The 72,089-nt window shown below is 38.2% G+C and overlaps 3 protein-coding genes and 1 pseudogene across 5 annotated transcripts; 2 read left to right on the plus strand and 2 right to left on the minus strand.

Annotated features, from left to right (window-relative positions):
- Positions 1–11,362: 11,362 nt before the first annotated feature.
- Positions 11,363–14,434, plus strand: LOC113306816 (adenylosuccinate synthetase 2, chloroplastic-like). Of its 2 annotated transcripts, none has more exons than XM_026555733.1 (5): positions 11,363–11,634; positions 12,385–12,709; positions 12,826–13,518; positions 13,643–13,951; positions 14,055–14,434. In XM_026555733.1, the coding sequence occupies exons 2-5, from the start codon at positions 12,416–12,418 to the stop codon at positions 14,223–14,225; spliced, it is 1,467 nt and encodes a 488-aa protein (XP_026411518.1). In that variant the 5' UTR covers positions 11,363–11,634; positions 12,385–12,415; the 3' UTR covers positions 14,226–14,434. The 2 variants fall into 2 exon arrangements, with proteins under 2 accessions (XP_026411518.1, XP_026411517.1); XM_026555732.1 differs by having other exon boundaries at positions 11,364–11,634; positions 12,381–12,709.
- Positions 14,435–17,143: 2,709 nt separating this feature from the next.
- LOC113306819 (ribosome biogenesis protein bms1-like) lies at positions 17,144–20,413 on the minus strand. Of its 2 annotated transcripts, none has more exons than XM_026555735.1 (5): positions 20,069–20,413; positions 19,883–19,973; positions 19,620–19,756; positions 18,822–18,999; positions 17,144–17,321 (listed from the first exon to the last, which is right to left on the minus strand). In XM_026555735.1, the coding sequence occupies exons 2-5, from the start codon at positions 19,890–19,892 to the stop codon at positions 17,275–17,277; spliced, it is 372 nt and encodes a 123-aa protein (XP_026411520.1). In that variant the 5' UTR covers positions 19,893–19,973; positions 20,069–20,413; the 3' UTR covers positions 17,144–17,274. The 2 variants fall into 2 exon arrangements, with proteins under 2 accessions (XP_026411520.1, XP_026411521.1); XM_026555736.1 differs by having other exon boundaries at positions 20,054–20,413.
- Positions 20,414–21,172: 759 nt separating this feature from the next.
- Positions 21,173–23,168, minus strand: LOC113306818 (protein ELC-like). The gene is made up of 2 exons (XM_026555734.1): positions 23,143–23,168; positions 21,173–22,777 (listed from the first exon to the last, which is right to left on the minus strand). Exon 2 carries the CDS (start codon positions 22,764–22,766, stop codon positions 21,606–21,608), a length of 1,161 nt encoding a protein of 386 aa, XP_026411519.1. The 5' UTR covers positions 22,767–22,777; positions 23,143–23,168; the 3' UTR covers positions 21,173–21,605.
- Positions 23,169–26,888: 3,720 nt separating this feature from the next.
- Positions 26,889–32,712, plus strand: LOC113301698 (annotated as a pseudogene).
- Positions 32,713–72,089: the final 39,377 nt, after the last annotated feature.

Below are 72,089 nucleotides of genomic sequence, written 5' to 3' on the forward strand. Positions count from 1 at the left end.
TCGAAGAATTTGATAATTTTGGTGTGCAACTGAGCTAGTGTTGCTCAATTCACCAAAACACTGAATATTGATAATTTGACGTGCAATTGAGCAAGTGTTGCTCAATTCTACAAACTACTGATGAATTACCGAATATTGATGGTTGGATCAATATTCGAGCAACTGAGCAAGTATTGCTCAATTCAAAGAATTATTTACTGGTGTTGTGACCCAATAAAATATTAATCAAAAATACTGGTGAATTAGCGAATATTATTAATTTGAATGTTGATTGCTGAATTAACATAATTTTGTGTTTGAACTTGCTCAGAATGGTGATTCGTGGAGCGTTTGTTCGAAACCCTAATTTTTGGTCAATCCTTCAACAATTGGTGAATTGCTGAAAATTTCTCATGAGTGGAGAAGGACCGACCACATGAGATGATGAGCGTCCATGTGATGCCCAGTCCTCGAGTGAGCACGCACCAGGGTTCTCAGTTTGAGAGTTGGTGAAAAGAACGATGATTAAATGCAGGTTTCATCATTTATTGAAATATTGCCGGATTCGGCGTTAGGTGACAAACCTAGGTATGAGAGATGAGGACCGACCAAGAGAGCATGGGACCGGCTTTTGTGGTCACGGGACCAGTTGTTGGTCATTTGAAGGATTCTCCAGTTGGTTGGAGAGAGTTCGGGACCAGTATGAGCAATTGAACAAATTAGGTCAGAATTATGAAAACATGTGGGACCGGCTTTGTGCAAGCCCTAGGAATGACTCTGGTCGGTCATGGAGGCATGCACGTGTTGCCGTGGTGTCTGTGTTTCCATACTGAGAGTTTCAGTATTTTCTGATGCGCGTTCGAGCAACATAATGAATTTTCAGAAGAGTTTCATCTTGACTGAGAATTCTCGATTTTTGTTGGAATGAGCATGTATGCGCAATTCATCAATATTTTGAAAATATTAAAATAAAAGTGTTATAATATTTAAAATTTCCGTGAGAGGCTATCCAGTCGTGCGACTATGTTGGCTTTTGGTTTTTCGTGATTTGAGCAATATTTGAGAAAATATGGAGAAATCATGAATTTTGCTCAAACCCAGGAGTTTCATGAATTGAGGAAAATAATAATTATGCAAGATTATAGATTGCAAGGTGTGGGACCGACCATAGCTAGGGCATGGCTGGCCGGCTAGGTTGCCCGGTCCCGCACACCTTTCCCTATTTTATTATTTTTCATGAATCCTTAAAGTTATGGAGAATCCATGGGTTTTTGTTGAAACGGAGGAGTTTCGTGAGATTAGGGAATAATAATTATAAAAAGCTAAGGATTGTGAGGTGTGGGACCGGCCACGGCTTAGGCGTGGCGGCCGGTTAGGTTGCCCGGTCCCGCACACCTCTCTTTATTTTATAATATTATTTCGTGAATCCACCAAGTTATGGAGAACTCACGAGTTTTGCAAAAACAAGGAAAGTTGCTAAAATCAAGGAGTTTTCGTGAGTTCACAAAATAACAAAAAAATAAGGAAAATAATGGGAGAGGTACGGACCGACCATGGCTAGGGAATGGTCGGCCGGCCGGCTGGTGGGACCCGGCCTTGGGCGCCTCTTATTATTTTATCGATATTTATTGTTTTCTCCTGTTTTGCGAAGGATTCCTCATTATTTCATATTTTTGGACACTCGTTCGTGCATCCGGGTGCTCAGTCGTGCATCATTGTCGAGTACACTCGCACCATTTTTGTGGGGCTTACTCAGTGATGGTCTAAATGCCTGATTGTTGAGTATTTATTACTAATCTATGAATTCAGTGGAGAATAATTCATGAAGCTGAGTAATAAGATGAGTTGTTATTTATTATCAATCCATAAAATCAGCAGCGGATAGGACAATGGATTCAGAATAATAAAATGATAATTTCATCACCATCTCATGGAATCGCACATTTGACCATTAAATCGGAGTAATGAAATGAGCAGTGATTTTACCATTCCATGGGACCGTGGTGATTCGACCATGAAATCGGAGTAATATCTATTACCATTTCATGAGATCAGCCGTGGATTCGATCATGAAATCGGAGTAATAAAATAAGTGGTGATATTACCATTTCATGAGATCAGCCGAGGATTCGACCATGAAATCAGTGTAACATCTATTACCATTTCATGAGATCAGGCGTGGATTCGATCATGAAATCGGATTAATACATTTATCAATTACCATTTCGATCATGAAATAGGAGTAATGAGATAAGATAGATTATATTCTAGGAATTCAGTGGTGAATATGACCTAGAATTTAATCTCTTGCGTACAGTCAGTAAATCAGCGAGTGTTGTTAATGTCCCGAAGACGTTTTTCCCTCTCAACATTTCATGTATGGAGGACCGCTTGAGTCTATACACGGGTCTCTCTACTTAGTCAGGAACAGTGAGTATCACCGTCCTAAAGACGTTATTTCTCTCAATCTTACGGAGAACCTCCGAATTGTTCTTTTATGTAGAGGAGAATTCCTCCATGTAGTCAGGGAACAGTGAGTGTCACCGGCATCCTAAAGGCGTTAAGCTCTCAATCTTACGGAGAACCGCCCAATTACGTTATTCTACATAGAGTCTATGATGAAATGCCAGGTGTCGAACGCTCCGGAGCATATGCATCATACTTCGTAAAACACGAATCGTCACATGGATCCTTGAAGCTGTGTCAGAAACATGCAGTATCATGATTTTACGGTTTTGACCTTTGTTGAAAATCCACCATCTACATTACCGAACAGATTTGTTGTTCCTTTGCTGTTTGGAATACGAACCAAAGGAATTGTTCCAGGTGCGTGACTTATTGCAAGTTGGAGGCGCAGGGATACAGACAGAACTATGTGAACTATAGGTTTAGTTGCTTGGTCTCAACTATACGAAGTTGGTTTAGATTTTGTATAGCGTCTTAATCCTGAGAGTATTCAATTCCGAACAAGATCCCGGGGTTTTTCTGCATTTGCAGTTTCCTCGTTAAGAAAATCTTGTTGTGTCATTTACTTTTATTTTCCGCAGTTATAATTGTTGTTATTATAATTTAAAGTAAATTACACAAACGTTAATTCCTATTTACTTGATAGCTATCTTATTGTGTTTGGTTAAGTCCAAACCTATTATCAAATAAACATATATACTTCGTTGTTGTATTTTATCGATCTCGTATCCTTAGACGATCACACGAAGTATGAACCGATTAGTTGTATTGTCTCGACTTAGTCCATAAACAATCACTTTCGGAGAAAGGACTTGTAGGTGAAATTTATTTGGATTGAGGTATATTTGGGTACCCTCGTCTTTTCAACGTGTTCAACTCAGCATCGTTGTTGTTGAAGAACTGATTCCATAGCGATAACAACTTTTGAAAAAAAATATTCTCAATCGTCGTTATACAAAAACATAGTATTATTCTTTCTCAAAAATTCAATTGTATCCCAACTCTGAAGTAATACTATGGTGATATGTTTCTCCCCCTTAATCAATACTTACATCTTTTGCATGATAGGTAAAACCTATAGATTGTTGATTGACTCATAATGATCCCTAAACCATATGTATGTAGTATGAAACTACTAAATAATTCTCTCCCTTTTGTCAATAAAATTAACAAAGGTACGAAAATCACGGAATCGTAATTAATACAACCAAAATACATGTCAAGTTTTAAGGAATTTTTGAGATTCCACATTATAACATAGTTAAAATGCAATTCCTCATATTAAATTTTTTAGATGATATCACATAGTAAAAAAATACTTAGCGCTCATCTAGGAGATTTAAGATATAAGCATCCCCTTTCAAATTCTAAAGCCACATACCCCATAAAGATATAACAATTAAGCACAAGTTCATTTAAGAACTCTCCCCCATTTGATGTCATTCCCAAGAGAATAACATGAGCTACCTTGCTTTAAATAAAAAAGGATTTTGCTGGACATTAACAAATCACATGGATTTGTATCCGAAAATCGACTTCGAACAATCTCAACACCAATTACGGAAAAAATATAATTTTGATAGATACGACTCAACATAATAAAATCTTACAGAGTGTGTCAAGCAGTAAAAACATAAAAGTGTGATCACGAGTATATAAATACTACGAGAAAATTCTCAAAGAGTTTGTTCTATTTTCCGTTTAAAAAAATATAATAGATTTGACTTCTGAGCATATATGAAATATCAGTTCGATTCACGAAAATGTAAAGGCACGTATTGTAAGTTCATCTTCCAACAACTCTAAAATTTAAATAAATTCATGCATGATGAAAAACGTTGGAAATAGCTTGTGTAATCACAATTTTTTCTATACCAAACCCTAGTTATCCTTCTCGAAAATAATAATAAATTCTTACAAGAAGTTTCCTAGTATTTAAAAATCTTTGAAGAATTCTTTATCATCTCCAAAATCTTTATCAATAACAGGCACAGGAACATACAGTTCATGAATGAATGTGTTAGTTCCATCAAACCTGGTAGGTTGTTGATTAACAAGAGCTTCTTGTAGTTTGAGAGATTCCTGTAGAATCTTCTTCAGTACCTGCACTTCCTTCCTGGTTTTATTAAGTTCATCAAGAAGATTTTAAAACCTTTTCTGATTAGAGTGATCCGCTCTAGGTTTCTTCTGATTCTTCCTTTTCCTCTTCAGGGATGAGACAAAAGGAAAGGGCATCTCTTCTTCCTTTTTAGTTGGATAAGTATCAACAGCCATTGGAGCATAGTTTCCACGAGAAGATGTTTTGCATGGATCCTTCATGATTCATAAGAACAAAATGGATTTGTGAAACACGAATATATGGCTCAACAGACAAAGTTTCTTGTGAAAGATATATGAGTCTTGAAGAAGAATATATTTACCATGCAGTATTTTGGAACCATAAATGTTCACGTACTAGAATACGTGAAACCTAAAATGAAATAAAAAATTCATTTTTATCCTTCTTTAGATTTTGTAGATCGAAATTATAGTACCATTACTTGAGACATAGATTAAGATGCACAGATAAGATGGAGATCCAAGTAATAATAATCAACCTTGATCCAAATCTATGATCTGATGTAGTTTTCATTTAGAATGACAGCCATGGTCTGATGAATTTGCATTTTCATGTTTTGTATGTGTAGATAATGTTCTGTATGTGTAGATAATGTTCTGTATGTGTATTTTCCAAGTACAAATGAAACAAATTGTTTGTTTTGTCCAATTACGAACTGAAATGTGCTTCTTTGTTCTCTTCCCTTGTTTGTTGTAGTGGTTCTTAACGAGTCGGATTAAGTGCTAATTAATGAATCTGATGAAGAAATTTATTTATATATGCCAGTGAAGTGCTTAAAATGTTTGTATTAGTATGTATTTCTTGTGTGTTGAATATGTGTATTAAACATCTTATATTTCATAACTAAGAAAATATGCAATTGTAAACAAATATGAGGTTGTTTTTACTCATTATATACATATCTGTTACTTATAGAAGATTGACATTATATAAAAATATTTTATCTGTGCGTATAGATTTTTGACCGTATATTTTCCTTTGCAGTCTCCATGGTCAGAAAACATTGCTCACGGGAAGACAGTTCTCAACAGTCTGACTGATGCAGCTGTTGTGCCTGGGCTTCAACAACATCCGCTACAACTCATACTTTAGCAATTATCGATGGGGAAGGTTGGGCTTTCTCCTTGTAGTTGGTTAGATCACACCTCCCATGAAGGGTACAAGTACTATAATAGCATCGTAACAAGTGGAAGCAGGGTAATATTTTCCTTATTATTCTCTCTGCTTTATTATTTTAGTTTTCACATTATTGTTTCCCAATATGGTTTTGCACCTCGAATTTGTGGATAATGATCTCGTTTCTATTAATGTGCATTAATTGTAGTAGGAGAAGTTCATCTTATTTCAACAATGACATCAGTAAAAATTACCTCCTTCCCCGAAACCTCTAGCTCAACAGTCTCAATCACAATCACAACCACGGGTCCCAACAAGACCCTCAGTCACATCAAAGTCAGGTTGTTGCAGCTGTTGGTGGTGATGCATCTGTGGTTCGATCAGATGCATCACCACCAACAGCTGAGACAACCTTCTTTAAATTCACCAGTTAGTGCCTAAGTCGTCAGTTATTAGTTTGTTTTAGTATGATATATGTTGGTATATTGCTTTATAAACACTTTATGATATATTTTTTCATTTCAGTACCAGGGATCTGGTTTCGTTGGTCATCTAAATGCTCAGGTAAATTCTGAGACTTATGGCATCTTGTTGTTGTCCTTGCGTATTTACGAAGTCTAGATCGTTCCAAGTTACATGATTTGGATGTTAGTTGATTGTTCTAAGTATGTTGCGGCATGAGACTGCAGTAATTTGGTTATGCTGAATTACAGGTTTCAGCCAATTCAGGTCTCGGCCCTGCTTGTTTCTACCAGGTATACAATGTTAACTTATTTTATCACTGTATCAGTATGATGAATATATTAGCTAACAACTTCTTGTTTCAATTTGTTTCTCCACCTAAAACCAAAATGGAAAGAGTAGAAGAATGATGGATTGCTTATCTTTATCTTGCTTGAAACTTGCAGGGACTTAAGGCACATGAGTGTACAAGGAAGATAAACCCACAGGTTGACCCTTTAATGTTTTTGTTTATCAAATAATGATTTCCATGGCGTGTACCAAGTAGCTGCTGAGGTTTGTGATGTACTTTCAGGAAGCATATTTTAGAAGAGAAGGGGTTCTTGTGCAATATGCCAGCTAAAGCTTGTGTAATCGATTTTCCTAGTTTACTTCATGATGGTGGTGGTGCTTCCAACAACACCTTCGTCGTTTTGTGTTTGCTTTTTGAGGAACATCGGGAAGAACGCAGTTCCGTGTGCATATGTTGATAGAGCAAAGGCGCCAAATGATGCTGATTATGATGGCAAGATTGATGAATCATAAATGGGGTACTTGGAGATGTTTGAAGAGGTGATATGATTAAGTGGCCAAAATTTTATATGAATTTAGTAACAGAGCGACCAAATTAGATTTGTAAGGTGATAGTAGCAGATTGAATTCGGTTTTAGTGTTCAATATGTGATTTCGGTTTGTGAGTGTTTATTCTTTAAATTGTATGCATACATTCTACTTTGTTTGAATTTTATTTTGGATAATTAATAAAAATTTACTTTCAACTGTTTTAGGATTCTGTTTGGTTTTCAGATTTGATTTTGTTTCATGTCCAAATTTCGTTGAATCAAAATAAGTTTCCGATAGATCAAATCTGAAGTTGGACGAATTTTAGATTCTCAAAATCTGAATCTGTAGGAAGATATTATGACAGAATATTTAACGTATAATAAATGTGATATTAAATGCTTCCCTTATGATATGCATCAACCGTTATTTTATTTTACATATAATAACCGTGGTATTAAATAACATATTTTATAGGTGATTTTAAGTCACAAATTTTAATCATCATACTTAATAACATTCTCTATTTTTTATTTATAAAGAGACACACCAAATAAATAACGGTTTAAATAACAGATGAAAATCGTGATAAACCATGTTTTATAACAGACTGCATTCATCATTTATAGCCCCTTATGGACTAGTGTAAATTTGATCCAAAGCCCTGATGTGCACAGTTCTTATCTCTTTTAAGGGAACATCAGATAAGATGCACCTTTCAACACAATTAGATTGTGTTGAGGTAAGGATTAGATTGCTCACCACTAGATTCCTGCATGGAATTAATAATATCCTTCGATACTAGATTTTACTTTATCCTTAGAATCAATCAAACTTTTAGAAGAAGAATAGTTAACTTTGTGCACCTCATGATTGGACTTTTGAACAAGTTTAAGCATATTTTCCAAACGACTAGCCCTCTGTTGCAGTTTGTTGACATACTTTAGTTTATGTTTGTACTAGAAGCATTGTGTGAGTCTATGACCTTCACTGGTACAATAGGGGCATGTCGCTTTGGAGATAGATTCGGGAACAACTTTAGCATCTAAACACAGGGTACCTGAAACATTAACATAATTTCTTTAGTATACGAAAAATCTATTACATCCTCTAATGATTTTGATGAAGAGTCATCAATTAGATTATCAAAATTGACAAGAGTATTGCTACATCCATCAAAATTGACAATTTCTCCCAAGAGTGCTACACTTGAACCATATTTCTCTTCAGAATAATAATATTTATATGTTTCATCAAGTGTTGCAGCAAGACTCTTGTTGCCAGTGTATTTCTTACGATTTGGAAACTCGTTATCAAAGTGACCGAACCTTTTACACTTGAAGCATTGTGGCATATCCTCACCGTTAGTATCACTAGAATCTTTGTTTTTAACAGATATATGATTGTGTGTCTTAGCTGACATTGGTGGTTTTTCTCTGGAGAATCGTTTATTTCTCTTCCTAAGAAGTTCTTTAAACTGTCTTGTGATCAATGATACTGAGTTATCAAGATCTTCATTTGAAAAATCAGAATCAACAAGAGCATCTCCAGAGTTGTCACCACTTTCGCTTTTAGGAGTTTTAGTGATTTTCAGTGCCTTGAACGCAACATCCTTTCCGGCTTTGGATTGCAGTTCATAATCAAAGATCCTCAACTTTACAACAAGAGCATTCTTGGAAAGAGTTTCAAGGTTATTCCCTTCCATGATGGCATGTTTCTTAGACTCGTATCTTGCTGGTAAAGATCGTAGAATTTTCATCATAATGTCCTTTTGGGGAATGGTCTTCCCTAACGCATAAGATGCATTAACAATTCCAGAATTTTTGATTAAATTCATCAAATGAATCTTCATCAGACATACGAAGATTTTTCCACTCAGAATTTAGGTTTTGAAGCCTAGATTCTATCGCTGAGGTATCTCCTTCAAATACGATTTCTAAGATATCCCAAGCATCTTTATACTTAGTACACGATGTCACATGGTGCTGAAGATCTGGGATTATGGCATGGATAATAGCGTTTAGCACGCCAGAATTATGCTTTGCAGCACTTATCTCGGTTCACGATAAGCTATTAATGGTTTGGCAACAGTGTTTTCGTCTCTAATAATTGTTGGCGCCTCATATTCGATAACTACAAGTTTTCATGTCTCAAAGTCACGGGCATGTAAAACGGAACGCGTAGTTTTGAGAATTCTCCTCAAAAAGGAGCATATACAATTTTCACCATAAGAAATTTGAGCCATCAAATGCTGGCGGTACGTTTATCTAGATTTTCCACATGTCCATATAGTCAGATTGCTTCAAACACGAACTTATTAGGTCTTAGTGTGTTTGCCTACTCTGATACCAATTGAAAACGCGAAGGTACCAAAATATACCATCACTTTTTTCTTAGGCAATTTGTATGGACAAATTCAATCCGACTCTGAGAGTTAAACTCAATCAAGGAATAGTATCTAGAGTTATATATCTCTTTCTTGCGATTAGAACGTTTACATAAACAAATCTGTGAACCTAATCACAAAGAGATAACTTAGATGGTACCAAAGACCAATGTCCAAGAATCAATCAAGTCGTATCTAACAAACTTGGTCGGATGTATCTACTATGATTGATCAGCGCATAACCTGTGATATTTCAATTATAAAGATAAACAACATAATGTGGAAAAAGAAATAACACAGACACCAGAAGTTTTGTTAACGAGGAAACCGCAAATGCAGACAACCCCGAGACCTAGTCCAGATGAAAAGTCAAAGTGTATTAAGCCGCTACATACACTAGCCTACTACCAATTAAATTCGGACTGGAATGTAGTTGAGCCCTAAAAGGTATCCCAACGGTTAAGGTACAACCGCGCTCCTTCCGCCTCTTGTATCCCAGCAGGACTCCGCGCAATTGATTCCCTTAGCTGACGTCACACCAACTAAAAGTTGCTTCAACTCAATTTAACACTTTAAACCAAATATGCCTCTCACATATTAAGCCTATATATGGTTTCTTTTTACAATCAAATAGTTTGATCAAAGGTGTGGAAATCGATAGCAATAGACAAAGTCTAGCTACCCTCAAAATCCGGACTTTTGCAACCCGAAGTGCAGCCTAGATTATTATTCACCTCACAAGTATAAAACTTGTGGAATTAACAAAGTTTGAGATGGAGAGAAATTTGATGATTTCTATCAATCTTGATCAAGTGAGTAGCTCAACAATCGATCAAGATCAGGATACACGAGTTATCAAGGAAAGATAACTGGACCTGGCTCCACGAATCCCTATGAAGTCTTTGTAGTCGCTAAATCCTAAAAGGGTTAGGAAGATGACGACTCTAGATACAATTAGGACACGCCAAAAAGTCGTATCAGGATTCAAAGATCCCAGTTGCTTGAAGTTCCCCTTTTATAGACATTGAAAGCATAGGTTGCTTTAGGTTAAGCTAAGATAGCATTGGAACCAAGCAAACAATTTACACTCCGGTTAGGTGAAACCGTAACCGAACTGTGTACAAAGACTATGTTCAACATGGTTAGCCGAAACTAGTCGGTTTGAACTTAAAAGCTTAATATTCGTGTTCATGAACACATAAGACATAAACTCTGAGTCACAAACATGTGATCCAATAAGTCTAGTATTTTTAGAGAATTAATCAAATGTTAATTATCTCGTACAAATAATTTAAACGCACTTGAAAATATAATCGACATGGTCAGTAGGTGTACAAAGTACAAATACCATTGTTGTTTGTGAGGCTGTTTAGTCACATTACGCGTACTGGTTTGTAAACATTTAACCAAACTGAGCTCCGAAGTTAATAGAACTGTTTAAGTTTGCGTACCGGTTTGGAAACCTTTAGACTGTCACCGGTTCCGGAGTTCACATAAACGAACCGGTTTGTGCACTGGTTTGGAAACACAGTCGAGTTCGGGAACACAAAACTGTTTTGTTTTATTTTGCATACTGGTTTGGAAACTAATCCTGATTCCGTAACCACAGTTCAAAAATGGTTTGCATACAAGTATGCATACCGATCCGGTTCACGAGTCAAACAGATTTTCATATGACATACATAAGAATATGCGTACCACAAATCTGTAAGTCGATATGTATAGCTACTCAACTACGTGTATGAGTACATGTAATACGGGTTCAAACTTATAACAATTTTCCTAATTTATAACATTGTTTTGTATCCGAATCTATAATAGTTCTAGATTTTTCACTAAATCGATTTGAAACATTCCTGTTGGAAAAAATAAAATACATACGGGTGAAAAAACATGTTCCACTTCCTGCAAGCAATAATAATAACCAGTGTAATTAGATTCTTACATATCCTTTTGTACCTCATAGGCTCATAATGATTACAAAACACTTCAGCAGGAAGCTAAGATACACTGTCCTAACTCTGTGTGTTTCTTCTCCTGTCCCCATAATTATTAAAACCCTAATAAAAGAAAATATTCTCTCACCAACTATTCAAATCAACCCCCCCGAAAAATTCTATTTCCGCCTCTCACAGTCTCGCTCTCCTTTTCTTGCTAAAGTACTAAAACCCTAGTAATGGCCTACCTTTAACACCTCAATTTCACAGATTCCTAGATCCATTTTTTTCTATTTGCAAACCCTAAAGATCATCAGTTGCTTCCCATCAAAGGGTTGAATCTGTTTCAGGTATGTAGTTTAGACTCTGGGTTTTGCTTAATTTTATGTTTTTCTGTGTTCTGGTATTTTTATGATTTTGAGGAGAATCTGCATATGGGTTTAAGTTAAGTTCTGTAGGAGGAATTCTAATTGTGATGAGTGATGTTTAATTAGGGTTTTGGCTTTATTTGACAAAGATGCTAGGGTTTCATTTTGAGTTTGGTAACTGGTAACTAGAGATGAAGTAATTAGGGTTTTCATGGTAGTGATCATATAGTGATGGTTCTGAACCAAAACTCTTGGGACTGTCTTATTGTATAAATTTTGTGAATTCTCAGTTAGGAATATTGGCAATGCTGAAAGGTTGTTGGATTGTTCTGAACTAATTTGTGACACCATATATATAACTGCAAGATACTATAAGTTTGTTATGATGAGATAATTAGTTTATGCACTGGTAATCATCTGAAATGTCAATATGAGTTTTTTGACAAAATCTGAAATGTTAATAATATGTTTGTTACACGATTTGGTATACAGCTACTCTTGCTGAATATAATACGCCTTGTTGAATCGATTTGATAGATAAATAGATGAGAGCTCTTTGGAGTGTTTTTAGAAGTATATCGAAACATACTACACCTTGGCGGGATACTCCTTGTATTAAACAACTAAAGACCTCAATTATGTAACTTCCGTCAGTTAATACAATTTCTTTCTTTTGGAATGAGTAAGTGTTGGTGTTGACTGAAATTCATATATATTGACTTGGCTAGAAAGAAAGAAAAAAAGGAAGGAAGTAAAGGACGCTATGAACCTCTCGTCTCTCAGGGTCGACTCTAGCCCTCTTACGGTTCCTAAAGGGAGATCGTATGGCAGAAACTTCAGTGATGAAAGGCCTCTTCTTCATCTTCCCTATGAATCTAGAATCTCACCAAAAGCTTTAAGCGTCTCTTCTCCTAAGGTTGTGACTGCAGACGAGGTTAGTCGACTCGGTTCGTTGAGCCAAGTTTCAGGTGTGTTGGGTTGTCAATGGGGTGATGAAGGGAAGGGGAAGTTGGTTGATATCTTGGCCAAGCATTTTGACATTGTTGCTCGTTGTCAGGTATACAGGAACTACCCCCTCAGCTTCTGTTGTCTTTAACTTAGATTGGTTCTATCTATTATTTGATGTGTTTGTTTAGTTTATTGCGGTAGTTTTATTTATTGTCTTATTTGTAGGGTGGAGCAAATGCGGGTCACACCATCTACAATGCCGAAGGGAAGAAGTTCGCTCTTCACCTTGTTCCATCAGGAATCCTTAACGAAGAAACCCTTTGCCTTATCGGTAACGGAGTTGTGGTGCATCTTCCTGGACTTTTTAAAGAAATCGATGGTCTTGAGTCTAATGGGGTCTCTTGTAAAGGAAGGATATTGGTGTCTGATCGTGCTCATTTGTTGTTTGATTTCCATCAAACTGTAGATGGGCTCAGAGAAGCTGAACTTGCTAAGTCGTTTATAGGGACAACAAAGAGAGGAATTGGACCTTGTTACTCTAGCAAGGCTATTCGAAATGGCATAAGAGTATGCGACCTCAGGCACATGGATACTTTCCGTGACAAGCTGGATGTATTATTGTCTGACGCAGCTTCCCGTTTCAAAGGATTTAACTATAGCAAGGACATGCTAAATGAAGAAGTTGAACAGTACAAGAGGTTTGCCGACAGATTGGGACCCTTCATTGCTGATACTGTTCATGTTGTGAATGATTCCATAGCACAGAAAAAGAAAATATTGGTTGAAGGCGGTCAGGCAACCATGTTGGATATTGATTTTGGAACATACCCATTTGTCACTTCATCTAGCCCGTCAGCTGGTGGTATATGCACCGGACTTGGTATTGCTCCAAGAGTCTTGGGTGATCTAGTTGGAGTTGTAAGTGACTATTCCCTTTTAATTCACTTTGGATTATCAAACTTCGTACTGCACATCGTAGCTCCTTCATACTGGCATTACCTTTCTTTTGTGCTTTTTTTGAACTTGCAAACTTCTTGTGCAGGTGAAGGCTTACACTACAAGGGTTGGATCTGGTCCTTTCCCAACGGAGTTATTATGTGAAGCTGGAGAAGACCTTAGGAAAGCTGGGCATGAATTCGGTACTACTACTGGTCGGCCTCGAAGATGTGGTTGGCTCGATATTGTAGCACTAAAATTTTGTTGTCAAATTAATGGGTTCTCTTCTCTCAATCTTACTAAGCTCGATGTCCTGTCAAGTCTCCAAGAAATTAAGCTAGGAATATCCTACAAAATCGACGGGATACCAATCAAATCTTTCCCTGCAGACCTTTCTGTGCTGGAGCAAGTACAGGTGAATATGTGCAAACTCATTAGAAATGATACATGAACATAATCAGATGCATTTAGGTGTATTCTCTAATACTATTCTAACATTGGTTCACATATGGTTTTAGGTTGAATATGAGGTGTTACCTGGGTGGCAGACTGATATTTCTAAAATTAGAAATTATGAGGAACTTCCGCTGGCTGCACGAAGATATGTGGAAAGAATAGAGGAGCTAGCAGGTGTTCCTATTCACTACATTGGTGTAGGACCTCAAAGAGATGCCCTAATTTACAAGTAAGATTAAAATGTCAGAGTGAATTAAGTGACTTAATGTGATATCTTTCTCCCATTTCCCCACAAAAAGTGGTATGCCCTTTTGTTTCGTAAGGAATTGTCGTGATCATTTAAGTTCAACCATTTTGTGTTATGGATATATAATTGCAGTCCAGGTTCTATTTATGGAAGCTCACGGTTCTATATAATTGAGAACACAATTTAACTCCCCAAGTACTAGAAATAGTTTTTTTGTGTTCAAATCAAATACTGTATGCATTTGCTAGCTTTCTCAACAGGTACATAAGTAGGCGTAGGCTCGACAAATGGGTCACCTAAGCTAGACATTTGATTCCTAATAATCAGATGGGTGATTGTGAAATTCTTTTATGATATTTGCTTCTAAATAATCACTTTATATAATTGAGTAAATGCCATAGACCGTGACCCTTTTTTCAGAAAAAAGGATGGCCGGTTAGGGCAGAGAAATCATTTTAGTCTGGTTTTAAGTTGCAATAATAAGATGCAATTCATACCGGACCCAAAGATATATTATTTGCTTGCTTTTTTTGTTGTCCGACATAGGATCCTTTGAAAGATGAGGACAACTGAATTTGGAGTGTTATTGGATTGGTGAAGCTCGATGTGGTTTCAGATTTTCTTACAAATTTTGAAGGATCGGATTTCCCTTAGCTCACAGGCGCCACACAAATTTTGTTATAGCTTATAAGAGTTGCACAAACATCTAAGCTATGAAGTTGTGGATGGAAATTGTCAAGTACTATTCAAAATATTATAAAGTGTACCATAATACTTAACCGACCAATAAAAAGACAGAGATATCTCAGAGATGGAACATACCCTATCATACTTCCTTACAAATACCCTACTTCATTTCTCAATCCAACATAAATGGCTACTTCAATCACGGCTTTTTCTTCTCCCTCCCTTGCAGGTGAGGCAGTAAATCACTCATCACCCATTTCTAAGATTTTCGGCCAAGGATCACAATGCTTTTCCAGAAAAAGATGGTGGCAAAGCCTAAATCATCCAAGACTGCTGTTTCATCTAATAGTCAGGATCCTGACCGAGTTAAATGCTTAGGACCCTTTTCCGGAGAGTCTCCATCATATCTCAACGGTGAATTTCCAGGCGGTTATGGTTGGGATACCGCTGGATTATCTGCCGATCCTGAAACTCTCTAAGAACCGTGAAGTCATTGTAGATGGGCAATGCTCAGAGCTCTAGGATGCATCTTCCCTGAATTACTTTCCCGTAATTCGGTGAAGCCAGAGCACAAATTTTCAGCGGGTGTGGATTGGACTACTTAGGGAACTCGAGTTTGGTACATGCTCAGAGCATCTTAGCTGTTTGGGATACGCAAGTTATCCTGATGGGTGCAGTTGAGGGTTACCGTGTTACCGGAGGACCACTTGGTGAAGTTGTTGACCCACTTTACCCTGGTGGCAGCTTTGTTCCTTGTTTATGGTTGTATGACTGTCAACCACCAATCAGGTTCAATCTGTAGGAGTGCCTTGTCTGGAAGTATAAGAGTAAATCTCACTCCAGTTCCTCCACCGTCTCTCCCCCACGTTATTTTGCATATACCAATTCATCTCAAGTGGCCAGAAATGTACAAGTCCTTATAGGTAGTGTTGGCTGCAGGTGCAAAGCAAGCCGTCTGATTCCAGGATTTGTGCAAAGGCTTGATGGCACAGATTTTTCTAGGGGTTTACAAATGGTGGCAGTTCCAATAAACTCTCATCTTAAAGAGTGCCCCATTGGCCCTAGTCTCGTAGACATTCTAGGAACAAGGTCTTTCTCCTCCAGCAGTATCAGTCACAATTGAAATCATGGACATAGGATCCCTCCCCTCAGGATAAAAACGCTTCATTTTCTCCCTCTGTAGATAAGCCATAATAGAAACAAAATCAGATACACGATAAAACACCAACGTTCATAAAACAAAATCAGATACACTATCCTGAAAGCTATATACAAAATGCTCTAAACTGTAGATTTAATCTGATTTTTTAACGAGCTACATAAATCGTTTTATACGATAAAACAAGTGCATAAAACACCAACGTTCTTGCCAGACACTGCTCACGCAACTTAGACCCCCAAGGAGGTATCGCCGCGAAAATGACCACTGCACGCCGTTGTTCAAAAGTCCCCCACGCCTTCGCCGGATCAACCTTGAGCTTCTCGCCGAGTAACTCTATAAACCCTGTTCTCATGGACTCTGCTGCTGCTATCTTGTTCTTGTATATCACTAATACATGTGCCTGAAAAATAACACAAGCAGTCAGATAAGGCCTGCTAAAATTGGGAACAGTAACTTAAATCTTCTCCCAATCAAGATAAAAAGAGACGACCTTCTCGGCTGAATCCATGCTTTGCCAAACACCATCTCTACGTTCCAGGACTGCCGTTGGCAGGTTGAAGATGCGAGGAACCCTTAACTTGGATCTGCATACTCATGACAACGCTACAAGTCATATGAATCACGTAATCAAAAGTACATTTAGCAATCCATTCTCTAGGTTGATGGTCACTCCATCCCAGATCATTGAAGAAATCTGATTGTGCAGCCTGCACGGTAACAATACAGTTAGAAACACAAACAGGACTATTGGAACTCCTGGTACAACAAAACGGATCGATACAAGCGAGTGTACAATTTGAACATTCACTTAGAGAAAAGGTTCCTGACAACTCTGTAGCACTTTACTGAGATGCTCTTAAAACTCTTTAACATACAACTGGGAACCAATAGAAAGGACCACAGAAACTTCGGCGCTCGCTCACAAATTTTGTGACGGCAAAAAATAATTGGGTGAATATCTATTTCACTGTAATTTAGATACACGTTAAGAGAACAAAACTAACCTCATTAATCCCCCCCCCCCCCCCACCCCCCCCACCCCCGAATTCCTTCATCTGTCTTAATTTTTCCATCTCTAAACCAACCGATTTCATCATCTGATGTAAACATGCCCTTGATATAAGCAATCTCATTCGCAACCAAGCAAGGAGTTCCAGTCCACTTGATTTGCTTCCATATCTCCACATCATGGTAATCGAGTACATATACTTTTGCTAAAATCCGAAATGCTGCCTGAAGATTCAAATGCAAGCTACTTAGCAAATAAATAAAAATCCAAGATAGCCACTTATAAAGGGAAACACAGACAACTAACATTTGAAACATGAATGTAACTGCTCTTCAACTTCCAACATTTATTACAGTCATGCTAATATGTATCAAAAATAAAAGGTCATTAGTTTCATATTGCTGAACATGACGGTCTGGGAAGGTCCGGAATTCACGTTTTTCCTAATGCTTGATCGGACGCCCAGAAGGAATCAAACATAAGCAAGATGTGTTTTAAGTAATTGATCTTTAACTTAAAAAAGAAGTAGGAATTACTGTTTAGTCCAATTTTTCATGACCCAGTTAATGGCTAGTCCACCCATGAAAAATATTTACTCGTTAGTCCAAAAACATGTTTTTGGACTAGATTATTTACTCGCTAGTCCAAAAACTTTGTGGAGATTATAAAGTGTATTTTCTAAATGCCTAAAACACCCTTACAGATCTAATTAGTATCAACACATTTAATATTACTAGTAATATGTTACTACATACTAGTAGTATCAATATGGTCATACTACATATCAATATGTACTATATTAATAGTAAAAAGAATATGTTACTCGTAAATTAAGTAACTACTCTATTATATTAGTAGTAACATTTGTACTAGTAGACTAGTTTACTAGTAGTAACTAGTACTATACTAGTAGTACTAATAGTAACTAGTATTATACTAGTAAATTAGTATACTAGTATACTAGTAACATATTAATACGTAATATCAATATATAACATACTACATACTAATATGACACTACATATTAATATGTAGTGTCAATATATAACATACTACATATTAATATGTAGTATCAATATTAATATGTAATGTCAATATATAACATACTACATATTAATAATGTTACTACATATTAATATGTAGTGCCAATGTATAACATACTACATATATCAGTATATAACATATTGCTACTAGTAACATATGTTACTACGTACTACATTTGTTCTATATATGTTACTACATATTTTACTACATACTACATATATAATACTAGTATACTAGTATACTACTAGTTATTAGTTACTACATATTACATATGTTAATAGTTACTATATATTACTAGTTACATATGTATACTAGTATACTAGTAAACTAGTATTAATACTAGTATATATGTTACTAATAACATACATAGTATATTATATGTTAGGGTTAGTAGAGTAGTTCTAATCTTTTCAAATCTTTTTTGGATTAGGAAGTAAATGTTGTTTCTCGCTGGACTAGCTACTAATCCGGATCGGGTTTAGTGGACTAAACAGGAAATCTCTTTAAAAAGAACACATCAGATGTTGTTGTCAGCCAAACTCCGTACAACAACAACTCCAGCACCGGAAGGTGCAAGAGGTCCCCAAAACGTTGCAATGCAGGATTCGGCTTCAGGTGTATATTCGAGCATTTTGTGCCACCCCCCGCAATCTTGGGTATAGATAGGTATAGTTTTGTACCTTCTCCAACCAAATGAAACAATGATCGGATATAGTTTTGTTCTCTGAATTTTTGCATGAGGCGCATTTTGGTTGTTTCACGTCTGTTTTCATCTTTTAGCTTATCAAGATATGTAAGCACTCCCATGACCTTTGGTGTGCCATGAACTTGTAAGAGGTTAAGGAACTCGAATGTTTCCTAAAGCCAAACAAAAGCATTTTGCAGTAAGACAAACATATTGATTAGCTTCCATTAAAGTAAAACATACTTACGGACACAGAAAAATTACATTGAACTGACGACTGTATGTACAGATTAAAGTTTCTGGAAGTCCTTTACTTGAATATCATAAAAGTAAGTGTAACAAACTAACTCAGAGAAGAAGGAAATAAGGTTACCATCTAATTTTATAAAAAATGTATGCATGGACAAGTTGATGAAGCTAAATAACCTTACAAATTATGGAGACGTACAGGTAAAGTATAAAAAGCTGCGTTACAGCAAGACTTTATTCAACCCGTAGATGAAAAGGGTGAGATACCTAGAGTTAGCATGTGGCTTCACAAGGTGAGAAGGAGACTAGATTGTCAAGGCATGGGAATGTAGGCTACCATTGATCATATGGTTTGGTTTTAAAAAGCCATTGCAAGTTAAGGCTAAAATCGGTAACAATCTTCCTCGGAGCTGAAGCAAAAATCAGGGAGATACCATCGAAGTGGAGTGCCAAATTCTTAAAAGAAAGTTAATGCGGATGAACACTAGACTTTAATGATTATTAAATGACAAAAGAACATTCTGAACATTTTACTGTGACTTACCATTTCAAACCCATATTTTGCAGCAAACCCATATTTTGTGTCAATGAGCAACATCACTGCGTCTGCATACTTTGCAGCATCAGTCATGCCATTCATATTATTGGGACACTCCACAAACTGTATCCGTCTACGGTTACCTAGCAACAACAAAAAATTGAATCAATGGGATAGATTACATGGTGTATGTCTACCACTGGTTTACTACCACTACGTAGAGAAATAAAATAAAAGAGAAAGAAAATAAAAGTGAAGGCTAAATATACCTGATCCCATTATAATGGTGTCTCCTACTTTGGCATGATTTTTTGCAGTATAATACTCGATTAAAGAATCAATCAACAAAGATTTCCCAACCTAGAACACAGAAACGAACCCAAATGTTAAAGACCAGAAGGGGTGAAATTCCCTGGACATTGTAATTTATGTCAACGTACCAGTATACCACCTACCAGCCTGAATCCATACTAACATGCTCTGCGATGTTGAACCTAAGCAAAAAGAGGATGTTGAAACCAGTAGGTGACCAGGCGCATATATGCCATCGTCCTGTGGTCAGCACAACATGGTACCGGTTCCCACAGACCAGCCAAACATGACCAGCAATAGCGCAAGGCAGTAGATAATTGCAGCCACCTGTCTTTCTACCCTTATTTCTTCGTTACAGGCACACAATCTACTACACTATTGTAGTCAATGTTCCAGCAGAAATTGGATACTTGTGGAACAATATCGTATTCAGCTGTTATCCATCTAATGCGTGGTGACTTTGGTTGCTATTCCTATACAACAGTCAGAAAAGCTATCACAAAATTCTTTGCAGAAAAACAAATTCAACAGACAGCTATAAAGAAATGTTAGTGGATTGTTCAAGACACGTAAAAGAAGTAGAGATATTATCTTACCTGATCAAGAATTTGAATTTTCCACTAATGACTACTTTTGCAAGTACTTCCAACTACTTAACTTTGGTCTATCGTTTAACGTTTAATACTTGGTTCAGGGTTCACAATCAGAATGCTCCTAGCTTAAAAGAATGCTCCTAGCTTATAAGAGGTACACAATCAGAATTTTCCACTAATACTTGGTCAAAGCATCAGACTACTAGATCACAATCAGAATGCTCCTAGCTTAAAAGAGGTACACCAGAATGCTCATACGTCAAAGAGGTCACTGGCAACCTTTGTACTACCACAGTAATATAAATTTGTCAGGAAAAATTAACTTGAACAATTCACGAATCAAAAGACATAAAAATAGGCATAAAAATAGCTCTACCTTCGATGAAAGTCTACCCCCCACTCTAGGCAATAGGCATAAAAATAGCTACACTTCTTCAATTGATAAATAATATAAAGATAAAACCTCAAATAGGGGTATTCTCCTCATAGCAAACTCTAGGAAAGAGAGATCCTGTATATAGTGAAGTATAACTGGATACGCACTTTAAAAATGTAACGGAATAGCTACATTCCGTGGAGTTTCTCACACATAGTTCCAGAACTGATGTATAACTCCACAAAAATGGGGTGAGATGTAAAATCAACAACATAATAGCATTCACAATTAATAATTCTCACTCATATCCCATTAAAATCACTATGTGCAATTCATAGCACAAAATTACAGATAAAAAACACGTGCTCAGAATATCAGATTATTATCTATTGGACTCATTATGTTGATCACCCAATGATGATTGAGAAAAAAGTTCTAAAATCATGTACAAGAAAGCAAACCACTAACAAGTCTCACAACTGACCTGATACTGCAGATTCTTCGACATAATTTTTTAAAGGGGCAAAAACTCATGACAGTAAAAGTAATAATTGGCATATCTGTCTAGCAATACAACTGTAGATCCCCTGCAACTCAAAGACATCGTGAAAGCTCACAACTGCTGTAACTGGCGGTTCACAAACCATTCAAACTTCATATTCAACCACTCTCTGTCTTCCTTGAATCCATTTCTTCAACAAATACCTGCTATCACATAGCATATTGTGAATGTGATGCTCTAGATGCCATGTTAGCAACCTGAGCTTGCATCTGTGCAGCTCTAACCTTAGAAGCTGTAGCACGATGAAAGAATTGCTCACGAGATAAAGCTCTAACATTCTTCAGATACTGATCAAATGCCATAGACCCTTCTTGAAAAACCTTATCCAATGAGTAAATCACATCTTCAATAGCTAAATCTGCTGCTGTGCAATCAAGCATTTGTTTCGATAGAGCATCAACAGGTTCAAAAACTTGATCAACATTCAAATTCCCTTTATTGATTTTCACTTTGACTTGATTCTCTTTTACCCAACCCTCCAAAACATCAGTATTCATTAAAACCATTTGTAACTGTTGTTCTAATCCTTCTTTCTCTTGTTGCATTTCTCTCACCCCTTTTGATAACTGTTCCTCTCTCTGTCTCAACATACCTTGTGCATTAAACAGTCCTTCCATCTCAACTTGTCTGTTTTTCCTCAATGTGGCTATATCTCCATGTAGACTCTCCAACAACTTATTAATAGCATTCTTCTTATAAATCTCAACTGGATCATCAGTCCGATGATTCATATTCTGAGAAGGGGAGACTCCATAAGGCGATTGATCATAAGCCCCCCTAGGTGGAGTTGCAGGTCTGGATTGAATCCTCATACTCTCAGTATTAGGGTTTTGTTGTTGGAGAGTAAACAACGGTGGATCAAGACCAAAAAGCCCACTAAGTTCTTTAATGACATCACAAAGAGTAGAACTAGGGTAAATCCAAGACTGTAACAGGGGCGTGGACACCAAACCGGAGGGATTAACATAAGCATGAGGTCTTTTAATGATCATATCACGAGTAGGATTAACATAAATACAAGGTGGATGACGAGGATAAGTTTCCATTAACCAAATCACAATAGGTATATTGTAAGTAACATTCATATAAATCATTGGAATTGTACCTTGTGCTTGTAACAGATTCACTGTTCTACCATCTGTATGATTAAATACTGCTGTTTTGGGTTGTAGAGATGGATATGATTCGATCAAGGATACCAGGTGTTGACGGATTAACCATTTTGAATCTTCTGTGTATTGTAAAGCTGATGGACCTCGTTGGGATAAGACGGTGGATAGGAATTGTTGAGTTGATTGATGCGGAACCATTCTTCTTTCAGTTGTAGCTAGGGGTGCACATACCCTACCCATACCCGCCAACCCTACCCTACCCGCCAGTTTTTTAACCGTATCCTATCCTATCCACTATTTGGCGGGTAGGGTGGCGGGTAAAGATTTTCTTAACCGCCAGTAAACGGGTAGGGTGGCGGGTATAGGTCATATCCTACCCACCCTACCTAGAAGTGCATATACCCTACTCCTACCCGCCAACCCTACCCTACCCGCCAGTTTTTTAACCGTATCCTACCCTATCCATTATTTGGCGGGTAGGGTGGCGGGTAAAGATTTTCTTAACCGCCGGTAAACGGGTAGGGTGGCGGGTATAGGCCATATCCTACCCACCCTACCCGTTGTGCAGCCCTAGTTGTAGCGGAAGAGGTGTAGATCGGAGTTGGACAAACCCTATAGAGAGGATAAAGAGAGGAGGAAAAAGATTGCTTCGCTTGATTGTAGAGGTGGTGGGTAGGGCTGCACACTAACCGCACCGAAACCGCACTAACCGCACCGAACCGATGATCCAACGGTCGGTCACGGTTTTCATTTTAATAACCGTTAGATTTACGGTTCGGCGAACGGTTCCATCCATAACCGCACACTAACCGCACCGAACAACCGATTAGTATGGACCGTCGATTAGTTTTGATCCTGATTAATACTAGCCGTCTAGATTAAAGCCTCCACCATATATATTCTGGCAACCCTAATCTCTTCGTCATTTTCTCTTCTTCGTTTCTCTTTCTCTTCCTCTCCCTCTTCATTTTCTCTTCAGCCTTCACCTGAATCACCTCAGTCGTCTCCACCACCAGTAGACATCAGACCACCACCACCTCCATCAAGAGCACCACCACCTATATGGCTCTATCTAGTAAGTAAATAGGTCACGGGTTTCGATTGATTTTTTTGTTTTTCAATTTCTAGGGTTTTTTTTTTAATTATTCTTCTGTTAGGACTTAGGGTTTCTTTTATCGAAATCGTTTGCTTGTTGTTTTGTGTTTATCAATCAATTTCTTTTGTCAAATCTTATTTTTTCTGATTACAGTCATGTGTTTTTTATTTTAGGTTTTGGTTGAGTTACGGGGAGGAACTCAAGGAAGGAGTCTGAAAGATTTCTTAAGGAAGGAGTTTGATTACAGGTAACCTATCTCTCTTGTTCTGATTTGTTTGGTTTCATTTCGATTTTGTTGAATAAATTGTATATGTATGCATGGATCCGTTATTGCTTTGACTAAATTTGTGTGAATATCAATCCGTATTACAGATTTAGATCTTATTTGAATTGGATTGTGTTGAATCTTTGTTTTATCCTTGGGTAGATGTTTTGTTAATTTTGTTTTATTAATACGTATTGAAAAACATGAACTGTGTTGATTTTGTAGTTGTTGATGATAATTTAATAGATTTATGAATAACATAATGAACTTGATTATGTGTTTTGTTAATTCTTTCATCATCTAGCAATTCTAGTTGATTGATAATGAAATCAGAATTTATTGATACAATCTAGGTAGACCTGATAATCATTTTGATTTATGATCTGTGACTTTTTGAATTTGGGTATAACTCCATTAAACCCTTACTAGGGGAGTTTCTAGCTCTAAGTGGAGTGTATCTTAGGAGTTTGGATAACTGTTTAGGTTTATTTAAAGCCTACCCTGTGCCACAACTTTATTTTTGTTTTCAAGTTTTACATAGAAAATTCCTTAGAGCATATGAACTGCTTTATTTAGTTCATATGCTCTAAGGGTTTAATTTTTGCTTATCTGCTTTTTATCATTACTTACTATTGATTTTTCTGATGTCTTAAGTATTGGGTCAACAACTGCTGCTGGTGTTGATGACATGGTTGTTTCTGTGCAAGAAGAGAACATTGAGGATATGCTTGAATCAAGGAAGAAAAGGCGAAGAATGGATGTTCATAGTACTCATCCAAAGTCAGAACTTGAAAGGTATTTGCTTGATGACTGTGAAGCGTCTACCAGGGAGTTTGATATTCTGGCATGGTGGCAGGCTAATAGTACCAAGTACAAGGTGCTATCACTTATGGCGAAGGATATTTTGGCAATACCAGTGTCTTCTGTTGCATCAGAATCTGCATTCAGTACCGGAAAGCGCATTCTTACCCCATGGAGAAGCTCGCTATCTGCCAGGACAGTTGAAGCACTTCTCTGTACGCAAAGCTGGTTGCAGAAACCTATCTCTCTTGATTTTCTGTGTGACTATGTACCAGATGACAATTCCAACATTGAAGATGGTAATAGAATCTCTTCTCTTTTGACTTGAAATTTGAATGAATGTTATCTTCTTTTATCTGTTAGTTTTTATACCTTTTATCATTGGACTTCATTGAATATATTTGAATATTTCTTCTTTGCATTCTTGTTGCAGACATTTTGGGAAAGGATGAAGATTAAGGGGATGATTGGCTTGAGAGATGGATGGACTGCAATCTTTTACTGGTCTGCTACTTGAGAAATGAAGATCAAATGGATGACTCTTTTTCTTTTACTGACAACTCTTTATGCTACTTGCTTTTTAACTTTGGTTTCATCAGACTTTTTGGTTAATCTTTAGACTTAAGACTTTGGTCAATTTGTTTGTGAACTTCAACTCTGTTTTTATTCTCTAGACTATGGTTATCTTGTCAAGACTTAAGTATGGAATGTAGACATGTAGGGTCAGTTTATTAGAAATTCAGAATGTATTTATGTACAGGTGCAGGGTATAGGTGAAAACCGAACCGAACCGAACCGTAATCGAATAGTATCGGTGCGGTTAAAAACCGAACCGAATACTAAACAGTTCGGTTGCAGTTTTAATTGTGATAACCGCACCGAACACAGTTAGGTGAACGGTTTTAGCTATAACCGCACCGAACCGAACCGTGTGCAGGCCTAGTGGTGGGTACTTGGGCGTTTAGAATGTGGACTCAGAGGCGCGTGGACTTACTTAGCCCTAGTGTTAACAACATATACTACGCGCTTGAGTCGTCCAAAAAAAAACAAACTACGCGCTTGTTTTATAGACCCAAGTAAGTTGGACAGGTGTATAAAAAAACTTTAACACCTCAATTTCATCATAGAGATCGGATTTTTTTTCAATTTGCCAATCAACAAGTTGTATGATGGTTGGCATGCTCCCTCCCACTATGAAGGTAGGGATTCAAATCTTGTAATTGATGTAATCCATTCCAATTTAAGGAGTTTGGATGTAGTTTAGGGACCACTAGTCTAAGACATCAAAAAAAAAAAAAAATTCAATTTGCAAACCCTAAAGATCCTCAACTACTACATATCTAAGGGTTGAATCTGTTTTAGGTATGTAGCTTAGACTTTGGGTCTTGCTTAATTTTATATTTTTCTATGTTTAATGAATTGATTTGCACAAGTTGTGGTATTTGATGATTTTTAGGAGAATCTGCTGTATGAGTTTAAGTTAAGTTCTGTAGGAGGAATTTTGTATATGATGAGTGATTTTTAATTAGGGTTCTGGTTCATTAGAGTTTGATAACGGATAAATGGAGATGAAGTTATTAGGGTTTCTATTGTAGTGGTCATATACTGTAAAAAAGGTGATGGCTCTGAACTAAAACTTGGGAATGTCTTATTGTATAAATTTTGTGTACTCTCAATTGTTTGGAACACTGGCAATGCTGAAAGATTTTTGGATTGTTCTGAACTAATTCGTGACACCATTTATATATATACAATATACTGTAAGTTTGTTGTGATGAGGTGATTAGTTTGTTAAATTTAGAAACTGAATACAATAGGCACTGGTAAAACTGTAGTATTATTTTCTTTTTGACAAAATATGAAATGTTAATATGTTTGTTGCACAATTTGGTAGAGGGCTTCTCATGTTGATCATAATACACATTGGTATATCGATTTGATAGATAAATAGATGAGAGTCCTTTGTACTTTTTTTATAAATATATCGACTACACCTTGGTGGGATACTCCTAGTATTAAACAACTAAAGACCTCAATTATGTAACCTATGTCAGTTAATACAATTTCTTTCTTTCGGAATGATTAAGTGTCGGTGTTGACTGAAATACATTATATTGACTTGGCTAGAAAGAAAGAAAAGAAGGAAGTAAAGGATGTTATGAACCTCTCATCTCTCAGAGTCTACTCTAGCCCTCTTACGGTTCCTAAAGGGAGATCTTATAACAAAAACTTCAGTGATGGAAGGCCTCTTCTTCATCTTTCCTATTAATCTAGGCTCTCACTAAAAGCTTTAAGTGCCTCTTCTCTCAAGGTTGTGACTGCAGACGATGTCGGTCAACTCAGTTCATGGAGCCAAGTTTCAGGTGTACTCGGTTGTCTATGGGGTGATGAAGGGAAGGGGAAGTTAGTTGATATCTTGGCAAAGCATTTTGATATCGTTGCTCGTTGTCAGGTATATATGGATTTATACCCCCTCAGCTTCTGTTGTCTCTTTTGTTGCTCTTCACCTTGTTCCATCAGGAATCCTTAACAAAGAAACCCTTTGTCTCATTGGTGACGGAGTTGTGGTGCATCTTCCTGGACTTTTTAAAGAAATCGATGGTCTTGAGTGTAATGAGGTTTCTTGTGAAGGAACAATATTGGTGTCTTACCGTGCTCACTTTCTGTTTGATTTCCATCAAACTGTAGATGGGCTCAGAGAATCTGAACTTGCTAAGTCGTTTATAGGGACAACAAAGAGAAGAATTGGACCTTGTTACTCTAGCAAGATGATTCGAAATTACATAAGAGTATGCGACCTCAGGCACATGGATACTTTCCGTGACAAGCTGGATGTATTATTGTCTGACGCAACTTCCCGTTTCAAAGGATTTAACTATAGCAAGGACATGCTAAATGAAGAAGTTGAACAGTACAAGAGGTTTGCCGACAGATTGGGACCCTTCATTGCTGATACTGTTCATGTTGTGAATGATTCCATAGCACAGAAAAAGAAAATGTTGGTTGAAGGCGGTCAGGCAACCATGTTGGATATTGATTTTGGAACATACCCATTTGTCACTTCATCTAGCCCGTCAGCTGGTGGTATATGCACCGGACTTGGTATTGCTCCAAGAGTCTTGGGTGATCTAGTTGGAGTTGTAAGTGACTATTCCCTTTTAATTCACTTTGGATTATCAAACTTCGTACTGCACATCGTAGTTGTTAGAGCACTACTCGTTCGAACTCGCAAGCGTTGTTATCTCAAGCTTGTTTGTCAAGTTTAGTTGTCAAAACTGTAAGTCTTGATTTCTAGTCTACTAATAGCTAAGTCTCAGACTAGCATAGAAAGTGTAGTTGAGATCTAGACTCCACGGTGTTCATCATACAAAGACGAAGAACTACTCAAGGAACTGGTGGAACTTCATCGACTAAAATGTATGTGGAGACTTGAACTTATATATTACTCAAAAGTCTATCTACTCTATCTCCTATCTTGAGGCAAAAGTCGTATTGCTATATAGACTTCGATTATACACATTTGCTATTTCGAGCCGAATTTATCTCGCTTATCTATTTCTCGAAATATATGTTGGTAAGCTTTCGCTTCGGCCAAGTTCATCTTTACAAGTGAAGAAAGTCATGTTGATTATTTCAATATCTTGAAAATCTCTTTGATGAAAAATAGTGTGTGAATGACCTCTATTTAACATCCTCTAAGTATGTTTCAATGAATGAAATGAGAGTTTAGAATATATAACCTTGAGTGGATATAAACATTGTATGTGAACTCATACTTGTTTAAGTCCAAAATCCTTGAACCAAAGTATGCATACTTTGTTGCTCAGGATAACCGGAACTAAAGTCCGCGTACCTGTACGCGTACTTTTGGAAGTTCACATCCCATGAATTTCTGCTGGAGTTTGTGAACTGAAAACAAACTCAATCCGGGTACTTAAGTATGCGTACCGGTATGCATACTTGAGTGGGTTATTTCCTAAAAATGGTTTATTCGTGAACTAATACATATATAAACTAAGGAATACATATCTGCAAACCGTGGCTATAATGTTCATGAATCGATTCGAGTGAATCAAAATCGTTTTTGCTTCGGTTGTGTCTTGTATACTTCTATGAGATCTAGGCAATTGAACAACTTTGACTAGTTCTTTTTGAACTAGTGATGAGCACGAAAGTACAACTCGTTTTCACCCATAATTACATTAGCTAGGCCTCATTTTATGGCTAATAAACTTGTTTTAAGTCTTTTGAAGGGAATAAGCTCTTGTAGATAATGTTGCTCGAAAAGTTGTTAAAAGCACCCCGGAAGGCATTTGTTATTCGGACTCTCACTGTTGGTTAAGGGGCACTCAATTACTAAGGGGGACATTCTTTACTAATCAGCACCTATTTCTATTCACACTGCAGCACTCGGGATAAGGGGAGACCTTCTTCTTCGTTTGAATATTCAATTTTGGCGGGAACAATGGTGGCAGAATTAGGGTTTGGCTTTTGGAGGTGTTCGACTGAGACTTAATGGCTGAAATTGAATGGGTATCTTCCTTTTGGTTAAACAGGCTTGGTAAGGTCTTTGAACTTGATCGAATTTGGCTTTAGTGATCGATTTGAAGCAAAAGATAAAAAATACTTTTGGAGGGAAAATGTTTTAAACCTGTGAAGATTTCTGAAAATTGATTGAAGAGTTATTATCGAGATTTTCTCGTATATTTGGATTAATACAACCCTGTTACGGTTAAACATGGATAACAAGTTGTTTAACCTCGACGAATCAGGAGGTTACGTGGAGTTGGAAGAAAAACAGGTTAATGCACGTGCCCATGAGATATTTTTGGAGTATGGATGTATTTTTGGGAAGATATTATTGCATATTTTCATGGGATTTGAACAAATATTATATGCTCACTATGTACACACGTCTTTTACATGTTTTGAAGAAGCAAACTCGGTTATTTTCGGTAGTTATCCAAAACAGGGCAAGGAAGATATTATCGGTTGTAATTGATTTGATTCTCTGAGTTATAATAGGAAGTTAGGAATGAAGAGAGGATATTCTCTTAGGATTTTTCTGTTGGATGGAAGTTTTGGGGATAAATCAAACAACTCAAAATCGCGTGAGAATAAAGAAAATATTCCCGAGTTTAATGTCATTACTGAGGAGATTATGAGCATTTATTGGAAATATTTCTTGACTGTTGGGTATATAAATGATTCCTAGGAGTCAGAGAGGGGATATCGAGAGTTGGGGGGAAGAACAGAGGGGTGCAGAGCAGAGTTCTCTGCTGCTGCAGAGAAGAAGAAGAAGAACATTTGACGCCTACTGACTGTCGCAGAGAACTGTCGTTTATTAACAGTACTCGCAACAGTCAGTTTGAGACACTTGTTTTGAATTTGCAACAGTTTTTTGTAACGGTGACCTTTGTAACGCAAATACAGCGTTGCAGATTCATTGTATTATTAGTTTTCTTCAATAAAAACACCATTTGAGCTATGAATTATATTTTTGAGTGTGTTTTCATCATGAGAAGCTAAACCCCAACACTGGGTCGACGGAGAAAGACGGACTTCATACATGGGTGAATTTATTTTATTCTTTTTATGACTTTTGAATTTATTTTAAATTGATTTATGATTTGAATTAATTAGTTATCATTTTATTTGATGGGTCATGCTTTCTTAAATGTTTGATGTCCCATGCTTATGATTTATAACTAATATTTTGAGAATCTATCTTGGAAAAAATAAGAGTCCATGTTTTCATTTATTGAGCGATAATTGTAGAGAATAAATAATTGAGCCTGATGATATGAATTCGGTGGAATCCTAGACCCAGTAACTCTCCCTTTATTATTAAACCTTTAAATTTAATCTTCACAAGTCTTAGAGTTCGAATCTTATTACTACGATAAACTTGAAAAATCACATCAACTAGTTATGGTGAAGATGAATATGGTTGATATGAAAGTGCTCATATGGCTAACCATTTGATTAACTACTGTTGAACCAACTAGGTGTACACGTTTAGGTATGGTTACACAAACCTAAATGAACGTGCATTTCATTTGTGTATAACAAGCTAAGTTCGATTAACGGTTGAAAGATATTACCTTGAATCTAATCAGGTTTTCATCTAACGGTGAATATTGAATGCTTTGTTACCAAGGTAACTTAGATTGCAAACCTTGATTTGGAGACTATATAAAGGAGAGCTCTAGCAACCGGGAAACCTAATCCCCACACCTCATGTGTGATACTAGTTGTAGAAGCTAGAGTCAATTCTCCTTTAACCTTAGGTTTCTACCGAGGCCCTATAGGTTAACGATTTGAAGACTTCATTGGGATTGTAAAGCCAGACCCAACTATTTTCTCTGTAGTTGCGTGATCTGATCTTGATATTTATATCGTGATTGAGTGCAATCGTAAGATTGGCTTGGGATTAATTTCTCCGATAGTTAAGATAGAAACGTAGTCACAAACATCTTCGTCTCATCATTTGTGATTCCACAATATCTTGTTTCGTTTGTCGATTAAGATTATTGTGAGGTGATTGATATTTCTAGGTTGTTCTTCGGGAATATAAGTTTGGTATATCAATTGGTTCCTGTTCACCTTGATTTATCAAAAGACAGAACAAAACTCGTAGGTATTTTTGTGGGAGATAGATTTATCTATTCCTGTAGACTTTTCTGTGTGATACAAATTTGTTCATTAAAGTCTTCGACTTTGGGTCGTAGCAACTCTTAGTTGTGGGTGAGATCAGCTAAGGGAATCAAGTGCGTAGTATCCTGCTGGGATCAGAGACGTAAGGAGCGCAATTGTACCTTGGATCAGTGTGAGATTGATTGGGGTTCAACTACAGTCCAGACCAAAGTTAGTTTGTAGTAGTCTAGTGTCTGTAGCGGCTTAATACAATGTGTTTTCAATCTGGACTAGGTCCTAGGGTTTTTCTGCATTTGCGGTTTCCTCGTTAGCAAAAATTCTGGTGTCTGTGTTATTTCTTTTCCGCATTATATTTTGTTATATAATTGAAATATCACAGGTTGTGCGTTGGATCGATCAATTGGTAAATCCAACCTTTGGTTGTTGATTGAAATTGATTGATCCTTGAATATTGGTCTTTAATACCGTTCAAGTTAATTTCTCTTGTATTCATTTAGACTCGCAGATTTCTATTTGCTTGAGTAAGTATTGAATTGAGAAATTGAGATATAACTCCTTGATATATTTTTTATTAAGATTGAGTCTGACTGTCTAGTTGATTCTCTTAAAAGTATATTGGAGTTAATCCATGGATATTGCTAAGTGAAGTATTGGGTGAGGTTGTTGTGCCCCCACTTTTTCAGTAGCTCCTTCATACTAGCATTTCCTTTCTTTTGTGCTTTTTTGAACTTGCAAACTTCTTGTGCAGATGAAGGCTTACACTGCAAGGGTTGGATCTGGTCCTTTTCCAACAGAGTTATTATGTGAAGCTGGAGAAGACCTTAGGAAAGCTGGGCATGAATTCAGTACTACTACTGGTCGGCCTCGAAGATGTGGTTGGCTTGATATCGTAGTACTAGACTTTTTCTGTCAAATTAACGGGTTCTCCTATCTCAATCTTACCAAGCTCGATGTCCTGTCAAGTCTCCAAGAAATTAAGCTAGGAATATCCTACAAAATCGACGGGATACCAATTAAATCTTTCCATGCAGACCTTTCTATGTCGGAGCAAGTACAGGTGAATATGTGCAAACTCGTTAGAAATGATACATGAACATAATCAGATGCATTTAGGTGTATTCTCTAATACTATTCTAACATTGATTCACATATGGTTTTTAGGTTTAATACGAGGTGTTTCCTGGGTAGCATACTGATATTTCTAAAGTTAGAAATTATGAGGAACTTCCGCTGGCTGCACGAAGATATGTGGAAAGAATAGAGGAGCTAGCGAGTGTTCCTATATTGGTGTAGGACCTCAATGTGATGCCCTAATTTACAAGTAAGATTAAAATGTCAGAGTGAATAGATTGACTTCATATGACATCTTTCTCCCATTTCCCCACAAAAAGTGGTATGCCCTTTTGTTTCATAAGGAAGTCTATGATTGTCGTGCTCATTTAAATTCAACCACTTTGTGTTATTGATATAATGGAAGTTCAGGTTCTATTGATGGGAGCTAAAAGTTTTATATATTTTAAGAACACAATCTAACTCCCAAGTAATATGAAATGATTTTTTGTATCTGAATCAAATATTGTCTTCTTCTGCTAGCTTTCACAACAGGTAAGTAGGTATAAGCTCTGTATCAATCCAGTATCATCTATCTACGTATGTGAAGGATTAGTGTTTTGGATGCCAGAATTTGATAGATTTGGACAGACATTGTCGACCCTTTGTGACTTCAAATCTAATTGACAGATGTTGATTATGTTCAAGAATTTTTTTTATCGGTATTTATGTTTTATTAAGCGGCAACGATTTTTTTTTATTGATTTGAATAAAGGCCATAGATCTTAACCGGTTTTCTGAAGAAAGTCATTAAATCAATAATTGTAGTATGCTATTAGAGCAGGTGAAATCATTTTGGTGTAGTTTGAACTTTAAGGTTGCGAAATTGCAGTAACAAATTATCATAGAGAGATGGAAACCAGTAATGATGGGCCTTAATGAGGTAGCCAAGATAAAATTCATACAGGATACAAATTCAGAAATTTACTGTGTCTGTCTGTATTATTGGAACTTGTCAAAGATATACATCACTCATTTTGATGCGTATTTGCTTTGCTTCCTCGTGATCTGACATAGATCCAGTGAAAAGGTAAGGACAACTGAATTTGGAGAGTCATCCACATTGGTGAAAATCACAAAAACCTCATAGAATTTGATATAACTTGCTATAGACACACAAACATCTACACTTCATTTCTCAATCCAACATCTATTGCTGCTTCAACCATGGCTCTTTCTTCTCCCCCTCTTGCTAGAAAGCAATAAAACACTCATCATCCATTTCTAAGATTATGGGCCAAGGAAGTTTCAAAATGCTTTTCCTGAAAGGGATAGTAGCAAATACCAAATCATCTAAGCCTGATGTTTCATCTAATAGTCCATGGTAGGGTCCTGACCGAGTTAAATACTTAGGACCCTTCTCCCACGAGTCTCCGTCATATCTCAACCGTGATGCCGCTGGGCTATCTGCTTACCCCGAAACTTTCTGGAGTAATTCATTGTAGATGGGTACTGCTCGGAGCTCTAGGATGCATCTTCCCTGAATTACTTTCTCGTAATGGTGTTAAATTCAGTGAAGCTGTTTGGTTCAAATTCGGAGCACAAATTTTCAGGAGGGTGGATTGAACTACTTGGGGAACTCGAGTTTGTACATGCTTAAATCATTTTAGCTATTTGGGATATGCAAGTTATCTCGACGGGTGCAGTCGAGGGTTACCGTGTTGCTGGAAGACCACTTGGCGAAGTTGTTGACCCACTTTACCCTGGTGGTAGCTTTGTTCCGTTAGTACACACACCACCACTGTGGAGGATCCTCAAAGTTTGAGGGCATTGCATATTTTCTTCTTCTAGAGGATCTTATTATTGGAATCTCAACATTTTTATTTTGAATATGTTGTATTTCATGTTCTATTACGATTGGATCTTTATTAGGTGGAAAGTAGTTGAAAAAGCGGGGGTCTAACAACCACACCCAATATTTCGATTATCAATCTGTATGGACTAACTCCAATATACTTTTAAGAGAATCAACTAGACAGTCAGACTCAATCTTAATAAAAGTATATCAAAGAGTTATATCTCTCTTTATCGATTCAATACTTACTCAAGCAAATATAAATCTGCGAGTCTAATTGAATACAAGAGAAATCACTTGAACGGTACCAAAGACCAATGTTCAAGTATCAATCAATTTCAATCAACAACCAAAGGTTGGATTTACCTATTGATTGATTTAACTCACAACCTGTGATATTTCAATTATATAACAAAATATAATGCGAAAAAGAAATAACACAGACACCAGAAGTTTTGTTAACGAGGAAACCACAAATGCAGAAAACCCCCGGGACCTAGTCCAGATTGAACACACACTGTATTAAGCCGCTACAGACACTAGCCTACTACAAACTAACTTCGGTATGGATTGTACTTGAACCCCAATCAATCTCACATTGATCCAAGGTACAGTTGCGCTCCTTACGTCTCTGATCCCAGCAGGATATTACGCACTTGATTCCCGTAGCTGATCTCACCCACAACTAAGAGTTTCTACGACCCGAAGTCGAAGACTTTAATAAAAAAATCTGTATCACATAAAAAAGTCTACGGTAATAGATAAATCTGTCTCCCACAGAAATACCTACAATTTTTTGTTCCGTCTTTTGATAAATCAAGGTGAACAAGAACTAATTGATAAACCAGACTTATATTCCCGAAGAACAACTCAGTATTATCAATCACCTCACAATAATCTTAATCGACTAGCGAAAGAAGATATTGCGGAATCACAAATGATGAGATGAAGATGTTTGTGACTTCTTTTATATCTTGCCTATCGGAGAAATCAATCTCAAGCCAACCTTACGATTGTACTTAGTACGATAGAAACAGCAAGATCAGATCACACAACTACAAAAAAAAAGTAGTATCGGTCTGGCTTCACAATCCCAATGAAGTCTTAAAGTCATGAACCTACAGGATCTCGGTGGAAACCTAAGGTTAAAGGAGAATCGACTCTAGCTAATACAAATAGTATCACACAAGAGGTGTGGGGATTAGGTTTCCCAGTTGATAGAGTTATCCCTTATATAGTCTTTCAAATCAAGGTTGCAATCAATGTTAGCTTAGTAACAAAGCATTCAATATTCATCGTTAGATGAAATCCTGATTAGATTCAAACTAATATCTTTCAACCGTTAGATCGAAACTTAGCTTGTTACATACAAATGAAATGCACGTTTATTTAGGTTTGTGTAACCATACCCAAACATGTACATCTAGTTGGTTCAACAGTAGTTAACCAAATAGTTAGCCATATGAGAACTTTCATATCAGCCATATTCTTCTTTACCATAACTAGTTCAAATGACTCAAATGAACTAGCTAGTGAGTTGTTCAATTGCTTAGATCTTATAGAAGTATACAAGACACAATCGAAGCAAAAACGATTTGATTCACTCGAATCGATTCATGAACTTTATAGACACGGTTTGCAAACTTGCATTCTTTAGTGTTTGTGGGTGAAAACTGCTTATGCCGGTTTTGGTAATCTTGTGGATGAGAAACGAGTCTAAACCATAAACAATGCATTGCATGGGAGTAATTTTTGACTCGAGAGATCAATTTGTACAGTCCTGGCCTAAACCAAGAAATGGTCGTTCCAGGCTTGCTTCGGTCACAAAGTGAAGGATAAGGGTTGGTCTTAGGAAGGGAAGCGAAGAAAGTGTTAAGACCAGAATTGTTGATTCTGAAGGTGTGGTTATTTACGACTTGTATCAGAAAGTAGAACTTGCTAGCATAATGGAAAGCTATCAGGTGATTTCTGGATACTATGTTTTTCTCTGACCAAAACTTGTTGTCTGATGGAAAATAGGTGAAACCTATTTATACAAGTCGTAATAAAACGTACCCTGATCTCGTTGGAAGTGGAAACGATTGAGTGGTGGAAGAGTGGAGTAACGTGTAACGTTAGAATTTATGCTTCCATGATGAAGGAAACGTTTACACCATTACTTCTTACCATTACTAACCGCCCTTCTTCATGACACTTTCTTATAACGGGCGTAATGCACACTGCACGCTGTAAACCGTCAGACTAATACCCTGATGAGTATCCCCCAGTTTGTGACATGTTTGATGTCTCGAGTATTTTTTTTGTGGAAACCATGTAGCACTTTGGCAAGTCAAAATCACAAGACTTGCCGCAGGAAAATAACATGTGATGCTATTAGGATCGTCTTAGCTGGCCGCCTGAAACTTTCCACAAGTCTATAAGTTCGGTGGCGAACTTGAATGGCTGAGATTGCATCTCATGAGAAAGGGTAGCCATTGATTATGTCTACCTTCTGTTGGCACCTGATAATGGCATAGTGGCGCCTTTAGTGCATGCCAATGGCATTGCGACATGGATGGCACAGTTTTTGCATGCCAGTGACACGGTGGAATGACTGGCATAGTTTGTGCATGCCACTAGCATGATGGTGTAAGTGGCGCCTGGCGTAGCCATGGCCACGGGATTTAGGCGGCTGGTCGCCTAAAAGTTGCCACAAGTCTGTTAGTTTGGTGGCAAACTTGGATGGCTGAGATTGCATCTCATGGGGAATGATACCTGTTGATTGTGGCTACCTCTCGTTGGCGCCTTACAATGGCACAGTGGCGCCTTTAGTGCATGTCAGTGGCGTTGCGGCATGGATGGCATAGTTTGTGCATGCCAGCGACACGATGGTGCAAGTGGCGACTGACGTAGCCATGGCAGCTGGATTTTTGGCACGTTGGTATTAGATTCAAACGTGGTGTGGCAATATCAGTTTTAGTGGCCACATTGATCCCCATGTTCTGTGGAACATTGTTTGGTTCGGTTGGCGCGTCAAATTTGCCTAAATTAGGGTTTGGCATGTCGAAACCTTAATTAGCATATATGGCATGTAGTATGCGGTAGGTGGCACGTTTGGCATGTGCACTTGGCATGCCTGTTTGGCGTGTGCGATTGGCATCCTTTTGGCATGTTTGGAATGCCGTTTGGCATGCGCGCCTGGCATACGCGTTTGCCATGTTTGGTTTTTGGCATGTTTGGCATGCCGTTAGCATGTTGGCATGGTTTTGGGAGGCCAACTTAGTATGGTAACATTTTGACACAATTTCCACCTTTTTAAAGCTATGGCAGGTTTAGAGCAACCTGATTAGTCAATGAAAGTAGGGAGCCAACCAAGCATGGGCGTGAAACCTTTTTGGTGCGCGTGGAAGGTTTAATGCGACCTGATTGGTCGATGGAAAATAGGGCCGGAAAGTATGGGCCCAACCACAACTCATGGGAGTGTGGAAAGTTTAGGGCGACCTGATTGGTCGACAAAGGAGTAGGGCCGGTTAGGTAACATGGGGCGTGGACAAGTGGCGTTGGCTGGCCTGTGGCATGGCCACACTTCCTCTCATTTTCGCTCATTCTATGCGGCTCCGTTACTCTTTGTTTTCTGATTTTGGGCATGACTCTGCGCCTATTAATCCGCGGTGGATCAGTTGCTTAGTTGCTTAAGCGTAATTTGTACCAACGGGGTCTAATATACTGCGCAGGGCGCAAAACCCTAATTTTTGCAAATTAGTCAGGTTCATGAGTTTTTTGCGAGTTATCACAAAATGAATTGGATTTTGTGTGCTGCCATAAAATTCCCTATTTACATAGTGCAGTGTGCTTTCTGTCTGAGCGTTTCGTGCAATGGACTTAATTTTGGTACTTGGAAATCCGTGCTACTCTGCTGCGAGTAAACACAAATCCGTCATGCCATACCGATGTTAAGGGTTCTGCCGGGGAACATAGCACATGAAAAGTACTTAGTGAATCTTATATTAATAAGTAATATAGGCAAGGCGCCAGAATTTACAGAGCATCTGGGATGGTTGCTACATGCGCCAGTCTGGATAAATTTCATGTAAGTATATTGAACGTCTCAATAAGTATTTCAGTGGAGAGGTTGACACTCATGGATCCGTTTCCTTACAGAGTGACGTCACATCAGATGCAAGGTTTTACAGTTTTAACCCTAAGATAAAAACCACCATCAACATTAAGTCCCCTGCTTAGCTCGGAACAATGTCATTGTTGCGGGGTAAGCATGAGATGGTGACAGATAAGGATAAAATATAAACGGCAAGTCATGAAGAGATTGTCAGGAAGATTTGGATAACCTTTGTCAGGAGGCCTGAAGAATCTGTGACCCTTGCATTGGTGGCTTTGCATAAATTCGGCTTGGCCATGAGGTGTTGGCATCAGCGCTGCAACTTTGGCTATTGATCGACAAAGGTGGAATTGCAACTTAGTCCGTGGAAAGGTGGAAACTGGCTTCAGTCCGTGGAATGGTGGAAACTGGCTTCAGTCCATGGAATGGTGAAACTGGCTTCAGTCCGTGAAATAGTGAAAATATGGCGCTAGACTTTGACTACCAAAAGGTGATGATGGCACTGATGTCTTCAGTCTGTGAAACGGTGGAAATGGCACTTGGAAGGCTTGTTGGATGGATCACGGATTGCTGGAGTGTTGGCGCTAACTTAACCATAGAGTGTTGGATCCATGGAGAGTTGGCTTGACCATGGATTATTGGATCCATGAAGAGTTGTCTTGACCACGAAGTGCTGGAGCCATGGAGAGTGGCTTGACCACGAAGTGCTGGCGCCATGGAGAGTTGTAGCTTGAGTGACTGGTGTTCCTCGTGATGGCGTGCTGCTGGTTCGGTCATGGAGCAGAGATATTGCCACACTACTTGTTCGTCTATGGAGCATGAGTGTGGTGCACCTAGTCATCTATTCCCGTTCATGGAGCAATAAGGAATCCTTATTTTGTTCAAACTCTAGAAACTGCGTTCGTATGAAAAGGGGTATCGACTCTCTTCTGTTTTTTTGTTCGTCCGGCTCTGTGCTTTCATCTGCAGCATCTGGCTCCTCTTCGTCATTTGTTAGCGGCGGTAGAGCGAGCATTAATGGCAACAAAGCAATCTCCAATATCTATAATCAACAGCAAGGCGATCCAGGAGAACTCAAGGTAGGTGCTCTCGCATGTATCCATCCAACAGTACCATCGATCTTCTCCAGAATGTGTAATAAGGTTCTGACTCCAGAAGAATGAGTATCTAACCTCTCCAGTAAAATTTACCAAACTCTATTGCGCTCTTGGGATAGATGGATGAAATAATTTCAGGTATAATCTTGGAGATTGTGGTTGCGTTGTTGGTTCATCCTTGACTTTAGGTTATTTGGTACCTAGACTTTCTGATTGCGATGATGATATGTTGTGGATGCTTGTATGGTCGAAATCTTCCGGAGCCATTGGGTGAAATAGATGAGTTGAAAGACGTTCCGTTGCCGATGTGTTGCTATCAAGTCTTCAAGGACTTCGTTCCAAGCGACATCCTTTGAACCATCCTATGAATCTTGGACTATTGCATGGAACGGGATGCGGTGAGCAGTCCCTAGTTATACTTTTGTTAGATACGATGGCATGGCCGGATATGTGAATGTATCTTTGTATCTTGCTTTTGGAGTCTTTGATGGTTGTCAGGATGGATTGCAATGAGCAGTCCCCAGTCGCACTTCTCTTTAGTTTCTGAAGTTGTTTTCTCCGAGCAGGCTTGGGATCCGCCGAGGCCTCGTAAAGTGTTACAGGCGCCTTCTAGACAGATATGTGATGATATTCTTACGCTACATCCTTGAAGAGTAGATGACCTTGTCGCGGTTATGACTTTTAGGTTGACCGTGTCTCCTGAGCTTTAATAATGAAGGGATTCCGTGTAGAGCCTCAGTCCCTAAGTTTGGTTTACACGTTTCTATCTTGTATGGTCGGTGAGTTGACCATGATAAAGATATCATCTTGCATCCATACTGGCGACGCTAATACTTCTTCCATGTGAAACTAAAATATGGAGAAGTATGGATTACCTTTGTAGTGGTTGTTGTTATGGTAAACATCTGGCTGGTATCAACAAACGAGCAGCAACAGTTCTTGGCAGTAGCTGTGATCCGAAGAGACTACATTGTCGTGGAAACAAAATAGTTGGCAGGAATTGCATGTGAGCCCATGGAAGCAAAGGGATTGGTTGGATGCATAAGCGAGTAAACTGTCCACGACCACGAGCTTTGGAGAGATGGATCAAAAAGTGGCCATAACTACGAACCTTGGATGGTTGTGATCACGATCCCTGACAGGGAGGAGTGACAACTTCTGGAGAGAATGTTGAAATGGTTTCTAGAGAGAAACATTGAAGCGGAGCGGCTTCTCGAGAGAATGTTTAAGAGGCTTCTTGATCTAGAAGCGGGGCAGCTTTTGGAGCGAAACGTAGAAACAGAGCGGCTTCTCGAGAGAATGTTGAAGTGGCTTCTGGAGCGAAACATTGAAGCGGAGCGGCTTCTGGGAGAGAATGTTGAAGCGATTTCTGGAGCGAAACGTTGAAGCGGAGCGGCTTATGGCTCTGGAAGCGGAGCGGATTCTCGAGAGAATGTTGAAGTGTCTTTTGGAGCGAAACATTGAAGCGGAGCGGCTTATGACTCTGGAAGCGGAGCGGCTTCTCGAGAGAATGTTGAAGCGGCTTCAGGAGCGAGACATTGAAGCGGAGCGGCTTATGGATCTGGAAGCGGAGCAGCTTCTCAAGAGAATGTTGAAGCGGCTTCTGGAGCGAATCATTGAAGCGTAGCGGCTTCTGGCTTTAGAAGCGGAGCGGCTTCTCGAGAGAATGTTGAAGCGGCTTATGGAGCGAAACATTGAAGCGGAGCGTCTTCTGTATCTGGTAATAAGAGGCTTCACGTCAGAGGGGATGATTCTGGTATTGCTGGTGTCGATGGTAGAGGATGTAACGCCATGGTATTGGTCATTCCCCTTTTGCTCTCGTCCGATACAACCACATACTCTATTCTCTTAGGGGTCTCTCCACAAAACTGAATTTTCAGGTTGCAAGTCCAAGTTTATTATGTGACGCAATCCTGGCCGCGAGAAGTCCCCATTCGTCCTTTATTGTTTGCGCAAATTACCTTCAGGTCGCTTGTATCAGAAACTATCAAAAGCAGCGCCATTTCTCGGTTTGGCATGTGCACTTGAGGAGGAGACTTTCCAGGTAAGTCACAGTATGATCTCTAGCAAGAACTTCCTATCTTTCCATCAAATCAGCAATGGTAAATGGGAATCATCTTGCTCTGGACCCTCCGGTCTCTCGTCCTGATGGTGGAGTAGCAGCGACTCTGGTGACGGTTGGAGGTGTGATACTTGAAGAAACGTTGGGGGTGGCGGAAGTGGCTCTGGTGACCGGAGATGTAACGCCTGAAGGAATATTTTCCGCGCCGCTGGTGTTGACAGGTGGCGTATTACTGCCACTAGAAGGAACGTTAATACCGAGGATAATTTCAGCACTAGTGTTTTCAGGATTTGTTGCTGATCCGGACCTGAGTTCTACCATCTTGATATCGGGATTGAAAAATGAAATTGGAAATTAGAAATTGATATTGCAACCGAGAGATTAATCTCCCACTGTGGTCGCCAATTGTTTGTGGGTGAAAACTGCTTCTGTCGGTTTTGGTAATTTTGTGTCGTCGAGAAACGAGTCTAAACCCTAAAAAATGCACTGCACGAGAGTACTTTTTGATTCGAGAGATCAACCTGTACAATCCTGGCCTAACCAAGAAATGGTCGTTCCACGCTTGTTTCGGTCACAAAGTGAAGGAGAAAGGTTGGTCTTAGGGAGGGAAGCGAAGAAAGTGTTAAGACCAGAATCGTTGATTCAGAAGGTGTGGTTGTTTACGACTTGTATTATAAAGTAAAATTGTCTAGCAGAATGGAAAGCTATCAGGTAATTTTCTGGATACTGTGTTGTTCTGTGACCAAAACTTGTTGTCTGGTAGAAAATAGGTGAAACCTATTTATACAAGTCGTAATAAAACGTACCCTGATCTCGTTGGAAGTGGAAACGATTGAGTGGAGTAACGTGTAACGTTAAAATTTATGCTTCCATTATGAAGGAAACATTTACACCATTACTTCTTTCCATTACTAACCGCCCTTCTTCATGACACTTTCTTAAAATGGGCGTATTGCATGTCGCACGCTGTAAACCGCCAGAACAATACCCTAATGAGTATCCCCTAGTTTGTGAAATGTTTGATGTCTCAAGTATTTTTTTTGTGGAAAACATGTAGCACTTTGGCATGTCAAAATCACGAGACTTGCCGCAGGAAAATAGCATGTGATGCTATTAGGATCGTTTTGGATGGACGCCTGAAACTTGTCACAAGTCTGTCAGTTCGGTTGCGAACTTGGATGGCTGAGATTTCATCTCATGAGGAAGGGTAGCCATTGATTATGGCTACCTTCTATTGGCGCCTGATAATGGCACAGTGGCGCCTTTAGTTCATGCCAGTGGCATTGCGACATGACTGGCATATTTCGTGCATGCCAGTGACACGGTGGAATGGCTGGCATAGTTTGTGCATGACAGCGGCATGGTGGTGTAAGTGGCACCTGGCGTAGCCATGGCCACGGGATTTAGGCGGTTGGTCGCCTAAAAGTTTCCACAAGTGAAAAAGCGGGGGTCTAACAACACCACCCAATATTTCTCTTGATTTGAAGGTGGAAATGCTATTGCGCTCTTGGGATGGATGGATGAAATAATGTCAGGGATAATCTTGGAGATTGTGGTTGCGTTGTTGGTTCATCCTTGACTTTAGGTTATTTGGTACCTAGACTTTCTGATTGCGATGATATTGTGGATGCTTGTATGGTCGAAATATTCCTGAGCCATTGGGGGAAATAGATGAGTTGAGAGACGTTCTGTTGCCGATGTGTTGCTATCAAGTATTCAAGGACTTCGTTCCAAGCGACATCCTTTGAACCATCCTCTGAATCTTGGACTATTGCATGGAACGGTATGCGGTGAGCATTCTCCGGTTATACTTCTGTTAGATTCGATGGCGTGGCCGGATATGTGAATGTATCTTTGTGGCTTGATATTAGAGTCTTTGATGGTTGTCAAGATGGATTGCAATGAGCAATCCCCAGTCGCACTTCTCTTTAGTTTCTGAAGTTATTTTTTCCGAGTAGGCTTGGGATCCGTCGCGGCCTCGTAAAGTGTTGCAGGCGCCTTCTAGACAGAGAAGTGATGATATTCTTACGCCACACCCTTGAAGAGTAGATGACCTTGTCGCGATTATGACTTTTGGGTTGACCGTGTCTCCAGAGCTTTGATAATGAAGGGATTCCGTGTAGAGCCTCAGTCCCTAAGTTTGGTTTACACGTTTCTATCTTGTATGGTCGGTGAGTTGACCATGATAAAGATATCATCTCGCATCCGTACTGGCGATTCTAATACTTCTTCCATGTGAAACTAAAATATGGAGAAGTATGGATTAACTTTGTAGTGGTTGTCGTTATGGTAAACCTCTGGCTGGTATCAACAAACGAGCAGCAACAGTTCTTGGAAGTAGACGTGATCCGAAGAGACTACATTGTCGTGGAAACAAAATAGTTGGCAGGAATTGCATGGGCGTCCATGGAAGCAAAGGGATTGGTTGGATGCATAAGCGAGTAAACTGTCCACGATCACGAGCTTTGGAGAGATGGATCAAAAAGTGGCCATAACTACGAACCTTGGCTGGTTGTAATCACGATCCCTGACAGGGAGGAGTGGAGACTTCTGGGGAGAATGTTGAGACGATTTCTGGAGCGAAACATTGAAGAGGAGCGACTTCTCGAGCGAATGTTTAAGCGGATTTTGGAGTGAAACGTTGAAGCGGAGCGGCTTCTGGCTCTAGAAGCGGAGCGACTTCTCAAGAGAATGTTGAAGCGGCTTCTGGAGTGAAACGTTGAAGTGGAGCGACTTCTGAATCTGAAAGCGGAGCGTCTTCTCGAGAGAATGTTGAAGCGGCTTCTGGAGCGAAACATTGAAGTGGACCGGCTTCTCGAGAGAATGTTGAAGCGACTTCTGGAGCACGTTGAAGCGAAGCGGCTTCCGGCTCTGGAAGCGGAGCGGCTTCTCGAGAGAATGTTGAAGCGGCTTCTGGAGCGAAACATTGAAGCGGAGCGGCTTCTCGAGAGAATGTTGAAGCGGCTTCTGGAGAGAGACGTTGAAGCGGAGCGGCTTCTTGCTCTGGAAGCGGAGAGGCTTCTCAAGAGAATGTTGCAGCGGCTTCTGGAAAGAGACGTTGAAGCGGAGCGGCTTCTGGCTCTGGAAGCGAAGAGGCTTCTCAAGAGAATGTTGAAGCGGATTCTAGAGCGAAACATTGAAGCGGAGCGGCTTCTGGCTCTGGAAGCAGAGCGGCTTCTCGAGAGAATCTTGAAGCGTCTTTTGGAGCAAAACATTGAAGCGGATCGGCTTATGGCTATGGTAATAAGAGGTGTCGCGTCAGAGGGGATGCTTCCTGTATTGCTGGTGTCGGTGGTAGAGGATGTAACTCCATGGTGTTGGTCATTGCATTTTTTGTCTCGTCCGATACAACCACATAATCTATTCTCTTAGGGGTCTGTAATGACCCGTCCCTCCACCGATACTGTCCCCACTTAGCCACTGTGGATATCCGGCAGTGTCTGGCTTTCAACGGGCATCACTGCGGTAATCCATCAGAAACTTCCGGATGGTCATTCATCCCTGGATTGCTCTCGCCCGAGCACACTTAACTGCAGAGTTTTCTGCCAACTCTGGAGCCAATTGTGCTGAAAAGGCCTCGGTATAATGTAGACGTTCCTTGTCTCCTATGAGAGCAGTATCTGGCATAATCCCACAGAATAATCCCCCACCCGAGCACAAGCAAACAACCCCTAGTTTTATCCCAACTAACACTGATATTGTTCCCAATTACCCACTGCGCTTATCCAGAAGTGTGAGATTTTTAACGGCACTACTGCGGTCATCCAGCAGCAGCTTCCCGAGAGGTCACCCATCATGTGACTACTCTCGGCCGAGCACGCTTAACTGAGAAGTTTTTCCCACAACTCAGTCAAGTGAACTCATCAGGCCTCGGTGTTAGGAAAGGACAAATCATTAATTATATTTCATTCGGCCAACCAATGCCGAATATCGAGGTATTACAATACCACCACCGTAAATTGGAGACGTCCTCGGCTCCTGAATATATTCTCAAGCCCATATCTCTTACTTTCCCTGCCCCTCATGATAAGCACCTGGACCAACCCCGTCCAGCGTACCTTCCCACCCTCGGCAGGTGAACCGTCGTCGGCTCTGATACCATTTGTAATGACCCGTCCCTCCACCGATACTGTCCCCACTTAGTCACTGCGGATATCCGACAGTGTGAGGTTTTCAACGGGCATCGCGGCGGTAATCTAGCAGAAACTTCCCGGATGGTCACCCATCCCTAGATTGCTCCCGCCCGAGCACGCTTAATTGTAGAGTTTTCTGCCAACTCTGGAGACAATTGTGCTGAAAAGGCCTCGGTATAATGTAGACGTTCCTTGTATCCTATGAGAGCAGTATATGGCATAATCCCCCACCCGAGCATAAGAAAACAACCCCTAGTTGTATCTCAACTAACGGCGATATTGTTCCCACTTACCCACTGCGGCTATCCAGTAGTGTGAGATTTTAGTATCTGGAATAATCCCCCACCCGAGCACAAGCAAACAACCCCTAGTTGTATCCCAACTAACACCGATATTGTTCCCACTTACCCATTGCGGTTATCCAGTAGTGTGAGATTTTTAACGGCACTACTGCGGTCATCCAGTAGCAGCTTTCCGAGAGGTCACCCATCATGTGACTACTCCCGGCCGATCACGCTTAACTGAGAAGTTTTTCCCACAACTCAGTCAAGTGAACTCATCAGGCCTCGGTGTTAGGAAAGGACCAATCATTACTTATATTCCATTCGGCCAACCACTACCGAATATCGGGGTATTATAGGGTCTCTCCACAAAACTGAATTTTCAGGTTGCAAATCCAAGTTTATTATGTGACGCAATCCTGGCCGCGAGAAGTCCCTATTCGTCCTTTATTGTCTGAGCAAATTACCTTCAGGTCGCTTGTATCAGAAACTATCAAAAGCAGCACCATTGCTCGGTTTGGCATGTGTACTTCAGGAGGATACTTTCCAGGTGAGTCACAGTATGATCTCTAGCAAGAACTTCCTATATTTCCATCAAATCAGCAATGGTAATGGGGAATCGGCTTGCTCTGGATCCTCCGGTCTCTCGTCCTGATGGTGGAGTAGCAGCGACTCTGGTGACGGTTGGAGGTGTCATACTTGAAGAAACATTGGGGGTGGCGGCAGCGGCTCTGGCTCCGGTGACCGGATGTGTAACGCCTGAAGGAACATTTTCCCCACCGCTGGTGTTGACAGGTGGCGTATTAATGCCACCAGAAGGAACGTTAATACCAAGGATGATTTCAGCACTAGTGTTTTCAAGGTTTGTTGCTGATCCGGACCTGAGTTCTATCATCTTGAGATCGGGATTGAAAAATGAAATTGGAAATTGGAAATTGATATTGAAACCGAGAGATTAATCTCCCACTGTGGTCGCTAATTGTTTGTGGGTGAAAACTGCTTCTACCAGTTTTGGTAATTTTGTGTGGATGAGAAACGAGTCTAAAACCTAAACAATGCACTGCACGGGAGTACTTATTGATTCGAGAGATCAATCTGTACGATCCTGGCCTAAACTAAGAAATGGCCGTTCCACGCTTGCTTCGATCACAAAGTGAAGGAGAAGGCTTGGTCTTAGGGAGGGAAGCGAAGAAAGTGTTAAGACCAGAATCGTTGATTCTGAAGGTGTGGTTGTTTACGACTTGTATCAGAATGTAGAACTGGATAGAAAAATATAAAGATATCAGGTGATTTCTGGATACTGTGTTGTTCTCTAACCAAAACTTGTTGTCTGGTGGAAAATAGGTGAAACCTATTTATACAAGTCGTAATAAAATGTACCCTGATCTCGTAGGAAGTGGAAATGATTGAGTGGTGGAAGAGTGGAGTAACATGTAACGTTAGAATTTATGCTTCCATGATGAAGGAAACATTTACACCATTACTTCTTGCCATTACTAACCGCCCTTCTTCATGATACTTTCGTCTAACAGGCGTATTGCACGCTGCACCCTGTAAACCGCCAGACCAATACCCTGATAAGTATCCCCCAGTTTGTGACATGTTTGATGTCTCGAGTGTTTTTTTGTGGAAAACATATAGCACTTTGGCAAGTCAAAATCACGAGACTTTCCGCAGGAAAATAGCATGTGATGTTATTAGGCTCGTCTTGGCTGGCCGCCTGAAACTTTCCACAAGTCTGTCACTTCGGTGGCGAACTTGGATGGATGAGATTGAATCTCATGAGGAAGGGTAGCCATTGATTATGGTTACCTTCTGTTGGCGCCTGATAGTGGCGCCTTTAGTGCATGCCAGTGGCATTGCGGCATGGATGGCATAGTTCGTGCATGCCAGTGACACGGTGGAATGACTGGCATAGTTTTAGCATGCCGACGACATGATGGTGTAAGTGGCGCCCGACATAGCCATGGCCACGGGATTTAGGCGGCTGGTCGCCTAAATGTTGGCACAAGTCTGTTAGTTTGGTGGCGAATTTGGATGGCTGAGATTGCATCTCATGGGGAAGGGTAGCCGTTGATTGTGGCTACCTTCCGTTGGCGCCTTACAATGGCACAGTGGCGCCTTTAGTGCATGTCAGTGGCGTTGCGGCATGGCTGGCATAGTTTTTGCATGCCAGCGGAACGATGGTGCAAGTGGTTCCTGGTGTAGTTGTTATAGTTTTGACAGTGGTAGTAAAAGTTCGTTGTTCGGACTTGTAAGGATTTAAAAATAAAAATATATACAAAAAATATTAACACTGGTGCGAGAAACTGGGGCTTAGGATTCGACCAAATTCATTTCTTAAATGGTTCAGAAATTAATTCTAGGCAATTATAATTCAAAACAAAATGAATATTAACTCTATTCTTTACCAAAGTAGATTTTATAAAATATTACTTGTATTTCTTAAGCATGGCATATCAAAAATCCCTAGGACTAAGCATAAACCATCAAATGAAATCACAAATAATTAATTAAAATCTTAATTCAATTAAAATTGGTGCAAAAAGTAAATAAAGAATTAAATAAAATTACCACATGGATGAATTAAGGCTTCCTCCGTCGCCCCAGTGTTGGGGTTTATCTCCTCATATTAATCATAATCTCAAAATACATGTATAAAGCTCAAAAGTTGATTAAAGGGAGTAAAACAATTGAGCAGAAAAATTGCAACTGAAATAACTGTTGCAAAGGCGCTGTTCAACTGTTACAAGAAGAACGATACAAATGTTATGCTGTTGCAAGACCCAAACTACGACCCACTACCCTGCGTCGTAAACACTGTTGGAGAACGACTGTCTATGCAAGTCCGTTCTTCGTGTTCTTGGCCTTCATCAATGGCAGCAACAGCAGAAACTCAACTCGTGATTTCTGCTTTCTGCGCTCTCCTCTCTTCTCCCAACTCTCGACACCCCTGGTAGTCGACCCAAGGAGCCTTTATATACTCACATGCACGCTGAAATCCCTCACAATAACTCCAAATAATTCTTCTTTACTCGGGCAGTGAAGAGAGAATATTTTGAGATATTTTCTTTCTCCACGCGTTTCCAGCTCTGATTCTTCCCTTTTTTAGACTTTATACGCATCAAACAATAGTTATAACTCTCCCAGATCATCTCAGCCATACGCAAACACAAGAAATCCCGTGAATAATTCTTCTCTGCACGTTCTCCCCTGTTTCCAGTTCGTGGCTTCCCTAGCCAATTCTAGCCAAATTTAATCGACCACAACACTCGCAATAGATTTCTAAATGTCCCAGGAACAATACCACAAATTTTCAGCGATTTAATCTCCCTATAACACCTTCATTTTGTTGATTGAAAATCTTCCAGAGAGTAAAAATATTTTCCCGCCAAAAAGTTTATTTGAATTTGAGAAGAAGGAAGGGTGTCCCCATATCCTGAACTGGGGTGCGAATAGCAGGTGTCCAACTGAGGTGCCCCTTAACCAATAGTGAGAGTCCGAATAACAATTGTCCTTCAAGGTTTCCCCGGGCAACTTTTCGAGCTGATTTTTCCAAAATTGTTTATTTCCAAAAAATACCTAAAAACACACAAAACACCATAATAAGGACAAAAACAAGTACTAATAATACGGACATTGAGGACAAATTAGACACAAAAATGTGTTTATCAGTAGCCATGGCCGTTGGATTTTTGGCACGTTGGTGTTAGATTCAAACATGGTGAGGCAACATCAGTTTTAATGGCCACATTGATCCCCATGTTATGTGGAACATTGTTTGGCTCGGTTGGCGCGAAAACTTTTCCTAAATTAGGGTTTGGCATTTTGAAACCCTAATTAGCATATATGGCATGTAGTATGCGGTAAGTGGCACGTTTGGCATGTGCACTTGGCATGCCTGTTTGGCGTGTGCGATTAGCATGCTTTTGGCATGTTTGGCATGCCGTTTGGCATGTGCGCCTGGCGCGTTTGGCATGTGCGCCTGGCGCGTTTGGCATGTGCGCCTGGCATGTTTGTTTTTTGGCATGTTTGGCATGCCGTTAGCATTTTGGCATGGTTTTGGGAAGCCAACTTAGTATGGTAACCTTTTGACACAATTTCCAGCTTTTTAAAGCTGCGGAAGGTCTAGAGAAACCTGATTGGTCAATGAAAGTAGGGATCCTTCCAAGCATGGGCGTGGCCACCCTTTTGGTGCACGTAGTAGGTTTAATGCGACCTGATTGGTCGATGGGAAATAGGGCCGACAAGCGTGGGCCCAGCCACAACTCATGGGAGTGTGGCAAGTTTAGGCCGACCTGATTGGTCGACAAAGGAGTAAGGCCGGTTAGGTAACATGGGGCGTGGCCAGGTGGTGCTGGATGGCATGTGGCATGGCCACGCTTCCTCTCATTATCGCTCCTTCTATGCGGCTCCGTTACTCTTTGTTTTCTGATTTTGGGTAGGACTCTGCACCTATTAATCCGCGGTGGATCAGTTGCTTAGTTGCTTAAGCGTAATTTCGACAAACGGGGTCTAATATACTGCGCAGGGAACAAACCCTAATTTTTGCAAATTTGTCAGGTTCATGATATTTTTGCGATTTATCACAAAATGAATTGGATTTTGTGTGCTGCCACAAAATTCCCTATTTACAGAGTGCAGTGTGCTTTCTGTCTGAGAGTTTTGTGCAATGGCCTTAATTTTGGTACTTGGAAATCTGTGCTACTCTGCTGCGAGTGAACACAAATCCGTCATGCCATACCGATATTAAGGGTTATGCCGGGGAACATAGCATAGGAAAAGTACTCAGTGAATCTTATATTAATAAGTAATATAGGTAAGGTGCCGAAATTTACAGAGCATCTGGGATGGTTGCTACATGCGCCAGTATGGATAAATTTCATGTAAGTATATTGAATGGCTCAATAAGTATGCCAGTGGAGAGGTTGACACTAATGGCTCTGTTTCCTTACAGAGTGACGTCACATCAGATGCAAGGTTTTAACCCTAAGCTAAAAACCACCATCAACACTTAGTTAATATAAGTTTAAGTTCACAAATAATCATTTTTAGAAAATAACCAACTCAAGTAAGCGGGATTAAGTACCCGGAATAATTTTGTATTCAGTTCACAAACTCCAGCAGAAAATCTTGGGATGAGAACCTCCGATAGTACGCGGACTGGGTACGCGGACTCTAGTTCCGGTTTTCCTGAGCAGCATGGTACGCATACTTTGGTTCAAGAAATAAGGACTTATACATGTATGAGTTACCACACAATTCTTATATCCAACCATGGTTATATAATCTAAAATCTCATTTCAATCATTGAAATATTCTTAGAGGACGTTATATAGTTGTTGTTCACACACTATTTTTCGTCAAAGAAATTTTCAAGTAATTGAAACTTAATATGACTTTCGTCGCTAGTAAAGATGAACTTGTCCAAAGAGAAAGCTTACCAACACATATTTCGAGAAATAGATAAGCGAGATAAACTCGGCTCGAAATAGCAAATGTGTATAATCAAAGTCTATATAGCAAAACGGCTTTGTCTCAAGATAGGAGATAGAGTAGATAGACTTTTGAGTGATAGATAAGTTCAAGTATCCACATACCTTTTAGTCGATGAAGTTCCACTAGTTCCTTGAGTAGTTCTTCGTCTTTGTATGATGATCGCCATGGAGTCTTGAGCTCAACTACACTTTTTATCCTAGTCCGAAACTTAGTTATAAGTAGACTAGAAATCAAGACTTATAGTTTTGATCACTAACATTGACAAACATGCTTGAGATAGAAACGCATGCGAGTTCGACCGAGCAGTGCTCTAACAGTAGTGAACTGCCATATCTTCTTGTATGACATTTTGAGGAATGTCTTGAGAAGTGGGTAGTTCTAGAGAAGGTGCACGTGTAGTTACTTGATCGCGCCTTTCTTTAAAGACAATTCTTTGAATCCTCCCACTGATATTTCCATCCTCTATAAATCCTGCATTTCTACCCTCAACTATATTCATACTATGATTATGACAATAAAACCTAACCCCTTTGGATCTCTCCGCATAGCCAATGAAAAATCCACTAACTGTTCTTGGATCCAATTTTCTTTCTTGTGGATTATACACCCGGACCTCAACTTGACAACCACATATATGTTGCTAGACTTACTAACCATACTCCTTACCATGTCCGTCAATGTACGATTCCTTATTTAACCTACACCATTTTGTTATGGAGACATGAGTCATATATTTAGCAACAATTCCATGCTCTTCAAGGAATTTTGCAAATGGACCTGGTTTTTGTCCTGTTTTTGTGTATCTTCCATAATATTCACCACCTCTATCTGATCCTACAATCTTTATTACTTTACTTCTGATTTGAATGATTTAAAAGCATTTAATGCTTCACTTTTATCATTAAGAAGATAGAGATTCATACACCTTGTATGATCATCAATAAAGGTGATGAACCATTTTTTACCATTACGGTGAAAGTTGCTCCCAAAAAAAATATGTAGACTTCACCATACAAACATGCACGTCTAGTCATACAAAACTAAGAGCCACTCTCTACCAAAATACTCGAGACATCAAACATGTCACAAACTTGGGGATGTTCATCAGGATATTGGTCTGGCGGTTTACAGCATGCGGCGTGATAGTTGCTGAGTGGTCCCACTAACATGACATGTGAGAAGTGGTCATGAATAGTGGAAGGGTGGGTGCGTGATTATTCAACAACTAATATATGCCATGAGTCTTGTATGTAAATCTTCAAGAAAAAAAATATTTCGACCAATCACGCGCAAGCTAGGCAGCAGGTGGTCATAAGTGACAAGCCAAGTCGTGAGAATGGGGCAGCAGGTGGTTATGAGTAATACTCGAAAATAGTACATGGTGATTTTAGGTTAAATAATTAAATAATTATTAAATCAATATTCTAAAAATATTGTTTGTAAATGATGCATGTAAATAAGGATGTCAACGACACTTAACGAAACAGATAGTGGCTCCGCCGCTACCGTTACGTTAAGAATTAACGTATATCCGCCGTTAAGTTCCGACGGAAATTTGGAATTCAATTTTGATTCCGTTACGTTGGACTTATCGGATATCAGATATTTTTTAGATAATTTGGCTTCATCAATTTCGATCAACAGCCGCGTCTTCTACTGGATTCACAATCTGATCCAAACCCATATCTTTAAAAGCTCAAATTACTGCAAAACAAACAACTGCAGAACATTATACGTAGTAACTTGGGAAAAGAAAACACCCGGTGATTAACAAAATTCTTCAATCAGAGGATTAAATCTCAAATTGGTAGGGCTTCATAAAATTAACCAATTAGATGATCGATTCATTAAGGGTTTGAAATTTGAATTGATTACGATTGAATAAAAAAATCAGAACAAACAATTGTAATAACAAAGGATTCTAACAATTAAACAGAACCCTAAATTGAACAATTGAACATCGATTGATTCGCTACAACAACACAAAATATAATACAAACCCTAGTTTTTTAATACTAAAGAAGAGATGAGAGTATAAGAAGATTTAGAAGGAGAAGATATGAACTGTGAGACTGGAGAAATAAGTTACTTTCCTTTCGTACTTCTTAGTTTGTTTCGATGGGTATGAAGTATGTGAATGGGCTAAAGGTATAATGAAACATTGGGTTTATACGTTGAAGTTATATCGGATATTAATCTGACGGAAAATTCCTTAACCGGTACCATTACGTTAAGAGAGAAATATCCGATATGTTATCCGATTCGGATATCCAATTACCGATATGTCGGATGTTAACCTAATGGATTCAGGAAATTCGGATACGGCTAGCGGATATCCATTGACATGCCCACATGTAAAACATTATTTTCAAGCAAGAAGCTCAAAATATTCGATGCATATGAAGCATCGTTGTATAGAGCCTGCTCGAGTTAGTCGCGGATTTCACGGTTTTAAAATGAGTGTCATCGTCTTTGTTTGATCGACCATTTGAGGGTTGTACATGCATGCCATGTACGACGTTATTGGCCCATTGAGGACAAGGATGACCAATAGCAATCTCGACACCTCATTGATCTCCTAAAATTGAATCTAAGACGACCAAATTTTATAGTCAAACCTAACGGCCAAGATGAATTAAGATTGTTGTAAACAGTCTTTGACCTAATTAATACCCTTTTCAAGCAGCTCGACTAACCTATTTTGGGTGATGATTCGGAGCAAATCAAGTAGGCTACGAGCGACCTGATGGGATAAAATAGTAGAGGGCCGTATTTAGCTATCATGGAGCTTGCTCGCTCATGTTAGGAGAGATCCAAGCTTGTTAAATTGACTGGCCAAGTCGTGTGGTCGTGATCATTCTGCGACTGACTTGTACGACCTAGATTTAATCTTTTATATAAAGAAGTGGTTCGACTAGCCTACTTTGTCCAATGATACGAAGTAGGTATGCTAGGAGCGATGTGATTGGTCGAGGCAATAAGTGGGTGGTCGGTCATCACAACAACATCCTACTTGCTGATCTTGTAAGAGTTTAAGTTAGTTAATGGAGCCAGACAAGTCGTGTGGTCGTGATCAATTTGCGACTGACTTGGGCGGCCAAGATCCATTTTCTTAAGAAATATAAACGTTTCGACCAGCCTACTTCCATTAGCAATTTAAAGAGTAACTTATTGTGTAGAAGCGATATGATTGGTCAATAGGAAATAGGAGCGCGTGGGGGCTAATATGGAGTATGCTCGACCAGCCGTGGGAGGCGCGACCGAGCTTCTTCCGTGACTGACCTAGTCAATCACAATTTTTTCTTTTCTTTCTTGTTCTTTTAATTTCCATCTTTACTAGGGTTTTACACCCTTCGACCACAAGATAATTGGTTCCTAGCTTTCTTAGGCTTAGTCCCGACCAATAGGAATTGAGATATCTTCAATGCTTCATTTTTAGGGAAAAATCCAATTTTGTGAGTTGACACAAAATTAGGTCAAAAATTGAATTTTGTATATTGACACAAAATTAATCAATTTAGGTGAATTTTGTATGTTAACTGAAAATCACTAATTTTTCACTCTTACGAGTAGGGTGGTGCTGGTCTTATTGACACAACTTGCGCGTTTCTGATCAAGTGCCTTCATGCATATCTTAATTCAGACATGAATCCATGTTACTCAGCGAGGAATGAACATGAACGTCAAGTCAGTATTAAGAGTTCACCTAAGAACATAACATTAAATAAATACTCAATTGGCTCTATACTAGTGAGCAATTCATCTAGGAGCTTGAGCTTTCATGATAAAATATTAAAACACATGGGGTTATTACAACATGCACCAATACTGTTATGATAATTTTACATATGTATACTACTGAATTATCCAGTGGATACAGTGATTACTTTATATACATATATGCACATATTTATTTAATTCATCCAAGTGAAGCTTGCAAATACAGTCGCAAACATATATATAAGAAGATAGGCATAAGCACTCGCCAGGTTCCCAGTATATATCCTAAATTCCTTACGGAATGCAAATACATCAAAGCATAATATTTTGAATACTAGAGTAGTAATATCGATTTTACTGTTTTCGCCCTTTTTAGAGCACTGCTCGGTCGAACTTGCAAGCGTTGCTATCTCAAGCTTGTTTGTCAAGTTCAATTGCCAAAACTATAAGTCTTGATTTCTAGTCTACTTATAGTTATGTCTTGGATTAGTTTAGAATGTGTAATTGAGCTTTAGACTTCACGACGTTCATCGATTGTAGACGAAGAAATACTAAGGGGAGCTTGTGGAACTTCATCAAAAAAAAGGTATGTGGAGACTTGAACTCATGTATCACTCAGAAGTCTATTTTTATTCTATCTCCTATTGAGACAAAAGTCGTATAGCTATATAGACTTTACTTTAAACACATTTGATATTTCGAGTTGAGTTTAACTCGCTTACATATTTATCGAAATATGTGTCGGTAATCTTTCGCTTTAACCAAGTTTATCTTTTATTCTTGACGAAAGTCAAAATATGATCATGTGAAAATCGCCTGTTAACACCTTACATGATTTGTGTGAGACACATTTGATGTAGACTTGGAATGTTTTGTATTGATCATTTGATCACTTGAAAATTGCTTTGAAGCTAATAGTTTGTGTGAGACAAATATTCTTGCCTTCTAAGAATGTTTCAATGATTAAAATGGGAGTTTAGAACAACTAACCATAGATTGGATATAGCACAATATGCGTACTTGTATGCTAACTGTTGTAGATATATTCCAAGTCCGGGAATTTAGTATGCATACCCGTATGCGTACTGATATTCAACAGTTGAAGTCCGGGAACCATAGTATGCATACCCGTATGCATACTAATTTCAACTGAGTTCGGTCGTGAACGACAGTATGCGTACCCGTTTGCATACTGGCGAACATACCATGTCTAGGAACTCTAGTATGCGTAAACGTTTGCATATCTGAGTGGGTTAAGTTCTAAAATCAGTTTTTCGTAAATAAATACATTTATATAATAAGGAATGTAATCTTTGCAAACCGTGGCTACAATGTTCAGGAATTTATTCGAGTGAATCAAAATCGATTTTGCTTCAAGTGTATCTTGTATACTTCTATGAGAATATAAACAATTGAACAACTCTATAACTAGTTTCATTTGAGTAATTTGAACTAGTTGTGATTAAGATGAATAAGGTTGATATGAAAGTGTTCATAGGGCTAACATCGGTTAACTATTGTTGAGCCAACTAAGTGTACACGTTTAGGTACGGTTACCCATATATAAGTATAGGTACATTTCATTTATGTGTAACAAGATAAGACAATCTAACGGTTAAAAGATATTAGCTTGAATCTAATCAGGTTTTCATAGAATGATGAATATTGAATGCATTGTTACCAAGGTAACATTGATTGCAAACCCCGATTTGAAGACTATATAAGGGAGAACTCTAGAAACTGGGAAACCTAATCCCACATCTCATGTGTGATACTAGTTGCGACTAGAGTCGATTCTCCTTTAACTTATGTTTTTCTAAAACCATTATAGGTTAACGACTTAAAGACTTCATTGGGATTCTGAAGCCAGACCCAACTCTTTTCTCTGTAGTTGCGTGTTCTGATCTTACTTTGTTCTATCGCATTGAGTACTATGTTCTCTAAGATTTTCTCGAGATTCGATCTCCGATAGGTAAGATAAAAAGTAATCACAAAGCTCTTCGTCTCATTCTTTGTGATTCCACAATATCTTGTTTCGCTACCATACCGTTGATATTATTGTGAGGTGATTGATATTACTAGGTTGTTCTTCGGGAATATAAGTCCGGGGTATCAATTGGTTCCTGTTCACCTTGATTTATCAAAAGACGGAACAAAAACTCATAGGTATTTCTGTGGGAGACATATTTATCTATTCAATAGACTTTTCTGTGTGAGACAGATTTGTTTATCAAGTGTTCGACTTTGGGTCGTAGCAACTCTTAGTTGTGGGTGAGATTATCTAAGAAATTTAAGTGCGTAGAGTCCTGCTGGGATTCAGAGGCATAAGGAATGCGACTGTACCTTGATCAATGTGAGATTGGTTGGCGCTCAACTACATTCAAGTCCGAAGTTAACTTGTAGTAGGCTAGAGTCAGTAGCGGCTTAATACAGTGTGGTGTTCAAATTTGGACTAGGTCCCGGGGTTTTTCTGCATATGCGGTTTCCCCGTTAACAAAATTTCTGGTGATTGTGTTATTTCTTTTCCTCATTATATTTTCTATATAATTGAAATATCACAGGTTGTGCGTAGTTCAATCAATTAGATAATCCAGCCTTTGGTTGTTGATATAAATTGATTGACACTTGAACATTGGTCTTTGGTATCGCTCAAGTTGTTTCTTATAATAATCAGGCTCGTGGATTTCTATCTGTTTGATTTGCTGATTACATCGAGAAACTGAGATATAACTATTGGATGTATTTTCCTTGATTGAGTCTGACTGTCTAGTTGATTCTCTTGGAAATATATTGGAGTTAGTCCATACAGATTGCCTAAACGAAATATTGGGTGTGGTTGTTAAACCCCAGATTTTTCATCCCTAGCTAGAAACCACCATCAACACTATTGTCATTAAAATATATGATCATATATCATGATAAGCATTATCAAATCAAAAGAGTACCAGATCAGCCTATGCTCTGATACCAAATGTTATAAATTATTTACGCGTAAGAAATATGGATCACATACCTCTGATCATTGTTGATTTGATCGTGATGAATGAAAGAAACAATAAAGAAACCCCAATGAAGAATGCAAGAATCACAGTCTCTTCCATGATCAGTATAACAAAATTAAGTACGAACACAATAAACTAATCCTTATATCTCTTTGTTTGATGGTTACCGAATCTGTAGAGAATTTGTTTTCAATGAGTGTAGGGACCTGTTCTTAATCTCCTTAAATAACTCTTGCATCAAGAGTCAACAGACGTAAGAACCAATTCCAAAAGACACCTACTTTAATGGGAAGAGACACAAATTTTGATGTTGAGACATGTCTGTTAGATGTAACTATTTCATGTGATGATGTTGCACATGGGCCACATCACTCTTTTTCTAACATTCTTCCATTTGGGCCATGTGACACAAACTTGTCTCGTAGCTGACATTTCCTTTCATCTTATAAGTAAGTGAATTTGAAATATTATTTATATGGCCAGTGATAGTTCTCAATAAAATGGAATCTGTAAATAAAATTAATGTACGAATCATGGCGGTCAAAACTCTATTTGTGAGAAATCTCTTCCATGTATCACAATAACATAATTTTCATGAATAGTTCCATCATAATGACTTTATGAGTAAGTACCAATTACTTATTCATGTCCAAATTTTGTCTCCAATGAGACATTTCTAATTTTCCAAAACTTTATGTATACAAGTTGAATGGAAAATGTAGAAATTTTTATTCATAAATGCTGCAAGTTACATAATTTAGAAAGTGTCTAAATGCACAAAACTTAATACACATCAGAGGTAAATCAGACTCATATGCTTAACATGCTTCATATATAACTAAGGAAATAATCCTTTTATCAACGGATCAACTAGCATCATTTCAGTGTTTATGTGCTCTATAGTCAAGTGATTTAACTCGACATGCTGTCTGACAGATAGGTTTTTTTTGTATCGATATGCCTATTCTTACTCCCACTTTTCTTGTTGTTAGAGTAGAAAACTGCATCCAAGTTATCACAGTATAACATTAATGGCTTGGAGACAGAATCCATAATTCTTAGCCCTGTGATAAAATTTCGTAAGCACTTAACTTGTGATATTGCTTCGTAACATGCTACAAATTATGCCTCCATATTTGATGTTGCAATCAACTTTTTTTTGGCAATTATCCAATAAATTGCTCCTCCTCCGGCGAAAAGGAAAATATATCCTGAAGTTGATTTTTTTAGTATCAACATCACCGGCAAAATCTGAATCCGCATACCCAATTACTTCTAAAGGGTCGTCGGATCGTTTGTTATTGAGAATAAAATCTTTGGTTCCTTGTAAGTAACGTATTACTTTCTTTCCAGAACGCCAATACTCGAAACCTGGGTTACTTTGAAATCTTCCCAACATTCCAACTGCGAAAGCAATGCCAGGTCTTATACAGACTTGTGCATACATTAAACTTCCAACCGCTGATGCATATGGAATGGTTTCCATCATTTTTCGTTTTACATATTTTTTCGGACAATGATCTAGACTTTAACTTATTTCCCTTTTGAATAGGTGATATACTAGGTGCACAATTCTGCATTTGGAACCATTTCAAAACTTTTTTTACATAGGCCTTTTAAGACAGTTTTAGTGTCCCTTGGGACCTATCTCTATAAATCTCTCTATATGCGAATGACATAAGAGGCTTCACCAATATCCTTCATTTCAAATTTTTGTGAAAGAAACTTTTTAACTTCATGCAATAGTCCCATATAGTCACTAGCCAAAAAAATATCATCTACATATAGGATTAGAAAATTTATTATGCTCCCACTAACCTTGAGGTTTATACAGTGATCCACAATGTTCTCTACGAAACCAAATGAAGAAATCATATTATGAAATTTTATATACCATTGGCAGGACGCTTGTTTAAGCCCATATATAGATTTCCATAATTTTCAAAAACTAGATGATCACCTTGACTTAGAGAGAAACCTTGAGGTTGCACCCTGTATACATCTTCATCTAGACTTCCAATGAGGGAATACAGTTTTTACATCCATTTGGTGTAACTCTAAGTTGAAATGAGCTACTAATGCCATGATTATTCGAAATGAGTCTTTCTTTGAAACTGTAGAGAAAGTCTCATGGTAATCGATACCTTCCCTTTGAGTAAATCCCTTAGCTACAATTTTAGCCTTGTATCTTTCAACATTACCTTTGGAGTCTTTTTTGGTCTTAAAGATACATTTACAACCGATAGGTTTAACTCCTTTGGGTAATTCTACAAGGTCCCAAACTTGATTGTTAGCCATGTAATCCATCTCGTTTTTCATGGGTTCGAGACAAAGTTTGGATTTGGCACCATTAACAGCTTGTAAAAATGTTACTGGATTATCCTCAACCCCGATGTCATAGTCACATTCTTGAAGATACACTTCAAAGTCTGAGGGTATTGCAGATTTTCTTGTTCTGGAGGACCATCTTATTGGAATCTTAACATTTTCATTTTGAATATCTTATATTTCAGGTTCCATTACGATTGACTATCCATTAAGTGGAAAGTATTGAACCACCACCTCTTCTTGTATGACATTTTTAGGAATGTCTTGCAAAGTGGGTAGTTTTAAAGAAGGTGCACGTGTATTTACTTGATCACGCCCTTCTTCAAAGACAATTCTTTGAAAATTCCCACTGATATTGCCATCCTCTATAAATCTTGCATTTCTAGCCTCAAATATATTCATTCTATGATTAGTACAATAAAACCTAAACCCTTTGGATCTCTCCGCATAGCTAATGAAAAATCCACTGACCGTTCTTGGATCCAATTTTCTTTCTTGTGAATTATACACTCGGACCTCAACTTGACTACCCCATACATGTACATGTCTCAAACTTGGTTTCCAACCATTCCATAACTCAAAGGGTGTTTTTGGAACTTTGTTTAAGATGTACACAACGGTCTTTAAGGCCTCACTCCACATAGAAATCGTCTAGAGTTACTAACCATACTCCCTACCGTGTCCATCAATGTACAATTCCTTCTTTCAGCTACACCATTTTGTTGTGGAGCCCGGAGTCATATATTGAGCAACAATTCCATGATCTTCAAGGAATTTTGCAAATGGACCTATTTTTTGTCATGTTTCTGTGTACCTTCCATATTGACCACCTCTATCTGATTTTACAATCTTTATTACTTTACCAGTTTGTTGATCTACTTCTGCTTTAAATGATTTGAAAGCATTTAATGTTTCACTTTTATCATTAAGAAGATAGATATACAAAAACCGTTTATGACCATCAATAAAGGTGATGAACCACTTTTGAACATTGAAACATGGAGGTTTAAACGGTCCACACATATCAGAATGAATAATTTTCAAAATGCTGGAACTTCTCCTTAAACATTTATTTATCTTGTTAGTTTGTTTTCGCTATATACAGTCTACACAAGTACCGAAGTCAGAGAAATCAAGAGTTTGCAAAACGCCCTCTTTTACTAACCTCTTTAACCTTGTAATGATGATATGTCCCAATCTTCTATGCCATAGCCTTGTGGTGCAAAGGTCATGGTTAAAAGAAGAATATAAATTAAGCTTGTATAAACCTTTTTCAAGTTTTTCAAAACCAATAACAACCGAGTCTTTTAACAAATTTAAAAAACTATGTTTCTAATATTAATTTCAAAACCAAAAGGAACAAGTCTTGAAACAAAAATAAGATTTCTAGAAAACAAAGGAATGTAAAAAGTTCTTTCTAAATCCAAAGTAAAACAAAAGGGAAGAACAAGTCTAAAGGTTTCAACAGCTTCAACAGTTGAAGGCATCCTATTCCCTGAATAGATGTAAGGTTCACTGTTTGTTGGTTTTCTTTGGCTAAGGAAGCCCTTCATAGTATTACCAATGTGGATTGTAGAACCAGAATCAATCTACAAAGTATTGTGATGGAAATCGACCATATTATATTCAAAACATACTAATGAGATGTTGTGATTTTGTACATCGTAAGTCCCACCATTCAGTATTGGGATATGAAGAGATGGAATATGCAAAATGGAAGATTGCATAACTAGAAATGATAATAAACAAGCATGTCATCAATTATCGAAGCAAACACAACAAAAACTATAAATTCAACCAATGTCTACTTTTCTAATTAAAACTTCAAGTTATTGTAACCTTTTTGTGGGTAGAAGTCACAACAACACATAATATCATAAATACAAAGGACATACATGTATATATGATGCTGTATGATATGACTAATAAATTAAAAATATCAAATTAATAATATCCTTTACCTATGGGTATTAAGAAATTTTCAATCTAATATTTCATTTAATATCATATCCCAAACAATAACTAAAGATTTTACCTGTGGTGCGGAATCTATACAATATATAGTTGTTTGCAATTTTTCACAATATAATATGTTGTGGATAATCTTATATATATAAAAAATTAATTAACATAATAAAATCAAAATCTAATCAATTTTCAATGAATTATACTAAAATATCTCTTATGCATATGAGAAACAACTAAATACACATACGTTAATTAACAAGAAGTCTTTTATGGAACCAGAATAGTGACCCTTAAATACGTATAAAATACATATCTTATCAATTCTCATATCCAACTGTATTTCATTTGCATGAATTAAGATATGATATAATTTAGGAAACAACCAGGATAAGTCAAAAATATCCTAGACACTTAAGGATTGGGACGTTATTCGTGTTTTCAGAATCACGAAATTCTTGAATTAATCGGATATACCAAGTATCACGGGCATCCATTAACAGTCGTTGATCAGAATACGTAATACAACCAAAATAAACGGTGTTATCTATTACCGTCATTATCTGATTCAATTGGTATGTAATTTTGGATTAACCAAATTTCTACTCTCATCAAAATATATGATCCTATATCATGATTAGCATTATCAAATCAAACAAGAACCAGAGCAGCATATGCTCTGATACCAAATGTTAGAAATTCTTTATGCGGAAGAAAGATGGATCACGTACCTCTGATCATTGTTGATTTGATCGTGATGAATGAAAGAACCAATAAGGAAACCCCAATGAAGAATGCAAGAATCACTGTTGCTTCCATGATCAGTAGAACAAAATGAAATAAGAATAATTATTACAAAGTCTGTTTACACTCTTACTAATCCTTATATCTTTTTGTTTGATGGTTATAAAATCTGTAGAGAATTTGTTTTCAACGAGTGTAGGGACCTATTCTTAATCTCTTTAAATAACTCTTTCATTAAGAGTTAACAGACGTGAGAACCAATTCCAAAAGATACCTACTTTCATGGGAAGAGACACAAATCTTGATGTCGAGACATGTGTATTAGATGTAACTGTTTCATATGATGATATGGCACATGGACCACATTATTGTTTTTCTAGCATATTTAGCTTCATCAACTTGTCCATGCATACATTTTTTATAAAATAAGATGGTATTGGTTAACCTTATTTCCTTCTTCTCTGACTTAGTTTGTTACACTTGATTTTATGATATTCAAGTAAAGGACTTCCAGAAACTTCAATCTGTATATACAATCGCCATTGCAATGTAATTATCAGTGTCCGTAAGTATGTTCAACTTTAATGAAATCTAATCAATATGTTTTTCTTACTGTAAAATGTTTTTGTTGATTTTAGGAAACATTCGATTTCCTTATCTTCTTTCAAGTTTAGGGCACACCAAAGGTCATAGGGGTATTTACATATCCTGATAAGATAAAAGATGAAAACATATGTGAAATAACCAAAATGCACCTCATGCAAAAATTCAGTGAACATATATATAAACCAGCACATATATTTGGACCAACATACGTTCTTGCACCTATCATATATATGGTATGATATCTTGTTTATAGCTCATGTATTTATGAATTCACGAGACCCGAAGAAAAGGTACAATAAAATGATAGTTAATTAAGGAGTTTCCATCATGATTTCTTACCCAGGTATCAAGAAAGTGATATTGAAGAATCGACTGACTTTCTATTGGTCGAGGAATTTCCTACTCTGCCATGTCATGCTAGACATCCGTATATGCTAGTTGATCATCTTGAGGAAGTGATTTCTTCGGATAGGCATGTGGTTGATAATGGAAAGACAAATGCAATATTGTATGGTTGTCTTCGAGCTTGTGATATCAAATAAGGAACTAAGGTATTTTTTTTAGTACTTCGGGCATCAAATTTTCCAAGGCATCAAAAAAAAAATCATCCCATTCTCATTTGAAAATTCAACGTAAATTTTGGGATGGTTTGTAATATTAACGCAATACAAGGGAAGCAAAAAAAAAGAAAAAATTTTGTAGAGAGATTATGGAGAGATACTCCCGTGTCTTTATTAAGTAATAGGTGACATGTTCACATAATTAAGAAATGAAATAATTCTTTATTAAGTAATAGGTGACATGTTCCCACGGTTATGGAAGGAAAAAATGAGTTAAACACATTCCTTCCTCAACTTTTAATGTTTTCCACGCGTCTTTGCTTACAAAAAAATATGCCTCTTTGAACTTTGACCTTTTTTTTTAAGTAGTCTTCTTCTCGGCTTTAAACTATCCGAGGATAAGAACATAAGGAGAAAACAAAAAAATGCATCTTTAAAATAATACAAGGTAATCATTAATTCTCTTAACTAAGTATGTGTTTACTAATTATCCTAATATCCTATTTTGACTAATCAATTGAATGTCTTATTTGTTAAAAACTGAATTAAATTTATGCAATAAATTGATTCATAATGATGTTTATATGGAATACACTACTTTTATAAATCATTATGCTTAGATTTTAGTAAGCTATTTATATATATATATATATATATATTAAATGTAACGATTTTATTGATAATTGACTTGTAGGTATACCTCCGAGTTTAAAATGAAAGCAACCATCCGGATCTCAAAATAGAAAAAAACTGCAAAAAGGTGGTGAGTTAGTAAAATCTCTTGCTGGGTCTTTAGATAAATATTTGATTAAACCTAGTGAGCCTTGTAGATGAGGAAAAACGATTTGCTGGTTTTTATGGAATCGAGGAGATGACCGTGTGGAGGAGACTCCGTGAACTGAGAAAATGCTCAACCTCACACAGATGCACTGCAAAAAGGGAGTGCTTTAAGTTCGAGAGATCAATCTGTAGGACTCCGACATAAACCAAGACAATGGCCGTTTCAGAGTCAATTCGGTCACAAGAGAGGATGGGTCGATCTGTAGGAGGGAAGCTGAGAAATTTGTGAGATCAATGATGATCGAAGGTTGTAGGTGTGTTGTGTATTCTGGTAGAGAATATAAGTTCTTATTAATTGAATTTGCTATGTTGAGAGTAATTGCTCAGACGATGAGTTCGTGTAAACAAAAGATTGTGTGTGTGAACTTGTCGAGAAATTCTTATCCGTTTCAGTCAGGATTCAGAGACTTATTTATATTGCTGGAATTGTAAACACCTTGATCCCATGAAGTGTGACAGTTGTTGAAGTCAAAGAGTGGGGAAGTGGGAAATCGTGTCAAAACCAGTTGCTCATCATGCAGAGACTTGGTTGATTTTTCATCCACTACCTTGCTAACTTCTTCAACTGATTGCACGACTTTCTCATATTCTCATCGTGTGCATGAACACACGTGCCATAGACCACCATACCAAAATCCTAGTTGATATCCCCCCACGTGACATGATTGAACATCTCGTGGAGTCAGTTGCTGACTTTACGGGACGATGAGTCCTTGTATTACTGAGTCGAACGTGATTTGAAAATGTTCTGAGACTCATGAATTGAACATGTCTGCTGAGACAAAAATACATTGTCGAATAAATGTTAATAGCTAAAATGAAAAAATATTGTTCTGAGTCGTTGAATATTGATAGTTGAACCAATATCCCTTGATCTGAGAAAATATTTCTCATCTGAGCATATGTTGCCCATTTGATGAATTGTTGAATATTAATAGTTGGACCAATATTCTTTGGTGTGAGCAGATGTTGCTCATTTGAACGAATGTTGCTCGTTCGAGGAATCATTGGTAACAGGACCAAGATAAATTTAAAATACTGGCAGCTGAACCGAGTATAATTAATTAGGGTGTTGATCATGGTATCAACATAAAATTATTAGCGTTTGAACCTGGAATTATGAACCTTGGATTCGAAACCCTAATTTTGATCAACTGCTGAATTGATGATAAATTGATGATTTATTGAAAATCATTCATGAAATGAAGGAGGGACCGGCTACATGGGATGATGAATCGACCATGTAGCGCCCATATGCTCAAGTGAGCAAAATACCAAAGTCTCTTGAAGACCTGGTGAATAGATGATTAAATGTTGGTTTCATCATTTATTAAAATAATGCTCATGTGAGCATTAGGTAGTAAAACCTGATTACGGAGAGATGAGGGACCGACCAAGGGGCATGAGACCGACCCTTGGTGATCATGGGACCAGCTTATGGTCGTTTGAGCAAACTCCAAGTTGTTTAAGAAGAGTTTGTACCCAATATGAGCGATTGAGCAAATTAGGTAAAAATTGTTAAAACACGTGGGACCGGCTTTTTGCAAGCCTCAGGGCCGGCCTTGGTCGGTCAAGGAGACATGCCCGTGTCACCATAATGTCCGTGTCTCAGTCCTGAGAGTTTCGATATTTTCTGATGCGCGTTTGAGCAACATTTTGAGAAAATATGAAGAAATCAGGGATTTTTGCTGAAACCAGAAAAACTTCATGAGATGAAGGAATAAATAATAAAATAATGGAGGAATCATGAAGTGTGGGACCGGCTATGGCCAAGGCATGTCCGGCCGGCCAAAGAGCCCAGTCCCAAGGCACTTTTCCTAATTTTATAATATTTTTCATGATTTTAGGTAAATATCATAAATCCAAGGAGTTTGTTGAAATCAAGGAGTTTTCATGAGATGAGGTAAACATAAAAAATAATAATAATAAAATAACTAGGGCATGACAGGCCGGCTAGGGCCCAGTCCCACGAGTTTCCCTAATTTTATATTATTTTCATGACTTGAGGGAAATTTCATGAATTCAAGGAGTTTGCTAAAACTAGGGAGTTTCCTTGAAGTGAAGGAGTTTCCATGGGATGAGGGAAACAAATAATATTAAAATAATAAGACAAGAGCGTGTGAGACCGGCCACGGCTAGGGCATGGACGACCGGCCAATGAGCCCGGTTCCGTGCGTTTTCTCCCTAATTTTACATAATTTTCATGAGTTTAGGAAATATCATAAAATCAGGAAATTTTCATGGGATGAGAGAAATAACAAAATAATAAGGAACCATGAGGTGTGGGACCGGCCACGGCTAAGGCATGGCCGGCCGGCTAGTGAGGCTGGTACCACGACACCTTTCCTAATTATTTTATTTCTTTGATGCGAGGAAACACCATGAGACTGGGGAGTTTCCTTGAAACGAAGGAGATTTGCTTGAATGAAGAGATTTTCATGAGATCAGGGAAAATAACAAAGTATGATAAAATGTAGAATTAGGCGTGGGACTTCCTACGGCGTGACTGGACGATTGGTGGGCCCAGTCCCTTAGCGCCTTTGCTAATATTTAATTATTTTTTTTTCCTATTTTGCATAGGTTCATCGTTCCTTCGTGTTTTGGAATGCTCGTTTGTGCATTCAGGTGCTCGTTTGTGTATTATTGCTTAGTACACTCGCACCATTTTGGTTGGGGCTTACTCGATAGCGTCTCAGATGCCCGTACGTTGAACATTTATCACTAACCCGTGGAATTCTGTTGGGGAAGAACCACATATTGAAGTGGCGAAACATTACGAAGAATCGTAGAATATTGCTGAATATTCAATTAACGATTAGAGATAATTAATTGATGGCTCTATATTAGCAGGCATGCTGTCTATGAGCATCAATTATCTGAGAGTGGAGTAACATGAGCTTGTTGAAGCGTCATATTTCCTTTATATAGTCAGGGAAAATCTTGTTGCATCCTGAAGACGTTATTGCTCTATACTAGCAGGCAAGATGTTTAGGAGCCGTCTAATCTTTCGATTCTATATAGAAGTAATTACCGAAATTGCTCAGTATTCATGAGATGTGTCGTTGCCTCAGCTGAGAGACTACACATCTACATATAATCTGAGAGACAGCATTCTCAGTCAGAGATTTTGTGGCATGAGCTTTCATGCTATCGACGAGAGACATGAGTCTCAACACTCATATGATTGCTGGATCAGGAGTACTACAATTATGGTTTTACGATTTTATCCTTTGTCAAAAATCCACCATCTACAAGCCTATAATCGAAAATTTAGATGATAATAATCGTGTTAATGAAGCAAATATAGAAATGCATGCCGAAACATATGGCAACGACAATACCATTTTCGTGAATGAGAATGATGTTGATGTGAACATTGATGGCGATGCAAATTAATGATGGGGTTAATATTGAAGATAGTGTGGAAGAACCAAATCCTGATAGTTTTGGTCCAGAAAATTGTGGCACAATTGATCAAAATTTGACTGAAATTCTCGTGGAGAAATGTCCTGTAAGGGTTACTGGTTTCGATATTCCTTCTGAAGGCCCTGGTAAACGTTTTTCAGTCACATATTATATAAAAATATTGACGAATTTAGAGAAGCAAGATAAAAGGTGGATTATATATTTAATTTATTAAAACAAGGTCTTTTGTTTTTGTTGCAAGTTTTTCGAGAAGCGTGAGAATACTATGTAATCAGCTCAATGATTTGAAAAATCTGAGTGGAAGGATTCAATGTCATGAAAATAGTGATGAGCACCTAGATTGCATGCATATGTGGCACGAGCAAGAATTGTTGTTGAGAAAGAATGCAACCCTGGATAAACACTTGTAAGAACAAATCAACAGGGAGAAAGAACATTGGATAGAAATATTGGAGTTCATAATGGATGGTGTGATGTATCTCGCAAAAAAATGGTTTAGTATTTTGTGGTGATAGTGATAAGATTTATACAAAACACAATGGTAGCTTCTTGAGTTTGATGGAGTTGATTGCAAAACATAACCCAGTGTTAAATATGCATCTCCAACGCATTGTTAAGAAGGATATTCATTGTCATTGTCTTAGTCGCAAGACCCAAATTAAATGAGTTTATAATGAGGTTTGTCAAGGAAATTAAGGCATCAATTGTTCAAAAGGTTCACAAAGTCAAATACTTTTCTATAATACTTGATTGTACGCCGGATATATATCGTAAAGAATAAATGTCTATTATGGTAAGATGTGTAGATGTTTCACAAATACCAGCAAAAGTAGAAGAATTTTTTCTTGGGTTTCTAAAAGTGAATGATACAACTGGAGCAGGTCTTTTTTCAGAACTTCAATATGCATTAGAAAAACTTCATTTGGATGATATAAGAGGACAAGGCTATGACCATGGAGCAAATATGAAATCCAAACGTAAGGGTGTTCAAAAAAAGTTGATCAACATGAACCGTAGGGAATTTTACACTCCATGTGTCTGTCATAGTCTTAATCTCATTCTTTGTGATATGGATAAATCTTGTGAGAAAGCGAGCTCTTTTTCTGGGATATTGCGTAAATTACTTATAAATTATTTTCTGATTTTACGAAGCGGTAGCAGGTTTTCAAAGAAAAGATAGGAGAAAATGGTCTCACTCTCAATCCATTATCGGATACAAGGCGGGAAATTCGTGTGGAAAGCATTACAGCAATTATATTTCAAGCTCCTAAGATATTAATATCTCTAAAGCACCTGGAAGAAAATTCTGATGATGATAGTGAAAAATGTGTTGATGACGGTCTAATTAGACTTCACTTTAAGAATTTTGAGATGGTTATCTGGTATGATCTTTTATCGGCTGTTAATTCTGTTAGCAAGGGCATGCAAAGAAGATATGCACATGGCTATCTGCAATGAAGGAAGCAACAAATATTGCTACTAGCATGGGCATTACACCTAAGTTTCGTAAAATACGTGCTAGAAAGAAATAAAAGCATTTCGGCGAACTAGTGAGGAGCCAGTACCATCATCAGGTAAGGAATCTTTTATAAGAAATTATTGCTTTTATATAATCGATTATGCTCTTCGTTCATTTCGACAGAGATTTGCTCAATTTCGAGAATACGAGGGAATATATGGTTTCTTGTTTGAAAAACTAAAATCTATGAATGGTGAAGACTTGTTGGCATCATGTGACACACTTGAAGAGTATTTAAGTTATGGTACAATTTGTGATATCGACGGGAAAGATTTGTACACATAATTAAAGATCATAAAAAGAATGATTTCAACGGATATAAAGAAGCCAATAGAAGTGTCACACTTTTTACAAGAGATGAAAGGTTGTTATCCCAATGCCTGGATTGCTTGTAGAATCTTGTTTACGGTACCAGTTACAGTTTCCTCTGTAGAAAGAAGCTTTCCAAACTGAAATTAATCAAAACATATCTTCGATCTGCAATGCTACAATAGAGGTTAAATGAATTGGCTATGATAAAATAGCTGAATTACTTGATTATAAGCCTATTACTAGAGACTTTGCTTCGGAAAATGACCGAAAAGAAGTTTTTACACCTAATCAGTAAATTCTATTTTTTTCTTAGTTCATCTCTTTATTCTAATACGCTTACAATCATGATTTAATAAAATAAATAGTCGCTTAATTTATTTATGGTGTTAAGAAAATGATCTAACAATATTTGTTTTTGTATATAGCCTGAATGGGGCCTCATTCATGGATTTACTTTGGGACATCAATAGCTCAGGGCCGGCCCTGGTTTTCATCTATATTAATCTACATCCGAGCAGAGTTAAGTAAGAAAATCAATTGTCGTCTTTGTAGATACGACGAATTATTTATTTCAAGCAAAACTTAGAAACAAAAATATTTTCAGTGGGTACCTTGAGTTCATGGCTGTCATGTGGTAAAGGGAAAGGGTCAGCCGAGATTGTAACATCAGCTAAAGGGTAATCACCAACACCAGCAATATACACCCGGAACAACACCAGCTAAGTCCATTAAGCATTTATGGAACAACATGCAAGTACATGTTGTTGCACATGAAGTGAAAAAAAAAATGGTTCCAGGCTTCCAGCTAATCCATCAAACATTTGACGGAACAACATGCAAAAACGTGTTGCACAAAAAGTGAAAATGAAAGGCATATAAGCGCATTACAGAAAAATAAGCAAAGGGGGAGGAAAGCACCGAAATTCTATTTTGTGAACCTCGTTTCTTCTCGTTATTCAGTTTATGAGTAATGTATGCAAGCACATAAACTATAGAAAAAGCTGAACTCAAACTGGTACTTTATATTATCTTCTCAAATACGCTATTTTGCACAATAAAATAAAGACATGGTGCAAAAGGGTCTTAAAATGAAACTTACCATGCAAAAGTATAAGCAAATGTGATTATGAGAAATGTTTTAGTCGGATATGCTCTTGTGAACAAAATAGACATAACAAGAGGAAATAGATCAATGAAGGCTAGTTCCACTAGTGATGGAAATAAAAAGTAAGTTCGTAATCAACTAAGGCAGCTAAAAAAAGTACCTTAGAGCAACTGCAGTGGTGCGAGTATAACCAAAGACCAAAGAGGAAAAAAAATACCAAATTTTGGGTTTAATCTGGTGTGTGACCCTACGGTGGAAAAACTAAATTTGGTCAGACGGATATTATACCAACGCCTGGTGTAGGGCATAGAATATACCAACGCCTGGTGTGGGGCGGGGAGTATACGTTCGCCCGGTGTAGAAAAAAAAAAGAAAAAAAAAAGAAAAAAAGTGGGGCGGAGGTATTATGCCCGCCCCATGCATTTGAAGTTTGTAAAGAGTGGGGCGGAGGTATTAAGCCCGCCCCACACAAAAGATTAAAAAAAAAAAAGACGGGCGTGCA

The sequence above is a fragment of the Papaver somniferum genome, chromosome 8, assembly GCF_003573695.1.
Source record: "Papaver somniferum cultivar HN1 chromosome 8, ASM357369v1, whole genome shotgun sequence".
Lineage (NCBI taxonomy): Eukaryota > Viridiplantae > Streptophyta > Magnoliopsida > Ranunculales > Papaveraceae > Papaver > Papaver somniferum.

Bases quoted from the DNA above. Each gene is read 5' to 3' on its own strand.
- LOC113306819 (XM_026555735.1), bottom strand. The intron at 19,000-19,619 runs GTAAGTCACAGT...GTTTGGCTTTAG, and splicing joins CAAAATATGGGTTTGAAATG to GAAACATTCGAGTTCCTTAA. The intron at 17,322-18,821 runs GTACAAAACTAT...TTGAATCTTCAG, and splicing joins GTTTCATTTGGTTGGAGAAG to GCAGCATTTCGGATTTTAGC.
- LOC113306816 (XM_026555733.1), top strand. From the start codon at position 12,416: ATGAACCTCTCGTCTCTCAGGGTCGACTCTAGCCCTCTTACGGTTCCT. The intron at 13,519-13,642 runs GTAAGTGACTAT...CTTCTTGTGCAG, and splicing joins TGGGTGATCTAGTTGGAGTT to GTGAAGGCTTACACTACAAG. The intron at 13,952-14,054 runs GTGAATATGTGC...ATATGGTTTTAG, and splicing joins CTGTGCTGGAGCAAGTACAG to GTTGAATATGAGGTGTTACC.
- LOC113306818 (XM_026555734.1), bottom strand. From the start codon at position 22,766: ATGGTTCCGCATCAATCAACTCAACAATTCCTATCCACCGTCTTATCC.